The sequence below is a fragment of the Ursus maritimus genome, unplaced genomic scaffold (genome assembly GCF_017311325.1).
Source record: "Ursus maritimus isolate PB19 unplaced genomic scaffold, ASM1731132v1 scaffold_2, whole genome shotgun sequence".
NCBI classification, from domain to species: domain Eukaryota; kingdom Metazoa; phylum Chordata; class Mammalia; order Carnivora; family Ursidae; genus Ursus; species Ursus maritimus.
In genome coordinates, this window is record NW_024424452.1 from 48,406,126 (window position 1) to 48,472,998 (window position 66,873).

At 38.5% G+C, this 66,873-nt stretch overlaps 1 protein-coding gene across 1 annotated transcript; it reads right to left on the reverse strand.

Moving 5' to 3' along the window:
• Positions 1-7,946: 7,946 nt before the first annotated feature.
• On the reverse strand, positions 7,947-54,962 carry TMCO1 (transmembrane and coiled-coil domains 1). Its single transcript, XM_008685699.2, has 7 exons — positions 54,728-54,962; positions 54,323-54,400; positions 49,122-49,181; positions 37,194-37,240; positions 35,631-35,698; positions 24,494-24,638; positions 7,947-8,523 (listed from the first exon to the last, which is right to left on the reverse strand). Exons 1-7 carry the CDS (start codon positions 54,795-54,797, stop codon positions 8,425-8,427), a joined length of 567 nt encoding a protein of 188 aa, XP_008683921.1. The 5' UTR covers positions 54,798-54,962; the 3' UTR covers positions 7,947-8,424.
• Between the last annotated feature and the right edge of the window lie 11,911 nt (positions 54,963-66,873).

A 66,873-nucleotide genomic window follows, 5' to 3' on the forward strand; every position in this document is an offset into this window, starting at 1 on the left:
CCTCTATTTTCCCTTTAAATGATAATGTCCCCCAGGATTTGCTCTTCTTCCTTCACCAGCTATAGATTCTTCTCATAGATCACAGCCAAGCCCATGACTTCAACGTTCACTGGCATTTTGATGACTCCCAAATACATAACTCCACCTTTGTTTTTAAAAAAAGATTTGAGGGGGCGCCTGGGTAGCACAGTCGTTAAGCGTCTGCCTTCGGCTCAGGGCGTGATCCCGACGTTCCGGGATCAAGTCCCACATCAGGCTCCTCCGCTGGGAGCCTGCTTCTTCCTCTCCCACTCCCCTGCTGTGTTCCCTCTCACGCTGGCTCTCTGTCACATAAATAAATAAAATCTTAAAAAAAAAAGATTTGAGAGAGAGTAGCAGAGAGTGACAGAGAGTGACAGAGAGCACAGGTGGGGAGGAGAGGGAGAAGCTTGGCAGGGAGCCTGATGCGGGGATCCCAAGACCCTGAGATCATGACCTGAGCCGAAGGCAGACACCTTAACCGACTGAGCCACCCAGGCGCCCCCATAACTCCATCTTTGACTTACTTTCTGAGTGCCAGAAACATATGCCCAGAGTCCACAAGGCATTCCCACCTCGCTATACCACAAGACTCTTTCATCCGTTCTGTCTAAATGGACTTATTATTTTCCCCAAAGTGTGCTCCTCCTTCTCCCCCTCCTCTATTCCCTCCAGTGTACCCGGAAGTTCAAACTGCCTCCAGCTTTAGGCAGTTAGATCTAGGCGCTCAGATAATGTTGTCAAAGTCCGCCCCCAACACACACGCACGCGCCTGCACACACACACGCACACACACACCTCTGCTCTACTTCTTTATGTTTATTGGATTCGTTCTCTGGTTCTCTACATTCATCAGACAGAATGGTGAATGGTTCAAGCCTATGCACTTAGAGCTTGCGATCCGAAAGGATGAGAGGCCTTCTCTTTCCTTTGATCCACATATCAAATAGTAGAGTAGTTCCTGATTGGTTGTGTTTGGCCCATATGCCCAGTCTGGAGCCCAGTCACTGGGCCCAGGAGGACAGAACACTCTGGCTAGCCTTGGTTCTATGCCCGTCTTCGAGGGACAGTGTGACTGACATGACCTATCACACGGAGTAGGGGAGGTATGGTTCCCTAGAGGAAACTGTCATCAGAAGAAGGAATGCTAGGCAGTTACATACTCCCGTCACACTGTTACATTCAGTGATTCACAGGAATTACTTGTAACACCTAATTTTTGTAACTGTGGGTTTACTTGTCTGACGATTTGACATCTACACCCCTCACCATACTGGAACTCGTCAAAGTGTAACTGTATTTTTGGTGACCACAGTATCCCCTGGCACACAGAAGGTGCTTAGTAAATATCTGATGAATGGTTGGCCTCCCAACCTGTCCGAAGGCTTGCCTTTTCTAATCTATGTCCACCCTGCCACCAGAGTGATCTTAAAATGTGCATCTGATTAGGCGACCTCTCCGCTTGTACTCACTGGCTTCTTGGAGAGCTCAAACTAAATCCCTTAGCTAATAATAAGAGGCCACACGGCTTGTCAGTTCTCCATTTCTTCCTGATGATCCAGTCATCCTCAACTACCTACTGTTTCTTGCCTGCTTTTTTGTACATTTTTCTACATTATTCTTTCTGTCACCAATGCTTTTCTTCCAGCTTTTTCTCTGCCAACTCCAATAAATCCTTCAGAATTTGGCTCTGGCCACTTCTCGGAAACCATTCTTGGATCTGTTAGACATCCTCCTCTATGCTCCTAAAGCATACAGTGTTCCTCTCTACTTAGCATACTTTGCTGATTTATTCAAATGCTGCCCCATCTATGCTCCATGCTCCTTGAAGGCAAGGGTTTTTACTAATTTTTGCTGACCAGTACCCAAAATCCTCGCCAAAGAGAATCAATGGTTCCTTTCTCTCCGTGTAGCTACTTCTACTGCAATATACATCACAATCATTAATGTTGCTCATCCTTCTAGAGGATACTATGTATTATTAATCCCTGCACCCTGGCCTGGTGCTGCTGAGTTGTTCTCACCTAAAAAGTCAATTACGGAGTAGAATCACACACACAAAAATACTTTATGTACTTTAGACACTTTTAACTTACAACATACAGATGTATACCCATTCACTTTTGATGTAGGGCCAAGGCCTTTTCCTTGAGTATGCATCTATTGTTTGGAGTCCCATTGGTTTTGGTTTTTTGTGGGGTGTTCGTTTTTTCGTTGTTTTTGTTTTCGTTTCTTGGTTTTGTTTTGTTTTGATCATGCATGACTGGCTCATTTATTCCAAAGAACTATTTATCTTAATTTTGTTTTCCATGCATGCTTCCATGCAGTTAATACAAAAGAATGAAATATCTGCAACTCAAAGTTTTTAAAAATTGGAAGCATTTAAACAGAACTTGTAATGACAAAAATCCCATGTTTTATGGTGGATGCTTTCCAAAGATAAAATGTTTTAAAGCCAAAATGCATCACCTCTGACTTCCAGTTTTGCTTTCCTTAGTGTGGAATATGAATTGAGACACTTAGAAAGGATAGAAGGGCTGAATCTTTCTAAAGTGTTATTACTTTAGTCTGAAAATTTCACCCACAAATAAGTCAAATCAATTATGTTAGCAACTTGCTTTTATTGAGTCATTCCAAACCACTGTTTTCATAGATGCAATTCTTTTTGCATTCATATATATATCATTAATTCGCATATTTCATCAATTTATGTGATTAAAATTAACAAAACAAGTAACGTTCTACAGTTCACAGGTGGGAGCTGAAGGGCATAAGCATGGCTAAGAGCAGTCGATGTTCTGTGCGCATCAGTCAGCGTGCTTTGCAGAGAGAATGGAGAGGATGCAGGGGAAGACGCGGATAAGAGGGTGGATAAGGGAGCTTTGACTGGAGTATATGAACCCCATTTTCCAGATGAGGCAGTTGAGGCTCAGAAAGTTAAGTTACTTGCCCCTTTTTAGTAAGTGATTCATATATGAAAAACACAAACAGAGAAACAGAGAAGAGAAAGAACCCAGCCGTCCAAAGGTCAAAGAAAACTTAATGAGGAGATGATGTTTGAGCAAAGTCTAGAAGGGAACAGGAGGAAATCAGACAAGTAAGCGGGAGAACATTCTAGGCAGAGAAAACAAGGGTAATAAAGTCCAAAAGGACGTGAAAAATGAGGAATTCTCAAAATAAATTCTGCTTGACTGGAGCCAAGGTTTATTGGGGTGAGTGGGGCAGATCCAGACTGGGATGGTTTTCTGGGCCAAATAGTTTACTTAGAGGCTCCTGGGAGCCACTGGACCACTTTCCTTGGAGAAGCAACACAATTAGACTTACATTTTGGAAAGATGTTGCCGTGACAGGATGGAGGACAGGCCAGAGTAAGGGAGATAGCCTGGGAGGCTGCTGCAGGGGAACTCAGGGGACAGTGATGAGGACCTGAACCTGGCAACGTCCACACATGGTATTCTCTTCGCGCTGGGTCTCCTCCTTTATCCGACAAGTGCAGGCAAGAGTAAGGGAATGGTGTCCCTGCAGGTAATGTTTCTGCCATCCCCACTACTGGCTTAAAACAGTTTCTAGTAATATTCTGTACGTGCTTATCTTTCCATATATGTGGGGGCTTGTGAGTGGGGTTACACCCTTAAAGAAGTATGATAATGGGTAGTTAGGTGCCCCTCTCTATATAGGTTCAATATGCTTTTTTGGGCTAGCCTAGAAACCTAGGAAAACATCATACGTCATTTTTATAATTATAAGGCAAAATTAAAGAGCATGTCCTAAAAGTTGAAAATAAAATCAAACCAAGGAATGCAAATATATATCCAGCTGGTGGCATTAACTCAAAGAAACGATTCCAGGTAATTTGAAATCTCAGTGATTTGGCTGTGAACCCAGAGTGGGATGTATCTTAAAGAATTTCACCTTTACAAAAAAACACACATGCACACACCAAAAAACAACCCAGCAACAGAAACAAAAAACAAACAAAAACACCAAAAAAACAAAAACCAGCTTAAACTATTTCCAGTAATCATATTATTGGTAGTAATATTGATAATGACATTCTGAGACTTTGGGGTAGATATGGGATTATGCTAGTGAATTATTATGTGATATTCTATCATTTCTAGTACTGAAAGCTGGAATTCTCAGGATGCGATAAAAGAGCCACAGATTAAAGAAATTAAAAACTTTGAAGCCCTAAGTTAAGTAGGGAGTAGGGCATCAGTATAAATCCACAATGTATTTTGTCCTAAAATGACAACAACAAAAAAATATTACCTATCTTAGGCCATAAAAAAGGTCTAGAAACCTAGTAATCCAGTCTCAGTGAGCATCCTTAGTGCTCTGGTTACAATGTCCAGACACCATTTCCCAGGAGAAAGAACCAGGCCTCCTTGGAGAAAGTGTGGCTATCAAGACAGGCAGGAAATGTAAGATGGCACTGAAACATCCTGTCGTATCACTCAGCAAGGATGCTCCCAATGACCTCTAGGGTCATGCCAAACGGACCGAGGAGCCAAGTTAAAAAGCCTCTCATTGGTTAAAAATGGTACAATTTCAGCATCCACACGAAAAATAAATTCAGTGACTTGAAGTGAGTCAAGTATGTTTAAATCTACAAATTGCTAATCACACACACACACACACGGAAATTGTTCACCACAGAGGATACTAGTGAACAACTCATTATTTTGAAAACCAGACAATCAAGCTTTTATTCTGCCTTTTCTAAAATAAAAAAAAAAATTACCATTCTGTAATCAAAAGTAGATGGAGGGGAAGTTTCTACCTACAGAGGATTTTAACTAATAAAATGAAGGGATACTAGAAATCAGAATATCATTTTTCAATCTCTAATTAAAGGATCAAAAGCAGCTAACATCACAAAAAGAGATAACTAATAAACAGTGTGTAAAACAGTCGTGCAATCAGCAAAACCCAAACTGAGGGAAACTCTACACGGTAAACAGCTCAGTTTCTTCCATAAATAAATTGCAAGGGGGAAAACACAGACACAGTGGGCTCCAAACCCTACAGCATTAGTATCACCTTGCTCTTGTTGGAAGTGCAAATTCTCAAGCTCCACCCCAGACGCAGAATCAGAAGCTCTGTTTTAATAAGCCTTGCAGGGGATTCTGATGCACTCTAGTTTGAAAACCTCCACAACAGACTGGAAGAAATTTACAATGCTTAGCAGCCAACTGCAATATAGTTATCTCTTTTGGCTCTTCATTCAGAAAAGACTGCAACAGATTTTGACATCTTTAGACAATTTATGGTATCAAGGAATTATCAATTTTTTAGGTATGTAAATGATGTTAAGATTATACACACACACATATTTAAAAGCATTGAAATATTTATGCATAAAAGATGGGATGCCTAGGATTTGTACAAAATACTATAGGAGGCAGGCAGGGATAGACATGAGATTGGCTACAAGTTAGTAATTGTCGAAGTTAAATAATAGGTATCCCAGTGTTCTTTATACTTTTTAAGACTTTTATTTGTGAGATTTTTTTTCCATTCTAAAAAGTTTAAAAACTCAAAGGCAAAAGCAAAAGACTATAACTTAAGGAAAATTAATGCAAAAAAAGAAAGTATATTGAAAAAAACCCTACTACATACCAGTATGTGGCAAAATGATTTTGATTCGGATGTAAGGGAATTCTGGATACTCATCAATCCACTGATGTCATTGTAAGTCCCTGTCCCCACTGAAGAGGATGACTCACGTGGGAGAAGAGGGACCACAGTCTGCTCAAGGGCATATGAGTACCTACACCTATTTGCTTTCCAATTTCCAAACTGACTTAGATTTTGGAATGCTATCTGTTAATAAATTCAGGTTTACCCGCATTTTTTTGAAAGTTTACTGCTTTCGCACATTATGCGTGCAACCTGAGTGGGCTAACACAGGCATTAAAAATGCTTGGTTTTCTCCCTTAAACTAGAAAAGGGACAACTACACACAGGCCAAGTAGCCAAATCATACATTTTGAGAGATGTCAGAGGCTCTTCTGGCTTGAATCATCTCCGATGATTCAATGATGGTCTGGAACTAGTCATTCAGATGACTAGTCTTGAAAATTTTTCAGGGCAAGTAATTAAAAAAAACTAATTGTGAGGTTGCACAGCCCTTAATATACCCTTAGACTCACACTCTGTAATGTAATGTGGTAGCTTTAGTCTTTTGTAACACATCTACTGTGCTCTTTCAAGGTGAACAGATGTTACTCTCCTTCCGTTTTACCTTCCCTCTTATTCACCCTCTTCTATGGAAATACACTTCATGAAAACCTGGTCCATAAGAAATGCAATTAGAAAGCACTATCATCAAAACCTAAGGAGGTGGGTAGTAGGATGGACTATGTATTTTCACTTTACAAAGGCACTGGCAGAATTTTCAGTGCGGTTCCTTCTCTTTTTATGCTCTATTTTAGAGATTGCTTCATTTTTGTCATCATTGTTACCAGGATCATAATTTTTGTCACGATCATTCTTTTCACTATTATTTTGCCTGGAACAACCAATGATGTGGGGAAAAGACTGTTACAAATAATCGCCATCCATCATCAGACATCCTTTCTGATCAAAGTGACCTAGAAATAAAGATTTCTGTTCCATTTCATCTGCTTTTGTTGAGCTTTTGCCGTGTTCCCACCGATGTGACGGCTTTAAGGAAACAAGAACGACCAACTCCCCCTCCCCCCGCCCCCCTTCCAGGCTCATGTTCTGTAGCTGAAGAGATAAGAGTCTGGGGAAGAGAATGACTGCACACCTACGGGGAGGCACTGGAGAACCCAGACTATGTAACTTTAGATGGCTTTGCTCCAAATCCTGACTCTGCCATTCACTAGCTCAGGGATGGTGAGCAAGTTACTCAGCCTCTCTTGCCTCAATTTCTTTAGCTGTTAAATGAGGGTAAAAACAGTAATTACCTTATGGGGTTTTCTTATAATAATTCTTAACTAGATAATCCGAAAATAATTGATATATTTTATCAATTTCTGTGTTGACCATGTTTCTTAATCCCACACCTTTCTCCTGGTATTCTTTCCTGTTCTGGAAATACATACATATTTCTTTTTTTAATAGGAAAGCTCTATGCCCACCATGGGGCTTGAACACATGACCTCGAGATCAAAAGCTGCATGCTCTACCAACTGAGCGAGCCTGAGCAAGCCAGGTGCCCTGGAAATGTATCCTTCAATAATTCAACCATCTTGGATTTTGTAGCTATGAAAATACTGCCTCCCAGTTTTGCCCCCAATCTTATGGTTTAGCCATACGTAAAATTCTAGGCTGATAATTATTTTCCTCAGCTTTGAAGATATTATCCCACTGTCTTCTGGATTTTATGCCATTGAGAAGTTGGCTATCAGCTTAACAGTTGTTACTTTACAAATAACATGTCTTCTCTCACAGGTACTATACATGCATCTAAGGAGACTGCTGATAAATATATTTGTTACTAGAGCTATCACTCCATACGAGATTTCCCATTTCAGGGATTAGGCAGGAGAAGTTCATGGTAAAAACATCCTCTCATCCTTTACAAAGGAGCATGGCAGGAACTAAAGGCCAGTGTGACCGAAAGGAAGCTCTGCGAGCCTGCCTACCTATCACTATAATAACCTTGCCTCTAGGGGAGGACTAAGAGTGCCTTCCCAAGAATCCAGTAGGTCACACAAGCATATAAAGGGATGCTGAGAACCCTCATTCTTATACTCCCATGAGTTAGCTCTTTCCTTTCCTCTCATGCTTTCCACTTCCTATAATAGGACAACTCTATACTTTGAGCTTATAAGGCAAGTATGATAAAATAGTACATTTAAAATTTTTAGTTTAGCCCTTCCTGGCCAATGTTTATGTTCAGACTACTAAAAACATGTAACTAGGAATATGGTACAAAACAGATCTCACCCTGTAGATGAAATAGCTAAAATTTTGGCCTCTTTATTGATCTTGGGTCATATATTTGGCTTGGAAACAACGTACAACAAATAGTTCCAATTAAGATATCACAAACTAAAGTTTTCTTCCAGATCTCTAAACGCTCATGGAGAGCCAACTTTCATGGTACATGGCACACAGCACAGACTGGAGAGTCGGTCCCACAGAAAATATTCATGTAAGCCAAACACAAGAAAGATGCTATTTGCTTCTCATTACATAAACATCGCCTGAACTTATCTAACCAACAAACTTATTTTTCTAAAAATTAATCTGCGACTGAAAGTACTATCGTGTTTGCTGGGTGCCACTCTCATTCTGAATCATATCCAAAAAGTCTAGAAATAATTCAGAACTAGAAAGTGGCCCAAGTCTATGGCTCTTGCTACAAAATAGTTGCCAGTCTAATCTGAATGTTTAAAAAGAATGACAGGAATTACAGGGTTCTTCTTGATTTCAAGAGAACTTCCCAGAGGGAGGTGGAGGACCAAGAAATCCACCTGCCTGCTTGGTGGCAGCTCGTGAAGGGGCAAGACCAAGAATCTTCTGGATGTTCTGTGGAGAAAACAGAATTAAAACTGGGTTTTATTTTTTTATTTTTATTTTTAAAAGATTTTATTTATTTATTTGACAGAGGCAGACAGCCAGCGAGAGAGAACACAAGCAGGGGGAGTGGGAGAGGAAGAAGCAGGCTTCCAGTGGAGGAGCCTGATGTGGGGCTCGATCCCAGAACGCCGGGATCACGCCCTGAGCTGAAGGCAGACGCTTAACGACTGTGCCACCCAGGCGCCCCAAAACTGGGTTTTAATATGAGGTAGAGAGAAGAGTGTTTTACATAGATCCCATAAGAAGAGAAGGCATATAAATTAAAAGTACCATTATGACCTAAAATAGGACAATTACTACCACCGTGTTATGTTTTAAAAGGTCTACAACATGACGGAGATCACAGGCCAGTAAAAGCCCTCTCACCTAATGGGACCTTGGTCCACAACCAAATAAGCTGATTTTTTCAAGTGGAGAATCACAAAAGAGGTAATCTTTTATTTCGACACGAAGCATATAAAGTATATTCATTAGCTATTTCTTACAGCAAGGCCTTTTCTTTGAATATGGCTCATCAGCTGGATTTAGTCCTTACTGCATCATCTAAAGCTGCAGCTGAAATACTCAGTTTCAGTTTTTTCAAAGTGGTAAGGGAACTTAGGTTCCTGCAAAGCAATCTGAGTCCAGAACCCTCCCAGATTTCTAGCGCCTCCCCTCATCTTTTCACTTGTCTCATTATATCTAATTCAGCAGGGTTTTTTTTTTTAATTCACCTTCATTAAAGTCGTTCTCATAGAAACCACTTTTTATACTCATATTTTATTACTTACTATAACATTAAATTAAATTATATAAATATAACAAGTAAACCAGCATAAACAGTTCTGGGATAAATACAGGCTCTTACAAAGCAATGACTCACCTGGTAGGAACAGACAGGTGTGGGCGTACCAGAGAGCAAACCGTGAATGGAGAGGGTGATGCGGGGATTAAATGCTATGCCTTTGTAAAGAGGGAAGTGACAGGGTTTGTGAATGTGGAGAGCTTCAGTGCAAGGTCAGGTGTTAAGATTTTGTACAGCATTCATAAGAGGGAAAAACCTTAAAGATCGTCTACTTTCTCTTGCTCAATCCTTTCATTTTGTATTTGAGGAATTCCAATGAAAACTTGGAAAAATGTGCTGGTTTGTCCCAAATTACAAAGCTAAATGAAGAGCAGAGTTAGAATTAAAACCCATGCGTTCTGACTCATCTTACACAGTACTTCCTACGTTCAAGTTCTGGTCTTCGGAACACACTCCACCCCACTGGTAGGCAGGCGAGCGTGCGTACATTCACTCAGGAGTCACTGAGCACCCACTGTATAGAACGCACCATAACCAGACTTCTCTGAAGTGTATACAATCCCTCAATCCCTCACCACTGGGAAGGAGGATGGCTACAGATTTGAGTGTTTAGATTTCTGACACAGCACACTATCAGAATATAACAGAATATGTAAATATGAGGACGCAACTTTAAGAACTCATTCGAATCACATTTATCACAAAATACTTCATTTATCCATCTACTCACACAATCACAATCCTGCGGCTTGTGCTTTACTTTTTTTTTTTTTTTCAATTAACACATAATGTATTATTTGTTTCAGGGCTATAGGTCTGCGATTCATCAGTCTTATATAATACCCAGTGCTCATTACAACACATTCCTTCCCCAATGTCCATCACCCAGTTACCCCATCTCCCCATCCATCTTGTGCTTTACTGTAAAAAGAAATCTGGGAAGCAGCTAAGGAAAAAAAAAAAAATCAATCATTAGATCAGCCCGCTTCTCCTTGGTAAAGCTGGAGAATTTTATATAAATATAATATAATATATTTATATATATAAATATATAATATTATATTTATATATAAAAATATATATTATATTTATATATATAAATATATATTATATAATTATATTATATATAATATAATATATATAAATATAAATTTAATATAAATATAAATAAAAATTTATTATTTTTATAATAAAAATAACTCCTTCAATGACTACTTCTAAAAAAGGTGCACAAAACAATAAGACCAAATGATATAATGTCACTAACTTCCAATTTCTTTTATTTAATCAGTAAATTTTTACTAACTACAATGTATCCAGCATTAAGCAAGGCATTATGGGAAATTACCTTAAAGATAAAATTTGAAAGAATATTACAGAATTGGCTGATAAATACATCTGTCTAGTTAACAAACACAATGATACAGTCTAGACAAAATATACTAGACATCCCTGATCAGTTATTCCGTAGAGACAGGTGCCAATTAAGTGAGTCCTTAACATTTTAGAGATAAAGACTAGTATAAAACCTCTGATGCCCTTTAAATTACAGGTTTACTGTAATTTAAAGATACAACTCAAAGGAAAATAGGAAATATTTTGGGGGGTAGACTGTTGACAGTCTCGTTTATGAAACAGAAACATCTAAATGACTACTGGACACAAGTCCACTGCTCTAGATGGGGAAGAGCTCAAACAGCAACAAAAATGTTAAAATGGAGGCACTTTAGCAGCAAGGCTGAAGTTCATGGAAATCCAGGCAGCTCTATACTTTGTTCTCCTTGTGGCTCTTGTCGCAGGCTTCCTTTGGGAACACTAAGTTTATCAATGTTATATTACTCAAGTATTTGTATTTTAATATAAATGCTTTCTATTTATTGCATGCAATCTTATCCTTTAGTGAAATTTTAAACAATCTATTTAAATTTTTATAGTTTCACAAATGAACCCAGGTCTTTTGATGGCTTTTCTTAGATAAAATTTTCTCTGCTTCCCTGTCTGTGAAGTCTTTTCGGTGTAGGAGCTAACCGATGCTCTCAAGATGCAAAAAAGATGGGTAAAAGAGAAGAGGTCACCATTCTCTCCACAGTAGTAATACCAACCAACATTTCTACGCACCTTAAAGTTTACAAATAGTTCCAAGGACTAGATGCCAGTCCTCAGTTATCCTTGGAGATGAGAAAGTTGAGACAGAGAGGTTACATGTCAGGACGTGAACTGACATACAACTCAAAGTACAGTTTTCCTCTATTAAACCACTAAGAGATCGTTATCTTAGTAATAAAAAAAATCTTGAAGCAGACCTGGCCTATAAATACATTCTGTTATGAAGACTATGTATGAGCACATGAGTAAGTTATATTATTAAGTATATACACGCAGGGGGACCTGGGTGGTTCAGTCAGTTAAGCGTCTGCCTTCAGCTCAGGTCATGATCCCCGTGTCCTGAGATCGAGCCCCACATCTGGCTCCCTGCTCAGTGGAGAGCCTGTTTCTCCCTCTGCCCCCTGCTCCCTGCTCATGCTCTCTCTCTCTCTCTCAAATAATAAAATCTTTGAAAAAGTAAATAAATGCATATAATTCAAATCCACAGAATGTACAACACCAAGAGTGAACCCTATTGTATATCATAGACTTTGGGCGATAATGAAGGGCCACTGTAAGTTCACGGACTAGAACACATACAGCGCTCTGGTGCTGGGGGTGTCGTAGGGGACCCTGCACACACGTGGTGGCAGGGACTGGATGGGAAATCTCTGTACCTTCTGCTCAATTTTGCAGGGAACCTAAAACTGTTTTAAAAAATAGTCTATACAAAATGCACAAAAAAACTGTAAAGATACATGAAAAATAACAGTTTATACCCTTTTCTCATTCCTTGCCTCTAACTTTTTGAAATATTGCCAAACGGGATCCCAGGACCCTGGGATCATGACCTGAGCTGAAGGCAGATGCTTAACCAACTGACCCATCCAGGCGCCCCTAAATAGGATAATTTAAAATAAAGACAGATATTTCTAGCACTTTGAGATAGTGCTAAACATTGTTCTAAGTACTTCACAGGCATGTTCTCATTTAATCCTCACAACTCAGTGAGGCAGGCTTGTTGTCCTTACATGCAGATGAGGAAAAGAGTCAACTGTCAGACTGTGATTCAATAAATTCTTACTGAGCATGACACTGTCGCAGATACTTTTGTATATATTATCTCCCTTATGTCTTTCAACAACTTTATCTATTAAACTTGACCTGACTGCTTTCCTATAATCTCTTAATTCTCTTCCAATTTTTCAGGTCTTCTTAGTAACATTTAGCTTAGAAATACGCATTTTGCTAAAAGACAAAAGCTTTAATATATTATGAAGATGATATGGAAGAATACTTAAGATACATGCAAAATATAGTAAGATTTGGTAAGGTTATAGAAAAATATAGAACAATTATTTTGAATTTCTGTCCAGTCCTGTGTAATAGGGTAACAACTGAGGAGTGTATGTATGTCAGAAGGGAAAAACAAAGGAAAAGCATTTTCCCATAATCATGCCTTCTATTGGCAGGAAACCCAGAAAAATACCATTACAGGATTTGCGTTCCTTCCTCTTTGCAAAGGATAAGAACCGGTGATCAAGAAAAGGAAGTTGTTGGTTGCTAACTGGATATTTTGGGAAGACCCAGGTCACTAGCCATAAACACATTCTGCTAAATGTTATTCCTTAGTCATTTAGCTAAAATAACTCGGCCATGGCAATCCTTAGTTTATTCTTTGTTAGTTTCTCTGGCATCAAGCAACCAGCCTTCACTTCCACCTGATTACAATTTCTCATCAAGTTACCATAACATAATCTGTTTTAGATACAAAAAGCTGTATGGAAATCCTATCAACTCAGATGGCCCCACCCAAGAGCCCCAGGGTTTTCGCATTCTGTCTAAATTAGCTGTACTGGAGAATGATGTAGAGATGAAATATTTACTGAAAACAAAGGCAGTACACTAGGGCACCTGAAATACCACGGGGTCAGCAGTCTGAAGACTTGAGGCCTGGTTCTGGCAAACCAGGCAAAGCAGCAATAAGGCAAAGTCTTCTCATCTTACCGAATCCCAGATGCCCAACCCCATGGAAAGAAGGGGAATGACTAGATCAATCACTTTCAACCCTTTCGGCCACAGAATCCTTTCTTTAAACAAAATCTCATGAAAAAACCCACCACAGAAAATAGATAAAATACTGTTAGAGACCTGAAGCCTCCTGCTGGGTCCTTCAGGCTTCCCATCAAGCACTTTCGAGGAGCCAAAGTCCCTGTGGCTCTAGCGTTCTAGAACGTGACTATGTTGTAACAAATTATATTGCAGATTTCAACACATATCTTGCAAAGTGGAAATCAAAATTCTGAAAGGAACACGAGCACATCAAATCGCAGTAAAGTAATGCCACTTCCTTGGTAATGCAGACGGACATTTTCTGTCCTAGGTTGTCTAAAGGCCTTGCTTATGATAAAGGTGGTTTTTTTTGAGGGGGTGGGGCTATGTCAGGTGATCAAGTGTCAATCCAAATCTCTGTCTTTCTCCTAACCATCTTCCAATGAAAATTCCCTTAGATCCCATTTAGCCCTTTATCTGAGGATCAGTCAAGGAGAATATTCTGAATTTTAGTTTAGTGCAGGAAGACAAGATGTATGTTTGTATGTTATATATGTACGTATGTACGTATGCATGTATTTTTAATCCTATAATGAATGGTAGGATGTGACTGGTAAGGAGTGGGGTATCTAAAACTCAGAATGAAACTTAAGCCTTACTGGTTTGAAAAACCAAAAGACAGGGATTAGGGTGACCCCAGCAGCTTAAAACTGAGTGAGAAAACCCTGGAAAATAGTCACAGAGGAGAAATTCAAAACTACATTTAAACTCTGCCCAAATCTCTTCAACTATGCCAAGTGTGAGACAGCCTTCAAGCAGCCCAGCTGAGACTAAAATAACTGAGATTTCAGGTACTGCCTACCACAAAGGAGACAGAGTATAGAGTTTGAGTGCCAAGTTAACTGCCTGCTTAACTAAAAAAACTGAACACTCTTCCAAAGAATAACAGAATCCAGAGTACTTACCACCTATCATAACAATGTCCAAGACACAATCCAAAATAATTAGATATGCCAACAAACAAGAAACCTGATCCATACTTAAGAAAGTAGGCAACAGAACCCAAGCTTCAGATCATCCAAATGTTGGAATCAGTAGATAAGGACTGTATTTTAAAGCAGCTAAATAGGGGCACCTGGGTGGCTCAGTCGGGTAAGTGTCCGACTCTTAGTTTCGCTCAGGTCATGATCTCAGGGTCATGTGATCAAGCCCCACATCAGGCTACCTGCTCACAGCAGAGTCTGCTTGAGATTCTCTCTCTCTCTCTCCCTATCCCTCTGCGACCCCACCCCTGTTCTTGAGTGCTGTCTCTCTCTCAAATAAATAAATAAATAAATAAAATCTTCAAAAAAAAAAAAAAAAGCAGCTAAATAACTCTGCCTAAGGGCATAAAGTATGTTCAAAATAAATTAAGAAATAGGAAATCTCAGCAAGGAGAAGGATAGCAAAAAAAAAAAAAAAAACTGAACAGAAATTCTGGAACTAAAAAGTATTATATCAAAATTTAAAAATCATTGTGTGCACTTAAGGTTAACTCAGATAGGGATGTCAGAGGAGTCAGTAAACTAAACACAGATTAACAGAAATTATCCTCTCTAACGAACAGAGAGGAAAAGATTTTAAAAAACTGAACAGAGCTTCAGGGTCCTCTTAGACAATACTGAAAAGACAAACATGTAAGAAACTGGCATCAGAAAAGAAGACAGAAGGAATGGGCAGGAAAAAAATTCCAGCAGCATTAAAAAGGAAAAAAAAAAAAAGTAATACCCTAGGCATATCCAGCCAAACCGCTGAAAACCAGACTTAAAGAAAAAAATCCAAAAGCAACTGGAGAAAAGGGACACATTATCTACAGGGATATAAAGATGTGAAGGACTTCTCATCAGAAACAACGGAGGCCAGAAGATAGTGGAAATGCATTTAAAATGCTGAGAGGATTAAAACAAACAAATAAGAAAAACCCAGTCAACCCAAAATTCCATCTCCAGTGAAAATATCCTTTAAGAATATAAAGATAAAATAAAAATATTTTCAGATAAATGAAGATCAAGAGTATCTGTCACCAGCAGACTTACAGTATAAGCAACACGGAGAGAGAGAGACAAAGGAATCACTTGGCTGCTGCACTGTGAGGCACTGGCAGAAGCAGCCGCACACTTCAGCTCCTGTTACATCCCACCAACAACTCTGCACTGAGGAGTCTTCTATTCACTCCCTGCTCTCAAGCCTCTGTGCTTTTACTTACACTACTTCGGATGCCAAGAATGCTCTGATAAGGGACGCCTGGGTGGCTCAGTCGGTGAAGCGTCTGCATTCGGCTCAGGTCATGATCCCAGGGTCCTGGGATCGAGCCCCACACTGGGCTCTCTGCTCTCCCTCTGCCTGCCCCTCTGTCTGCCACCCTGCCTACTTGTGCTCTCTATCAAATAAATAAAGTCTTAAAAATAAACAACAAAAAAAAAGAATGCTCTGATAAGATTGGAAAAGCCCTACTCATCCTTCAAGATACAACTAAAATGGCCCCTTTGTATAAAATCTTAGTTTCATCCCTAAGCCACTTTGCTTCCATAGACTGTGTTTTTCCTCTGATACCATTTTGTACATGCACACACATACCGAGGGCATCAAGCATACTCTACTGTTACTTATGGGTCTGTCTTTCCACACAGATTATGAGTTTCACAGAGGTACAAACTATTGCTTTTTACCCTGTATTCTCAGCATCAAAGAAGAATTCCTGGCGTTGTATAAAGACTTGAATCACTCTTCAGTAATGACAGGCAATATTCTAAATAAAACCTTGAACTCATGCACTGAAACAATTCACAAAGAGATCAGATTAAGGTAATGCCAAATAATCTGTTCTTCTCACTTCCTAGTTAAGCTATCATTTTCTGAACCACCTGCATTCTCTAACTGATTTGAAGTTAAGTACTAAAAATGAAAACACTCTGCTTGTAGATGAGCTATACCGACATTAATAATGAACTAAGCTCTAAGTCTTAAATAAAGTGACATATGTTAATGATGAGGAGCAGGAGATGGCAGGCATTTGGTATTCTCATTTTGATGGCTTTAAGATATACTGACGCGGCATAATTAGAACCTGCTTTTATACATACACGCGGCATATCAAAATTTTTTGCCCTAAGAAACACAAGAGTGAAAAAAAATAAAATTTACTTATTTTTATCACTCTCCTGAGCACATATACGTGTTGAACGAGACAATGACAAATTCTCACTGATACTTTTTCAGATCTAGTCATAGATACAGAAAGTTGTATGTTAAGATATGGGTGACAAAAGAGAAAAAAAAACACAACTCTTTCCTCCATTATTCCTCAGAACCACTAATCCTTTTTGCTTTCAAAGAAAGAGAATTCCATTCACAGGTTTTACAGTTGTATAAATTCGTAAGAATAGGCCAGTTTCCCCTTAGCTGTTTACCAGGTAAGTTTGCTTGGGTTTTTACTGCGATTTAGAGCACTTTTTATAGAGGAGATCACCATTTACATAATCTATTACTGACTCATAAGAAGAAGAAAATAAAAAAAGCAAGTACTTTAATTTTGGGAATTAAGGAAATTTCCTTCTATTCTTGAATTCCGTCACTACCCCCGGACTAACTTAACACCCCTGCTGGAAGCTGGCAGACCTACCATTTCCGCTGCTGCAAATTCACACAAAAGAAATAGCTGCGGTGTGAAGGTCAAGGCCACTAATCATTTAATCACTACGCATTAAAGAATTTTAAGAAAGAAGAAAGATAAAATGAGAAAAGGTATTTAATTTATTTTCAGTTAGTGACATATCACCCTGTTTCAATCTATAAAAAGCAACTTTATCCTATCTTGGGCTGGGGAATAAATATTAATTTTAAAAATAGCCCAAAGGAGGGGGCACTAATTGATCTTTTAAAAAAGCGTGACCCTAAGAACTGCTAACATTCTGTATCATTGTCTTCTGATAATCATAAAACGGTGAGGTTGTCCACCAACCCTCTTTCACCTTTGTGAAGACTGAGACTCAGAGAGACTCCAAGAGGTTGACATTCCCAAGGACACTCGGCCAATAAAGGGGCAACGAGATTCAAACACTGGTATTTTACCTCCAAACACTGTATCTCCTCAGCCTTCCAAAGCATTCCTGCTCTCTCACCATCACTTTAAAGTTTCTGAAGTAGTAATGGGTCTTAAAATCTATTATATGATCAGTTATCGCATTACTTTTTCTTTCTCTTGAAACCTCTTAAGGCAATAGTGAATCATTTAATTAACTAATAACATCCTAGCATGGGAAAAGATACGTACTAGATGAAAACCAGATTCACAAATACTTACATGAACTAGTAATACATCATAAAATTGTGTTAGTTTAGGTGCAAAGTTCAATCTTTGTTTCATCTGCTTTACTCTGAATGACTAATATAATAGAAATAATTTTAAATGTATTTCTATATCCTCATATTTGATAATGTTTTTTAAAGTGAAGTTACAGGTAGAAAAATTAACCTTCTAATTTAAAAAGAAACAAAAGTTCCATGAGAGCAAGGACCATAATTATGTGTCAGTTTTGTTTACAACTGTATACTAAGCATCCAGCATGGAGCCTGATACATATCTGTGCTCGACTTTGTTGAGTGAATAAATGAAAAAACAATCTATCCAGGGGTTATTACTAATGTGATAGTGATATCTTAAGGATTGGGGGAAGATGACTGAAGCATAGACATGTCCTTAATTCAACTTAATATTATACCCCCGTCATATTAAGGGGAGCATTATTGTCACGAAGGCAATAGAGCAAGTTGGTTTAACTGCACCATCACTCACATTTAGTGAAAGAAGTGGATTCCGGTTAGCACTGTAGAGCTCTTATTAGCTGACATATGTAAGTATAGTCATAATCTTTCACAAATAAAAGACTTTAAAAACATAAATTCAGGAAAGCCAGTGGTAAATGTATCTAATCACTTCAGCAATTAAACTGTTGACACTTTCAAGGCACTAATAACAGAAATGTTTCTCACTCTCCTAGATGCTATACTCTAATTTACTACCATAAGAAGACTTCCCTGTTAAAACAAGCAAGGCTACCCCCAATGCTGGAGGTACCTTGCATAAAATATACATGGTTTTTCCATGTTTAGCATAAAAATTAACCCTGAGCAAATGAAATTATGGTTTTACTCACTGAAACATAAACATGAAAAATTACCCTATAATAAATGGTCTCAGGTTGGTGGCGAATTGAAGCCTTAAGATGAACAGTCCTGGGTAAAATGATGCAGTAGCTGTGAACACCAGCTGGAGAATCCTCAAAAAATTAAACATAAAATTGCGGCATGACCCAGCAATTCTATTCCTGGGTATATACCCAAAAGAAGTAAAAGCAGGAACTCAAACAGACATTGATACACCATGTTCATAGCAGCATTACTCACAACGGGCAAAAAGTGGAAGCAACCCAGTGTCCACGGACAGATGACCAGACACACAAATTGGGGTATATACACACAATGAGATATTATTTGGCCTTGGAAAAGGAAGGAAATGCTGACACATGCCACAACGTGGATGAACGCTGAAAACAAGCTAGTCACAAAAGGACAAATATTATATGATTCTACTTACATGAAATCAAATCCACAAATATGAGTGGTCAAATTTGCAGAGACAGAAAGTAGAATGGTGGTTGCCAGGAATTGAGGGGTATGGGTAATGGAGTCGGTGTAGGATTTTCAGTGCAGGAAGATGAAAACGTTTTAAGGTGGACAGTGGTGATGGTTGTCAAACAATGTAAATCTACTAAATGTCACAGAACTGTCCAGTTGAAAATGGTTATATAGTAAATTTTATGTGTATTTTAACACAATAAACGAGAAAGATTAACAGCACTGGAATTACTGAATATAGGAAACCAGAAAGTACCGTCTGGACATAGAGGATTAGCTGGAGAATTCTGCAGGAATACGGCTACCACAGGTAGTCACACTGATAAGTTTAACCCCCTGAGACTTTCCAGGCATGACATTTATACATTTGGCCTACTCCTCCACATTCTTTTACTCTAAGGGTTCAGACTGACACTGCCTAGCCCACCCTAGGACACTAGCACATTTCAAAAGACCTCTTATCTAAACAAGGTGTCAAGAAAGGAGGAGAGCTTCCACTCAAACACTTGTCACCAGGACTGAACAGACCTTCACATTTCAAAGGTGAATTTAGCTCGGCACTCCAGAGAAAATACTACTAGGCTGTTGGTAGGCATTTGTCCTATTCACATGCATAACAGATTCAAGACCAAACATTCATGTCACTGCATTCTTTTGACCCATCGGGCTTCTTAGTCTTTGAAAAAAAGAATTAGGCAAACTGTGATCTCAAATGATTCCATGTTTTTATGTTTTCCTTCCTAAAAATCACATAATAGTTGGCAAAGCAGAAGAGAGCAAAGAAAGAATAAGGTACACCAGTATGAACTCCAAATGGATCGGCTCATCATTTAATGCAAAGAATGAAACCAAAAAAGTACTGATAGGAAACAAAGATGAATTTCCTTTTAACTTTGGAGTGCAGAAGAACTTTCTAGCCATAATTCAAAATTCAAAAGCCATAAATGACAAATTTGATCGAAAAAGAAAAAAAAATCCAGCAAACAAATAAAATTTTACATTGCAAAAATCATTGTAAGTAAAACGAAACACAAATGACAAGCTGGAAAAATTATGTGCGACTTACAGCACCCAGAGAGCTAACCTCCTACATTAAGAGCTAAAAATTCAGAAAAAGACCAACAACCCAATAGAGAAATAGGCAAAAGGCATACACAGTCTCTTGCCACCAAAGAAAGAAAAGAGTCTATGAACAGCTCTTAGACAAACGGGGATGCTCAAGCCAAAATGCAAATTAAAACTACAATGAGGTAGCAACTCTTATCTCTCAGATGGGTAAAAACTCAAAAGCGATTTCTGTGGGTGAGGCTGGCAGAAACATGCCTTTTCATACCTGGCTCTTGGGAATAAAAAATGGTAAAACCCCAGTTTGCCAAGTTCATAAATTCACACTTTGGTGTAGCCCCTACTATTTGTTTAACATACACTTTTCAGGTGCATACTAGGTACTATATATAGCTACACAGGTACTTTAAGGGATATATAGACAATTAAGAAATCACTACCTTGAAAGAGCTGGAGAGGAAAGGAGAAAATATAGATAAAAATAACAAGCAAAGACAGATAAACAAAAACTCCTTTAATAATATGATGAAGAATATGACCAATCATTATGGAAACTTGAATCATTCTATATTAGTTTCCCCATCACTCGCTTCACTTTATATCCCCAACAAAGCAAACAAAAAACCCCAATTCATTATGTTCTTTTAAAACTACTTTATGCCACAGTGTATATCTGAAACCAAGTGGCCTACTTCTTTGCCTAAGAATGGCCTCACTGGGGAAATCACAGTAAGTCTATAATTTGAATTTCTGAAAGCCTCCTATTTTATGGCTGCTCATTTCACAGGCATCTTCACAATTACCATGTAACCTAAGATCCTAAAATGCAAATAAAACAACAAAACAGAAAACGGAAATAGCGAGCTAACAAGCATTTTAATTCAAAGAGAGAAGCATACTTTTCATAGTAACACTTCAAATGCAAAGGTATGTCAGACTGGACAGAAGTTCACAATCCTCCAGTACATATGCTAACAATTACTGAGGAACAGGTACAGAAACCATATGTAGCTAGTAAAATAAAAAATTATGAAAGTAGGTCACTTCGGTGATTTTTCTAAAATTTTTAATATATTAGAATACCTTGTTTAAAACTGGGGTAATAAAATTAACCGCCCAAGACGAGCACCACTCAGGATGTGGCAACAAGTCAGAACTCACCATTGATCTTGGGGAGGAGAACCATATACCAAAAGAAAGAAATCTTTCAAATACAACACTGTTATATTAGCTATGCAAGCTATAGCTCTTCTACACTTCTCTTATTAATATTAGTGCATGCAATGGGACAAGTAGAAATAAAAATGAGTACGCATCCTTCCTGGCTCAAAATACATTGACTGTATGTGTGTGTGTGTTGGGGGGGGGGTTGCTGCCCCTTTCTTCCCTTTCTCTACACTCAATAAGCAATTATTTTATTAAGCTGTGCCAGTGTAGGATCTACTGTTCCTATTTTAACTTTATAGCACGTATTGTACACTGTGGTTCTCAGGGGTTAAGAGTATCATGCTGGTACACTGCGTGTTTTTATAAATAAAGGTTTATTGGAACACAGCCATCCTCATTTACACATTGTCTACGGCTGCTTTCATACTATAATGGCAGAGCTGAGGAGCTACAACAGTCTCTGCCTGAACCTTCAGGGATTAGCAGACTATGGCTGGCCCCTTGCCCGGTTTTGTAAATAAAGTTTTGCTGGAACACAGCCACACTCATTCATTTACATACCGTCTAGGACTGTTTTCATACTATAATGGTAGAGTTGAGTAGTTACAACAGAGTATATGGTCTAAAAAGTAAATACAAAAATATTTACTATCCAGACCTTAACACAAAATTTGCTGACCACCACAGTAAATGAGCATTGCATTCCTGATAAAATTAACTGCTAAACAAATACCTCACCAGACTGTCTGAAATGACAGAACGGAGTTTAAAGACCAGCTTGACCTGAACTTCCTCAATGATCATTCTTAACATTTATTTCACTTTAAAAACTCTACAGTTTTGATAGTGATTTCTAGGTAGCAATGTCCAGGTAGCAGCACAAATGGTGCATCTAAAATGAGTACTGTGAGCCGTCACACATGAAGTATTAATATCTGAATGTAATTTTTTTTAATTAATGATTTTTTATTATATTATGTTAGTCACCATACAGTATACCCCCGGTTTCCGATGTAAAGCTCGATGATTCATTAGTTGCGTATAACACCCAGTGCACCATGAATGTAATTTAAAGTAGAATTGCTCTTAGTTGCTGAAAGTGGAATGTATACATCATTGTGCTTTATTAATATTTGGACATAAGCTGCAATTAAAAGTTTCAGATTTAAATAATTAAATTTAAGAGCAATATTCTGGACATCAACGGACCTCTGCTAAACTAACAAGAGAGATCTATGTTGTCATTGTCTAGGTTTCCACGTTTAGTTAGACTAAATGCTTCACTACAGAGACATTTTTGAAAGTGTAGTACACACCTCGGCTACACAAGAATACAGCTTCTGGTGGACATACCCACTTAGCTGCTCCATAAACCTCTCCAACAGCTCATCTTCTAACCAACCTACGCTTCGTTCCTCCATTCCCCCGCTCTTAGTGAGATTAGTCTCCATTTGGTCACCAAACCCACACCTGGGACTCTCGTTAGTTTCTTCTTTCTCCCTAAGTTCTGCTGCTTCACCTCCATGTATGTCTCAACTTTGCCCCCTCTCTTTCACCCCTCTCATCACTGCAACAGTTCAGAACATAATGATTTTTTGCTAGACAATTCAGATAGTCTTCTGGTATTTCTCCACCTTGTCAGGCTCCTCTCACTCTATCCTTCAGAAAGCAGTTAAGTGTCAGAAAATGATGCCAGAAAGTCCTGAGACCTGGCTGCATTTAATCTACAAAAGGAGGAAGTGGGAGGCAGCCAGACAGAAGGAAGAGCATTCACAAACAGTTGATCTGGATGTGTGGGACATGGAAACTGCCAGGCAAGTCAGAATGGCTGGAGTGCTGAATGAGAGATGAAGTGGGGAAAACATTAAGCAGTAAGATCATGAAGATCTTTACAAGTTTCAAACTATAATTCCATTTCCTACTTATTTTCACACGCCAGGCCAACCAAAAAAATCTGCTGCTATTGACAGTATTCAGAAGAAGAAGAAATACAAGTCTCATGTGCCAACTTCCCCATGGCGATGCTTGCTGAATGGCAGTGTGTTCAAAAACTGAAATATAAAAAGTTCTTAAGCCAGAGACTTTAATTAACCCCTCTCACTTTTTAAAGTCCTACTTCAAAAACTACTTCATTATCTAAACTTTCTGCCTGAATCTTCCCCACTAATCAAATGCTAGGTTTCTCTCTGCGCTCTCCCAACCATCTATACTTCTCTCATGGCTCTGTTTTTTATTATGAATGTCTGATAATCATGGTGGCCAAATGTAAATTCTATAACACAGACTTGAGTATCTCAACTGTGAATAACCTAAAATCATCAAATTATTACATTTATTTGTGCTCCTGAAGTGCCAAAAGGCACTGGTGTATAATAGAGAAAAAATGATACCGGGGCGCCTGAGTGGCTCAGTTAGTTAAGCGTCTGCCTTTGGCTCAGGTCATGATCCCAGGGTCCTGGGACTGAGCCTCACATCGGGCTCTCGGCTCAGCGGAGAGTCTGCTTCTCCCTCTAACTCTCCTTCTGTGCTCTCCCACCCACCCAAGTAAATAAAATCTTAGAAAAAAGGAAAAAGAAAAAGAAAAAAAGAAATGATACTGAGAAGACCAAACCCGCTCTTCACTTTTGTATCTTTAGATGGTTGTAATGAAGAAGGAACCTAAGAGTTCTAAAAATGGGATATGGAAACATGTTTGGTTTTATGGCTACTGCCCATCCCAAACAATCAGTAATCTAGACCTATACAAATTTAAAAGAGCTTTAGAGGGGCACCTGGGTGGCTCAGTTGGTTAAGCCTCTGCCTTCGGCTTGGGTTGTGATCCCAGGGTCCTGGGACTGGCCCCGCATAGGGCTCTCAGCTCAGTGGGGAGTGTGTTTCTCCCTCTCCCTCTGCCTGCTCCTCTGCCTACCTGTGCTCTGTCAAATAAATAAATATATTCTTCAAAATAAATAAAGAAGTAAATAAAATAAAACAGCTTTAGAGGATCCACTGGGATTCTAAAACATTTCTAATATTAAAGAAGTAAAGGCTAAATTCAGGTGTGAGAGCAAGGAAGAATATATGTATTTAATACTGGATATGGTCACTCACCTGTCGAATTGACATGGTACAGAGAATATACAGAAAGATGAAGGAGCAGTCTGTGGTGTCATCCCCCAGCAGGTTTCGATGAGACAGTCCTTGGATATAGGAAAGGGGGGTGAAAGGGAGCTTTGCCACCACCCTGCCATCAAATCTAAAAAGGAAAAAACAAAGAATTGTTATTTTTGGAAGACTGACAAGCTTCTTAGTTCCAGGGAAGAATCTAAGACAGAAATAGAACTCTAAGTCCCTTGATCTCTAAAAAACAAAGAATGATATTCTAAAAAGAGACCTAAAGAACAAGGATGTAAGGAAGGGCCTAGATTTTTCCATCAATCTTTTTCTAAACTAGTGATTCTTAATTTTTTCAGTATCAGAAGCCCTGAACACTCTGAAAAATTGATATCCCTACATTGTTTAAAGGTTACAGCTATCACTATTTACTGCTTTATAAATTAAAACTGAGGAATGCTAAAAAATATTTACTGAATCATTTAAAAGGTAGCACTAATTCATTTTATGTTAACACAAATATTTTTATGAAAAATAACTATCTTTTCCAAAACAAAGTGAAAAGAAAGGCTTTTTTTTTTTTTCTTTTGGCAAAGGCTTTAATGTTTTGCTTAACAGAATACTGCTGGGTTCTCATAGTTGCTTCAGTATTCAGGCTGTTGCAATAATATACATAATGAAGCCCTGACGCCTCTGGAAAATTCCACCGTACACTAAAAAGAGAATAAGAATAAAAAAGGAAAATAACATCTTAGAATTACTCTGGCAGTAATGTTCATCTCAAGGACTTCCCAAGAGTCTCAAAGAGCTCTAGGAATCCCCAGACCATACTTTGAGAATCACTGTTCTGAACCATGGCACCAATAAGATTTTAAGAACACTCTTTTCTAAGACTCAGAGATTCCCAATACACACCCTAAACAGGCTAAACATTTCTGAATAGAAATTCATGGATATAGAAATTCATAGCGGTGAATGAAAAAAGTAGATTTTTAAAATGCATACACAGTAATCTGCGATAACTTTTAACATACTATTAGCGTTGGAAAGTATTCTTTTTACTTTTTCTAAAATAGAAATGTTTCTAAAAGAAAAAAGCTTAGAAGAAAGCTATAAGAAAATGCATATCAGTATTTATATTGAGGTGCTGGGGGTATTAGCTTCTTTTATACTTTTCTACGAATAAGTAGTATACTCAATGAAAATTATGAAAATTAATGTGATTAAGGATAGTGATACTTCATAATATTAGAGAAATGTATGACTGCATCAGCTAAATTATCCAAATAAAGTCTTTAATTCCAGTTAAAACAGCTAGAAAATTCCCTCTTAGAAAAATACTTGGGCACCTGGCTGGCTCAGTCAGTGGAGCGTGCGACTTGACCTAAGGGTCGTGAGTTTGAGCCCCACCTTGGGTATGGAGCCTACTTAAATAAAAATTTAAATATATTTTAAAAAGAGAGAAAAAAAAGCCACTTGGTATTTAGAATGTTTCTACAGAGGGAGAGGGAAAAGAGAAGTAGCAATACCATCATTGTCTTTGGGGAAAAAAAATCCCTAAATATCCAGATCAACTACTGTGGTTTTAAAGAGCTTCTTAGATAACTGTGCTGCAAAGAATATAGAAGAGAGTGAATCTTCTCTTGACATCTTCTATATGTATGCCTGTTCACTTACTACTCCCAACTGCCTTCCTAGTATATATTTACACAGGGAAAAAGGCTCAATCATGAAGTGACTTTACTTACATATGACAAAAGTTTTTTAATATCTGCTTGAAGTAATCACTGTCATTCTTTTCTACTAACTTCACGAAAACAATCAAAAGTACTCATTTTTTCAGGAGAAGATATTCCCACTCTCTAACAAGAAGTGTTAAGTGCAGTTGCCCCAGTACTTTCTGGTTGTATGCTATATACAATAAGCTGCTCGGGGCACACCACTCTGACTATCGTACTGTGCAGTTAGACTGTGAGAAGGGATGGAACAGATGTAAGCTATCCTCTCTTATTGCTAACATACAAACCCAATATATTCATCTTATATAATCATTTTACTCTGTTATTTTCAACCTGAAATTGTAACCAAAAAGCTAAACAAAAAACCAAAAACTGGACCAATAAACAAATTCAGTAAAGTTTCAGGACACAAAATCAACATACAAAAATCATTCTATGCATTTCTATACACTAACAATGAGCTATCTGAAAAAGAAATAAAGAAAATGATCCCATTTACAATAGCATCAAAAACAATAAAATACTCAGGAATAAATTTAACCAAGGACGAGAAAGATCTGTACAATAAAAACTCTAAGACAAAGAGGAAAGAAGTTGAAAAAGACACATATAAATGGAAAGATATCTGTGTTCATAAATTCAAAAGAGTTAATATTGTTAAAATGTCTATTTTACCCAAAACCATTTATAGATTTAATACAATCTCTATCAAAATTCCAATGGCAATTTTCACAGAAATAGAAAATACAATCCTCAAATTCTTATGGAATCACAAAAGACCCTGAGTAGATAGAACAATCTTGAGAAAGAACAAAGCTGGAGGTATCACTTCCTGATTTCAAACTATATTACAAAGCTATAATAATCGAAACAGTATGATACTGGCATAAAAACAGATGCACAGACCAATGGAACAGAAGTGAGAGCCCAGAAATCAGCCCACTCATATATCAACTAATATTCGACAAGGGAGCCAAGAATACAGAAAGGATTGTCTTTTCAGTAAATGGTGCGGGGAAAACTAGACAGCCACATGCAAAAGAATGATATTGGATCTCTATCTTACAACACTCACAAAAATTAACTCAAAACGAATTAAGGACTTAAACGTAAGATCTGAAACTGGAAAATTCATAGAAGAGAATATAAAAAAAAAAACTCCTTGACGTTAGCTATGATTTTTTGGATGTAACACCAAAAGCACAAGCAACAAAAATCAACTACATTAAATGAAAAACCTTCTGTAGAGCAAAAGAAACAAGCAACAAAATGAAAAGGCAACCTATGGAATGGGAGAAAAAATATGCAAACCACATATCTGATTAAGGAGTTAATATCCAAAATATAAGGAACTCAAGGCTCAAAAGTAAAAAAAAATAAATAAAAAAATTAAAAAAATCTGATTTTCAAAAGGGCAGAGGATCTCCAAAGACATTTTCCAAAATAAGACATACAAATGGGCAAGTACATGAAAAGTTACTTAATGTCACTCATCATCAGGGAAATAGAAATCAAAATCACAATGAGATATCAATTCACTTCTGTAAGAATAGCTATCATCGAAAAGACAAGAGATAACAAATGCTGGCAAGGATGTAGAGAAAAGGAAACCCATGTACACTGTTGGCAGGAATGTAAACTGGCGTGGCCACTAATGGAAAACAGAATGGAGGTTCTTCAAAAAATTAAAAACATAACTACCATATGATCCAGCAATCCCACTTCTGGGTACAAATCCAAAAGAAATGAAATAAATTCCTATCTCAAAAAGACATCTGTAGTTCATGTTCATTGCAGCATTATTCACAATAGTCAAGACAAGAAAACAACCTAAGTGTCCACTGGCAAATGAATGGGTAAAGCAAATGTGAGATAGCTATATACACACAGACCCAGTGGAATGTTATTTAGCCATAAAAAGGAAGGAAATCCTGCCATTTGCAACAACAGGAATGAACCTTGAGAGCATTATGCTAAGTGAAACAAGTCAGACAGACAGAGACCAATACTGTATGATACCACTGATACGCAGAATCTAAAAAAACTGAACTCATGGAAACCGAGTTAGATTCGTGGTTAGCAGGGGTTGGGGGATGGGAGAAACAGGAAGATGTTGGTCAAAGGATACAAACCTCTAGTTACAAGATGAGTAAGTTCTGGGCATCTAATGTAAAGCCTGGTGATTATAGTCAACAATACTGTATTATATACTTAAAGTTGCTAAGATAGTAAGTCTTAAGTGTTTTCACCACTACACCACAAAATGATAACTATGTGAGGTGAAGGATGTGTTAATTAACCCTATTGTAGTAATCATTTCACAATACATATGTGTATTAAATCATTACATGTATATCATGTAACATATACAATATTATAGGTTATATGTCAATTATATCTCAATGAAGCTGGGAAAAAAAAGATTTAGGGAAAAAAAAGAAAAACCATTGATGTCCTGTAAGTTATTCATTCATGTGAAAGTATCTACTATGCATGAGACCTTAAGCTAGCCATAGATATGAGAGGAAAAAAAAAAAAACTTCCAAGAACTCTTACTTTTAATGAATTAATTTTTCCAGGAGACTTGAAGCTTGTCATAGTAATAGCTAAGTGAAGTAGTGTCTAGCCTAATAAAGAAGAGTTGGGGAATGAAGGAAAAAGGTGCAAAAAGAGATATAGCTTATAGATATTATCATACCTAGGTAGATTATTTCTTTCAGCACACTTACTCTCTGGTTCCAGAGGGCAAGACCACTTGCTCATGAGTAGAAGCACAGGAAGGCATATTTTGGTCCAGTAAAAGGAATTACTTTCAAACCCTAAAAACTGCTCAATAAAAGTATATTATCTTAGAAATCCTCAGGCTCCTCACTGGAAATTATTAAACAGGATGGAAAATTATTTGCTAGAGGTATTATTGAAGGGATTAAATGACTTTTCAGATCTCTTCTAATTCTAAGATGGTAATGTTTCAGCTTTACGGAAATGATCCAGGATGAAAAGCCAAAAAGAAATAAATAGCTAAAAGCAGTACCTCCTATTACTTCTTTGGAAATCTGGAAATTCAAGTCCTTCCCATCTAACCTTAGGCTTTTTTCATAAAATATGCCAGCTGTCAACAAATTTTAAGATTAAAAGGTATATTAGAAATAGTGTATTCCGGGACGCCTGGGTAGCGCAGTTGTTGGGCGTCTGCCTTCGGCTCAGGGCGTGATCCCGGCGTTCCGGGATCGAGTCCCGCATCGGGCCAGAGCCTCTGCTGGGAGCCTGCCTCTTCCTCTCCCACTCCCCCTGCTTGTGTTCCCTCTCTCGTTGGCTATCTCTGTCAAATAAGTAAATAAAAAATCTTTAAAAAAAAAAAAAAAGAAAAAAGAAATAGTGTATTCCATTCTACAGTAAACAGATGATGGTCAAGGTGAAACTCTGAGAAATTACATTAAAATTGAATAATATAATCAAAATATGTATTAGACCCTTCATTTCATATGCCAGCTTATAAAAAACAGAGATATAGTGCTCACAGTCTTAGACATAATAATAATATATATTTTTAAATGCACGGGGCACAAAGACCAGAACAAAAACATGAATTATAGCCTAGCAGCTGTGCTCCTTGGTGTCTATCCAAAGGAGCTGAAAACTTATGTGCACACCAAAACCTGCACACAGGTGTTTACAGCAGCTTTATTCATAATTGCCAAAACTTGGAAGTAAGCCAGATGTAAATGGATAAACTGGTACAACCAGACAATGAAATATTATTCGGTGCTAAAAAGAAATGGGCTATTGGCCATGAAGACATGGAGGAACTTTAAATGGATATCACTAAGTGAAAGAAACCAATATGAAAAGGCGATATGCTGTATGAATCAAACTATATGACCTTCTGAAAAAGGCAAAACTATGGAGACAGTAAAAAAGATCAGTGCTTGCCAGGAGCTCGGGTGGTGGGAGAGAAAGGGATAAACAGGCGGAGTGGAGGATTTTTAAGGCAGCTGACGTACTCTGTAATGGTGGATACATGCCATTATACATTTGTCCAAACTTACTGAATGTACACCAAGAGTGACTCCTACTGTAAGCTGGGTGATTATGATGGGTCAGTGCAGGCTCACCAATTGTAACAAATGCACTCTCCTCTCAGTTTTTCTGTAAACCTAGAACTGCTCTAAAAAAATAAAGTCTTATAAAAAAATCAATACAGCGCTTGAATAAATAGTAAAACACTTATATTACATGAACCTCCACACTAGTATTATAAAACAAAACAAGCAAATTAAAAAGCTCCTGCTGCCAATGTTCTGAATAAGAAAGTTGACAAAAAGAAAATAGTATACTGAAGAACAAAGAACAGTCTTCGTTCTTGCCAATCGGAGACTTCTATAAGAAGCTTGAACATAATGAAGCTTTTCGTAACATTTTCTTCCCGAAGATGCTGTATTTGATTTCTTTGACCTCTATGGCTTAAAGAAAAGGAGTCTAATATTTTATCTTGTACTGATGAACTGCATAAATAGTTAGGCACTTCAATACCAGTCTAAGGCCTAAAAACATAATCAACAAATAGCTGCTGAGTAATTATTATACAGTATATGCTTTTCAGATATGGCCCTTGACCCAAGAGCTTTAAGAGTGGAAAAATAAAATGGAAATACATAAGACATTGTGGAGCACATGAGACTGCTGTTCAGTGCTAAACGGTTCACGAGAGTGACAATACTATGAAAATTCTGCAAAGAAAACCCATGGGGCCTCTGCTGACGAGGGAAGTGCTTCGTCCCCCACATGTTCTCGTACATAGCTTTGAAAACTGCAGTCCTCTAGAAATTTCATAATTATCAAAGCAGCAATACAACTATTAAATTCATTTGGTTCCCATCTTTATTGATTTATCTTTATTATTTTGTTATTAAGTATTTTAACCCTCTTCTGGTTGTTCTCATTCAATTCAGCTTAGAACTAGAGAGGAGAAGGAGAAGGTGGCAGAGAAGAAAGGAGGGAGGGGAAAATTTGGAAAGAATAAGACCAAGTTATTTGTCTGATCATACGATTATCTATCTAAAAAATCAGAGAACCAAATTAAAACCTACTAGAACCTATCGGAATTCAGCAAGATGGTCAGTTACAGAATAAAATAACAAAAACTGATAACCTACTTTTATACCAGTAGTAATGAGCTAGAAGATAGAAAATACATGCAAGACTTATTTGGGACGAAACTACAAAAGCACATAAAACAGACTTAGCAGAAACACCATGCTTCTAGGTGGGAATATTAAAAATTATAAAGGTGTCTAGCACTTCAAAACTAGTATATAAATTGAATAAAATCTGAGTCAAAACTCAAATGGGATTACGTTAGGGGAAGTTGGTACATGAGTGATTCTAAAATTCATGTGAAAGAATATGTGTCTCAGGAACAGAGAACAGTGCAGTTAGAACACAATGGTTTGTAGACAGTAAAAAGAAAAAGTTTGAAAAAAAGGTGGGGCCAAAGCATGGAATGGCATGAAAGCCAGATTAAAGAGTTTGGACTTAAGTCAGTAGTCTGAGTGGCACGATGCTACCTAAGGACTTTAGTCAGAGACACATGAGTTACATCCCAGCTCAACATTAACTAGCTTTGATACCTTGAGCAAGTTAAATAACTTGGAGTCTCATATTCTCATCAGTAAAATAAAGACTATAATCCTCATCTCGGAAGGCTGTTAAGATTACAAGGGCAACATATATAAAGACCAACAGTGGACAACACACAGTTACTATTCCATCAGTAGCAGAAAAAAGGCAAATGAAAATGATTATTGACTCAAAAGAGAAAGGAACATGAGAAATACGTTATAATACTTTGTAGTTATGTGATTCTATGATTATAACCAAATATATTAGCTTCATTTAGTAACTAAACCAACCGTAGATTCAAATCAAAACTGTATGCCAAGCTCTAGTTTTAACTACAGAAAAGAATGAAAGAACTGGCAAATTCTTCTAAAAAGGTAATTTAACATTACCTCCTACAGTAAATACTGAACATAAGCCAAAATGATTCATTTCCACGTTTCACAACTTAGTTTACAAGTCAAGACTTCACCCTACTTAAGCCTAATGTTAACACTCTCGTCATTAAAGAGATACAGTCTTTGAAAATTAGATTTACATTACTAACCTGTTTTCCATTCTTTTTTCCAAACACTGCTGACAGGTTAATACTGAAATAAACACTCTCAATATTTATTGCTAATATTAGCCTGTCTTATTACAAGACTCTGAGCTATCCCAGGCTAAAATAAACGATGACCTTAGGGTCAGTAGAACACATTTTCATCTGGGCTGAAGCCTTTATTTGTTGGTGCAAGACTTTAGTGCTCTTCCTGTCTCAGTCATGGAAGCCCATATAGAAACGGGCAGAAACTCACAGTAGTTTGGAATGTTGAGCCCCCCACATGGACAGCAGCTGTTCTGGAGAGTTCCCCAGTCCCCTGACGGACTTTGTGGGAATGAGAAATAAACTTCTGTTAAACCACACACACACACACACACACACACACACACACACACACACACACACAGACATTTTCATCAACTACATTCAGACTCTCATGGTTTTGAGAATTTGGTTCCACTGTAATTGATTCACTAACTAGTATTTTCCTACATGAACCACTGACATCTTGGAAATCAGTAATTATAATTTTAAAAATTTTGATTCACAGGGTGCCTGGGGGGCTCAGTTGGTTAAGCATTCAACTCTTGGGACTTGATTTCAGCTCAGGTTGTGATCTCAGGGTCCTGGGATTGAGCCCCGTGTCAGCTCCATGCTCAGCGGGAAGTCTGCTGGAGATTCTCCTTTTCCCTTTGCCCCTCCCCCTACTCATGCATGCCTTCTCTCTCAAATAAATAAATAAACAAATCTTTAAAAAAAATTTTTAAAAGATGTTATTTATTTATTTGACAGAGATAGAGACAGCCAGCGAGAGAGGTAACACAAGCAGGGGGAGTGGGAGAGGAAGAAGCAGGCTCATAGCAGAGGAGCCTGATGTGGGGCTCGATCCCATAACGCCGGGATCACACCCTGAGCCGAAGGCAGACGCTTAACCGCTGTGCCACCCAGGTGCCCCTAAAAATTTTTTTTGGTTCACATTACAAATGGCATCAAATCCTTACCTCAGAATAGTACAGAAACCATGACGGAAGAAACTGGGCTGTGTATTTACAAATATCTTTAAATTTATTCAGTAAACATCTATATAAGCCCTAAAACCCTAAGGATATAAAAACTGTTACATGGGAAGACTATAAGGAACTTACAGTCTAGTAGAAGGGGACATAAATACAAGTTTAGTAAAGGAACATCAGATTAAGGAATAAAATAAAATGCTGAATCTCTAGCAAAGCAGGACTCAAATCTGTCACAAAAATCACACAATCAAGCTGAGGCTAATCAGAACAGACACACAGACATAACACTAACCTTAAAAATATTATTTTAAAAAAATTTAAAAAATATTATTTAAAACATCAGAAGTATGAGAAAAGTAAACAGAAGTTAAGCATCAAATTTAAAAAGTACAGATGAGTAGTTAGCCGGCTCTATACTGTCCAGAAGGCAACACTTTAGGAAGAATATTTGAGTATTTGAGTTGTACCATGGACACTCAGTAGTTAACTATAAAACCTTTCAGTGTTTGCTTTGCCTGGTAGCTCATGAGGATATGTACCCAAGATATGAGAGAAAGTACGGCAGGATGGAAAGAGTATTGAGTTTAGAATTACAAGCCAGAAATCAGGAGACTTCTAGATACCTTAGGCAAGTTATTTCACCTTCCAAAGGTCCCCTTCAGCTCTAAGGGTCTATAACTTTAGTAATCATTAGTTAAAAGGAAATTTTACATTAAAACCATCTAGATACTGCATCTAGTCCCTCACCTAAGTAAAAATTGCCACTCACTTCTTTTCCCCAAACTGCACTTCACACAGATTTCTATTATAGCATCCATCAATGTATTTGCTCATCTATCCTTTCTTCCAATAAAATTGATTATTACTGAGGGCAGGGGCCACACCTTATTTGTTATATGCTGATACTAGCACAATGCCTGGCACAACATAGGCACTGAACTGGTGGGGAGGGAAGAATGGACTGGAGGAAGGGGGGAGGTGCAGGGAGAGGGAGAGACAGACAGAAATGAAGTGGGGGAGGAAGAATAGGAAGACAGGAAGGAAAAGAGGAAGTGAGGGAAATTCTCATTCCTGTGGGATGATTCAGGTGGGCCTTGAAATGTAATTAAGGACTTCTTGTCATCTTTGGATAATTTCCCAGTTTCTGTCAAAAGCAGTTCCACAATTACTCAGATCTGCTATCTGCCAATTTAGACAACAGTAACTTACTTTATCGTTATGTTAAGCCTCTATTTTAAGAGTCAAACTTCACTCTATGACTACCTTCATTTTGAACCAGTATGCTGGTAAGTAACTTAAAAACACAGAAGACATATTAAATTCTTTTTAGAGGCTCTATAATACCTGGGTCTTTAACTTATACATTAAAGATCCTTGATATTAAAGAGGGTGAGAAAGTTGTAATTGCATTCTCTCAAAATTGAATTTCCTTGATTTTGGTAATTGAAGTTATATAAGAGAATGTCCATGTTCTTAGAAAATATACACTTTAGTAGTTATGGGGGGCCTGAATGGCTCAATCAGTTAAGAATCTGCCTTCAGTTCAAGTCATGATCCCAGGGTCCTAGGATCGAGCCCCACATTGGGCTCCCTGCTCAGTGCAGAGTCTGCTTCCCCTCTCCCTCTGGTGCTCTCCCTCACCCTCTGTGGATCCCTCTGCTTGTGGTCTCTCTCTGCCAAGTTAATAAATAAAATCTTAAAAAAAAAAAAAAATCCCACACATTTTAGTAGCTACGGATAAAGGGGCATGAACTCCATAACATACTCTTGAATAATTAAGAAAAATACATAATGTATGTATGAATGAGTACAAAGATGATATGGAGAGGCAGAAAGAGAAAGAAAACAGAGCAAAATATTAACAACTGTGAATCTGGATAATGGATATATTATTCTTGCAACCTTTCTGTAAATTTGAAGTATCAAAATAAAATATTACCAAAAGAGTAATTGCTGGGGGCGCCTGGTTGGCTCAGTCAGTTAAGCATCTGCCTTCGACTCAGGTCATGATCTGAGGGTCCTGGGATCGAGTCCCACATCAGACTCCCTGCTCAGCAGGGAGCCTGTTTCGCCCTCTCCCTCTGCCCTCCGCACGTGCTTGCTCTCTCTCTCTCAAATAAATAAATAAAATCTTAAAAAAAAAAAAAAGTTAATTGCTCACAAATACACTTATAGGACAACAGTTAGGTAAAACCATATTATTAAAGGATACTCACATGGAATTGAACATTCCCATTAGGGCAGTAAAACAAAAGCCAATTGCAAACATGGATTTCATTCGGACCTGTAAAGAGACCAACAAATTGTCATTTCACACTGAAGAAAACCACTACTAAGGCACACCCAAAAATTTCGGTTTCATGTCATGTTTAAAAGGCACTCCATGGCAAAAAGTTGTTTATTGGCTAACCCACCCTCCACCTCCAAGCCCTTCTCCTTGCCCCCTTCTGATGAATAGTATTGGGGTGGCCATGTGACCCAGTTCTGGCCAGTGAGTTACAAGTACAAGTACTGAATGCCACTTTTAAAAGGGACAAACTTGGCCAGTATCCCTTTAGGTCTTTGCCCATTCTTCTTGCCTGGAATGAAGAACATAATGCCTGAAGACAAAGGATAAAGTGCCATCAAATAACCAAACCACCACAATCTAAGAATGGCTAACCTAAATCCTTAATAACAATACTGAACTGCTACCCCAGCCCAGGACTACCAACCTCTGGACTTCTTGAACAAGTAAAAAAAATCTTTATCTGTTTAAGTCATTGTTAGCTAGGTATTCTGTTACTTGCAGCTAACTTCTTAATTACATATGTGGTAAAAGTATAAATAAACAAAAGATCATAAAGATGTAAGATTAACAGTTGTTATCTCCGGATGACAGTTCTTTTTTTTTTTTTTTTAAGATTTTATTTTTAAGTAATTTCTACACCCAAAGTGGGGCTCGAACTCATGACCCTGAGATCAAGAGTCGCATGGTCTTCTGACTGAGCTAACCTGGGCCCCTGGATGACAGGTTTATCAGCAATTTTTCTCTCTTCTTTCTGTAGTTTCCAAATTTGGTCTTATAAACACTTAACAACTATGTCAACAGAAAAGCTTTTTTCAAAAAGATGCACTGCTAAATTACAGCCTTACTCAATAAGAACTGCAAGAAACACAATACAGCAAAGGTCTCAGAAAACAAAGACAACTGTTACACCATTCAGATGTCCTGTGTTAAACACACAGAAATTAAACAGAAAAATTGGTCAAGCCATATAATTAGCCTACCTATGCCTTAGAAAAACTCTTGAATAAACTCTACTCTTTATAAATGATGAGTCGATGGGTAATAAAATCATTTTCCTTTACACTTTATAGTATGCCTGACACACAGAACAAAAGGCTTCTTAAAGAACAAAGGCAACAATAAAGGCCATCTATAATGCTCCAACTCAGATACTGGCGTGACACAGGTCACCAGAAAACCAAAGATTCAGCAATGACATGAGAAAAAAAGAAAACAGACTACTTCATTTGAAACAGAAGGGCAAAGCTAATCAAGAACTGTGAGAAAGGGACAAACTATGACCCCCGAGACAGCCTGAGAGAGCTTCTCTTATTACTGAAATGAAGTTTAAGCCCAAGAGCATATTTTCACTTCCATCTGGTCCAGGAACACCCATGACATTATCAGGTGAATTTCTGAAAAGGTAAGGACAATGTATTTAACGCAAATCGGAGTCTTTTGCTATAGAACATTTTGTGGTTTACCACACTATTAATCTTCAGACTCTTACCATGGATAGGTCTCTGTTGTTATTTTTCAGTTTCTCTTCTTGCCTTTCTGAAAAGAATGAACAAACTGGTTAATATACACAATACTGAGAACAAAGCAGATGTTAAACTGTCACTGACTGGTGACTATAAAAGCACTTCTGTCTCAGTACCACTTAATAACAAGATGAGCTGAATACCTGTGATACTGTATACTTTATATTAGCAGAAAATTCAAATGCAGCAGAGCACCAAAATATTTATTTATTTATTTGTTTATTTATTTATTTAAAAAAAAAAGATTTTACTTATCCATTTGTCAGACAGAGAGAGAGAGAGCATGTATAAGGAGGGGGAGCAGCAGGCTGAGGGAGAAGCAGACTCCCCACTGAGCAGTGAGCCTGACGCAGGACTCAATCCCAGGATCCCAGGATCATGACCTGAGCCGAAGGCAGCCACTTAACCAACTGAGTCACCCAGATGTCCCAAATATTTCAATTTAAATAAAAATCTTTAAAGATTAATTAAAAATTACCTCTGGTATTAAGTGTCTTAACTGTGTACATTAAGATATACTTTTATACTACACTGATGGAAAGTGTAAACATAATGATTGTACTTAGGTTTCAAATATGAACCACTCATCTCTTACGTTTTTTCCCCTTTCAGTTTCTTCAAGAGAGCAGAGTCTAAAAGTAAAAGCCAATCAAGACAAATTTAAAATTCAGGTTCTTTCATATTACAGACTAATTACTCTAAAAACAAGCATAGTTTTCTAGGTAAGTCACTTAGAAAGCTAGAAAATTTCACATATATTTTAAGAAAAGTTGTTATATACACACAACCCAAACTGCTTAAAGAAGTCTCAACTGTACATTAATGCCCTTATTTGCTGTATTCCATCAGCGTAAGGGATTTCATTGTTTCCAGGAAGAAACTGAGGTCCTGCTTAGGGGAAGTGACTTGGTAGAGACCCCGTGAGCTTTCTATGGCAAAGCCAGCACTAGAATCCAAGTTTCCCAACTCCCAAGCCAATAATCTCTATGTACACTATGCTACTGCTCTCTTTGATCATGTATTATTATCACCAGGATTAATTTATTCAACAAATACTTACTGATTATCTACTACATAGAGGGGGAAAGGGAAGGGAATCTCAAGCCAACTCCCCACTGAGCAGGGAGCCTGATGCAGGGCTGGATCCTAGGACTCAGAGATCATGACCAGAGCCAAAACCAAGAGTCGAACGCTTAACTGACTGAGCCCCCCAGGAGCCCCACATAACTCATAAATATTTATGAAACTCTCTACCTCACCACCATGTCCTTAGGATTTCTAATTTATTTACCTATATTACTTCAAGTCTCCTAGCATCTCACTGCCACCAAACTTGCTCCCTCGAATTCATCTTCCACATAGCTGCCCATCAGATCTACCTAAAATGTAAAACTGACCAGAATTATGATACCCCCCCAGCTTAAAATTCTGGCATGGCCTTTCATCCCTTACAAGGTCATGTTCCAGTCACTTGCAAGTCTGATGTCTGTCCTTGCAGCCTCATTTCCAATCCCTCACATGAACTGTTATGTTCCTACAACACCAAAGAAATGTAAGCTGCTATGTGAAGCTTTTCTCTAGATCCAGCGTCTTTGTTCATGAAGTCCTTTCTACTTGGGTGACCAACTGTTCCAGTTTTCCCAGGACTGTTCCAGTTTTAGCTCTAAAACCCACACATCCCAAAAAACTCCTCAGTCTCAACCAACTGGCATCTACCTAGAACGTTTTATTCTGTCCCTATCCAACCTCTTCCCGGCTACCTAGTACCCAACTTTTAAGCCTCAGCTCTCTGTCAACTCCTTTTTAAAATCCTGACTCCTTAGTCAATAATATTCTATAGAGCTTTCTATAATACGAAGGTATTCTGTATCTGTCCTGTCAATACAGTAGTCATTAATTACATGTGGCTCCTGAGCAAATAAAATGTGGCTAGTGTGATTGAGGAACTAAAATTTTAACTTCATTGAACTTAAATTAATTTAAAAAGCCAAATGTAGCTAATGGCTGCTATATTAGACACTGGATTAAAAGTCCTTTCTTTATGCTTCCAGAATATTCCATGCACATCTTTATCATTATACTAAATTTGTACATTCTCTTATAATGATCTATTTATATACCCAACAAACCAACTAGATGGCAGGTTCCTGGAGACCAAGGAATCTCTATGCCTTCTTCATCTCTGTATCCTCAGTAACTGGCATGTAGTTAGTTGCTAATATTGTAGTATGTGCTCAATATTGTTTCATGAGTGATTTAACAGTATAATAAAACCTGATCTAAAGATACAGCATACCAAAAATCCTTTTCTAGGGAAAGTAGTCCCTTTTTTGGGGGTGGGGGGTAGTCCTTTACGATGAAGCTGATAGCCTGAATAGACAGAAAAAGCACAAAGAGACTAAAAGTTGAGAGCAAACTGAGGTGACATAGTTTTTTTGAAGCTAAGTCCACACAGAAACAATAACCGTAATTATTACCAAGGTAGACAGTGTCTACACGGCTTAATAAGACTACAGCAGCACAGGATTATGCTATACACCAACACTACTATGGTTCCTGACGATTCTTCAATTCAGATTGTTATAAAGTACTACCACCACACACAAAGTAGTTTTAGTTGGTGTCAAATAATTAAAAAATAAATTAATATTCACTTGGTTTTGGAGGAGGTGAAAGATATAAATATTCACCTCCGACCTATCTCTAATAAATCCGTGGCACAGCACTGTCAGCTGCACAAGATTTAGTCAGATGAGAGAGCAGAGGAAGCTAAGACTAACTCTTAGCACAGGGATTTTACTCATGGACAGTAACAGCTGATTACGTCTAAAGCTACCTGAAAGGTGTGTGTTATATACGCTAGTGATTTCACTTTTCACTAGGGACCATTCCCAACAGAAGAGAACAAAAAAGATAGTATATAGGGGCGCCTGGGTAGTGCAGTTGTTAAGCGTCTGCCTTCGGCTCAGGGCGTGATCCCGGCGTTCCGGGATCGAGTCCCACATCGGGCTCCTCCACTGGGAGCCTGCTTCTTCCTTTCCCACTCCCCTGCTGTGTTCCCTCTCTCGCTGGCTGTCTCTCTATCACATAAATAAATAAAATCTTTAAAAAAAAAAAAAAGATAGTATATAAAAAGGTTAAGTTGATTTTTTTAAAAGATGCCTCTGTAGAGAAAAGGGACAAAAAGGAGAAACAGAATAAAGAAACAACAAACTAAACAAATATATTTAACAGGGAAACATTACATTATACATGCAAAATTTCATCTGAAATGAACCTGATCTGTTTGTGGGTAGGAAATGCTAAGATGCCTCAAGAAGCATAAACATTACAAAAACAAAGAAGTTAATATTCAAATGTCCTAGACAATATCACCGTCCTCAGAAATCCAAAAATGCGCATTTGGGACAGAGCAAATCTGATCTAATGGAAATGTTATCAGTAGGGAAACAATTTCAGCCACTCCCCAAGTTATAAACAATAAACTTCTAAATATCCCCATAAAGCCACATTTAGCTTTATATACCTTCCCTTCTTCCCACTAAACCCCCAAAACTGATGATACCTTGAAATGGCTGCTGGGGAAATGCCTGATCCAAAGTCTTTCCATTTTCATTTTTCTCCACTCCCAACTCTGTTCATCGCATCTCAGATGTTCATATTCATATTCTCTCTCTCACCACACATGTTCTTTTAACGCATCTTTTTCTTTCAACTCTTAGAAAATCATTGAACTCCTCTCTCTCTCTTCTATTATGACTACCAAACCTTGACTCTAATAACTGCTGGGCAAAGATTTGTTTCAGTTATTCATTCTCATTATTTTAAAATACATTATTCAGGTTTTGCAAGGATATTCTATTAGACACAATGAGAAGTGGAAAGTTTAAGTCTTTAAAAGTCCTTAAAACACCCTTTTAAAGTTTCTACCTTTTACTTCATGATTAAATCTACTTTCCTGGGGCGCCTGGGTGGCTCAGTTAAGGGTCTGCCTTTGGCTCAGGTCATGATCCCAGGGTCCTGGGATCGAGCCCCACATCGGCGCCTGCTTCTCCTTCTCCCTCTCCGCCTGCCACTTTACCTGCTTGTACTCTCTCTCTGTAGAATGAATAAATAAATTTTTTAAAAAATCTGTTTTTTAAAAAAAGATTTATTTATTTACTTGACAGAGAGAGAGACAGCCAGCGAGAGAGGGAACACAAGCAGAAGGAGTGGGAGAGGAAGAAGCAGGCTCCCAGCAGAGGAGCCTGATGTGGGGCTCAATCCCAGAACGCTGGGATCACACCCTGAGCCGAAGGCAGATGCTTAACGACTGAGCCACCCAGGCGCCCCCAAAAATCTACTTTTCTTTAAGCCTCCATGGTTTAAATGAATTTTAAAATGTTATTTCACATTCAATTTTGCTTTTAGTTACCAATATTACCAAAAAAAAAAAAAAAAAAACACACCCCAAAACGAAAACAATTATTCCTAAGAATTAAGCTTTTATGTTCCATTCTGGGTTAGATAAGTTTATGGAGACTAGCCTGTCAATACAACCACATAATACGTGGTTTATATGAGAATAACCCAAGTTCTAATAAACCATATTGAAAACAGTACCTTTTTTCTTTTTTTTAAGAGGTATTCAAATAAGTCTCAATTTTAATAAGATCCTCTACAAAAACATTTGCTACTGAAAACTGAAACAGCACATCAAAAAAATTTTATTACAATTCAATTGTTGGAAACCAGAAAATCTAGCGTACACACCCTGCCTAATTACGCTCTAACCAAACCAGCCAATGATTGCTGTGTATTCCTTCTGCACAAGTTAACGGGCTTCCGATTTTTGATCTTAGGTTTTATCTTAATGACTTCAGGCCTCTCAAACACACAGGCGCCACTCAAAACCTATTAGTGCTTCCTTAGGTCAAATCAAAAAGTGGAACTACACTGAAGTCATTTAAATGCAAACTACAGTATTCCACAAAATTACTGGTATCAAGACAGAAAAGATACAAAAAAGACAGACCATATATCATAGATTATCAAAATATTATACAGTTTGCCCTAACATAAAACAGCTTTCCCAAGCTGCTGCAAAACGATCCTAAAATTACTAGCAAGAAGAAACAGTACAAGAATAAAGTTAATGTTTACATTGGCTCCATGTCATAGTTATTCTCCATGCTGCTATCCTCAGAAAGATCTTTATGATACAGGCAATAATGACAGCTACATCTAAATCTTTCCACTCTTGATTCACCCTCAATTTCCTTCTGCTGTCGATCTTTTTGAAGCTTGGACAGCTGGTTGAGGTAGCGCTGGTACTGAATCAATCGTATCATGCTTTCCATCCTTTCTCTCCAAGCAGTTAACAAACTCCTTACTCCACCCCTCCTGCTGCTGCTGAGGATGCGGTCAACAAGCCCCTGTGGTTTCTTCTCTCTATCCTGCTGTTGGGATGGATATTCGGGTAGAGGGGAAGGGAGTTTGATACTAGGGTTGAGAGTCAATTTACCAAGGTTCTTTATTAATACTTCACAGATAGTCTGAGAGGCAGCTGAGCCTTCCTGGGAATTCTCTTCACTGGGTATCTGAGATGATCTCGGGGCCCAGACTGGGTAGAGCTGCTTTGGCAAATCCATTGAAAGCCTAGTCACAGGACCAAAGCTCCTCCTAGATCTTCGGGTTCCAGTGGGAGGTGATGCTCCAGACCCAATTTGCTATGAAGTAGTCTGGAAAGAACCTCATAGCCCAGAAAGAGTGAGAAAAACCCAATCTCCAACAAAACATGGTGTGGCAAAAGAAAGAACAAAACAGAAAAAAATACCTTTTTTAAAAAGAAGCTGCTTTCCCCTTAAAAAGAAATTGTGTTTCCCCAGAGGAATAATTCCTAAAAGTATCATATAAGCAGGTAAAATAAATGCAAGCAATTTATTCTGAAAAGATAATGTAAATTGTTTATTAGCAGGAATCTTCAGAATTAATACAGGGGAAAATCATGCCTTAATCCCTCCATTTGGTAAGAATTCTATACATCCTCTTACTACTGAATTTTGGGAATACAACCTCTAAGAAAGCCGAGGAAACTTCATGGAGAGAAGAACTAGAAATATGAAGAAGATGCATTTATGTTTTAGAATGACTTATTATTCCAGATGTCAGGCAAAGGGAAAAATTTAAATTCTAAAAGGGAATACTCAATTAAAAGGAGGCTATATTTCTTGTAGCTGTGGGAATCAGCTAGGAGCAGTGATGACATCTATTCTGACCACACAATGAACAGACTTTTAAGCCAATCTATTACACACTTTTGACAGCATTAGGCTGTGTACTATAAGATAACATAATTTATTTAAGAAAGGAACACTTCATCATTTACCTTAGTCAATAACCAGTGTCTTTTCTGTCAAAGAACGGAAATCAACACTGGAGGCAACTGGGTGGTCAGATCCAACCAGCAGTTTGGGAGATGGAGAATATTTGCAAATAAGGAAGAGATGATCAAAATAGCAGGTACGGGTCTATAGATTAAAAGAATTAGGTATCCCATAGCAGTTCGACATTCTGAGTTGTCTTGAATGGAAAACCAATTAATATACCCTTGAAATTTCATGTAGATTTGTTCATGGAGAGGAAGCAGAATTTAAACAAAATGCCTGAGGCAGTCTTCTTTTATAGAAAATCCAAATAGTATAGATAAAGGCCTAGAATGAATATATAAATTCAGGGCCCAAAATAAATTAAATTTCAAAAATTTCCTCCCACATCTCTAAGTTACTAAGAAAAGAGATACCCAGCCTGTACTCAGTCAAGCTCTGGAATGCCTGCCCTCCCCTCCCCAGACATCTTCTGGGGATATCTGCCTCTTACCATAGTCTTTGTTGAGGGTCAGCCTTTCAAAGATTCCTATCACCCCTGCCCTGCCACTACTGACCTAAAAGGCAGCCAATCCATGCGCTTTCTCATGACCTATGGTGCACAGAGATGAGCCAAGCCAACCAGATTCCTTCTCTCAGAAATTTAAACCAGAAAATCTTGGAATAGTAAATCAACTAATTGTGGGAGCAGAAACAGAAAAATTATCATATAGCACTGGCTCTCAAACTTGAGTTTGTCTAAGAATATCTGAGAAGCTTGTTAAAACAGCAGATTCCTGGGTCCCACATCCAGAGATTCTGATTAGTAGTCTGGGAGGAAGACTCAGAACCCTTCAATCTTAACGAATATCTCAAGCAATACTGATGTAGGGGGTCTACAGAGCACCTTACGGGTAATACTGACATAGGAAGAACCCTAGGACACAAGCCAAAGTTATGTGTAGGCAAAACCTAAATGCTAGAAAAACACTATAGAGAAAGTGGGGGAAGTTGAACAACAAAAAGAGAAGTATACATTAATAGTGCAGCCTCAGGGGTGCCTGGGTGGCTGAGTGGGTTAAGTGTCTGTCTCTCGATTTCAGCTCAGGTCATGATCTCAGGGTTGTGAGACTGAGCTCCAAATCACAGCGTGGAGCCTGCTTAAGATTCTCTTTCCCTCTCCCTCTGCCCCTCCCCTACCACTCCCCCTCTCTAAAAAATAATTAATTAATAGCGCAGCCTTAAAGATATTGGAATCCACTGTCTGACTTCATTTCAGGCCTTGTTCTGCCTACCAGACTTGCTTTAACAGTTCCTGCCTTCCTGGAACCAGTTACTTCACTGTTTCCTGAGTTTTGGATCCCATATATTCTGAAAATAAATCCCTCATTACTTGAGGTAACTTGTATGTAGCCAAAAGACCTAAATAAAATTCATTATCAAAAGTAAAATTGTTCCTCTTCTGTGAGAGGGAAATGTAAAACAGCCAAAACATCTGCACCTGAAATTAAGAATGGGAAACCCAGGGGTGCCTGGGTAGCTCAGTCAGTTAAGTGCCCCACCAGGCTCCCTGCTCAGTGGGGAACCTGCTTCTCCCTCTCCCTCTGCCCATCCCCCCAAGCTCACTCTCTCACTCTTTCAGATAAAAATAGATAAAATCTTTAAAAAAAAAAAAGGGGGGGGAACCTAAGGGGTGCCTGGGTCGCTCAGTTAAGCATCTGACTCAATTTCAGCTCAGGTCATGATCTCAGGGTCCTGCGATCGAGTCCCACGATGACAGGTTCTGTGCTCAGTGGGGAGTCTGCTTGAGATTCTCTCTCTCCCTCTCCCTCTGCCCCTCCCCCATGCGTGCATGTGCTCTCTTTCTCAAATAATAAATAAATCTTAAAAAAAAAAATGGAGAACCTAAAATCTTCAGTTCAAATATAAGACATTTCAGCTTCGAATGAATGGTTCTACTCAAGACCATTATCAAAAAGCTTCACCTAGTAAAATCAGTGGCATTTTGCTTCTTTGAAACCCTATCGCTACGCTGTGCACTCCCCTCCTACTGAAAACTTCCTTTCTTCAGTGCAGCGGAGTCACCTTCCCCCCAACTACTGTCTATATTCTTGTAAAGAAGCTCAAGCGGGGACCTGAGGAAAGGGAAAGTAAGAGTTGCATAAAAACAAACCTGTAGATAGAGTCAATTCACAGAAATACTTTGAATTGGTTGGGTAAAGTTGTTGGAGATGAACAGCAAATCTGACTCTACGCTTATCAGCAACTAGCTCAAAGGGGGAAAAACCCATCAGTTCAGGCAAAGCCCATAAAATAAAAGTAAATCAATTATTTATGAGAATCACTGCTTTCCTCCCTTCCTTCCTTTTTTACTATTTTAAGTAATCTCTATACCCAATGTGGGGCTCAAACTTAACCCAGACATGAAAGGGTTGCACACTCTACCAACTGAGCCAGCAGGCGCCCCTAACGCTGCTTTTCTTGACACTGAAAATGAATAGAAAGTTTCCATAATTGTTCATCAAGAGAGCATTGTGATGTTGTAAAATATCCCCAAAAGTATTCCACAGTAGCAGTACAAAAAATTGTATCTGGCTGGGTTTTTCACAACATGCCTAATAGTACATATGTCAAGGTGAAATAGAGCAGAAGCAATTTTAGGGAGTCCAGAATAATGCAGTTTAGCTTTACAGATTCCCAATAGTCTGGCTTAATCTCAGAGTAAAATTTACAAATCTAGAGCATGGATAAATCGTCTTTTAAACTTCTCATAAACATTACATCTTGTAACTCCTGATAAGATGTTGATAACCAACACTTCACAGGCATTATTTCTCTTAACTTCTGATATTTTTTGGTGAGCAAAATATTCCAAGGTTGCATTCCATGTTAAGGTAATTTACATTTTAGATGATTTGTGTTGCCAATTTAAGGGCAGAGAGTAATCTGCCTTCCGTTTTTATACCTTTCCTATCCTTTATAGCAAAGCTACTTGAAAGAATGATCCGTGTTCAATGTCTTCACTTCCTCACCATGCAGTACCTCCTCATCTAGACAATCTGGCTTCTGTCCCCCATCACGCCACTGAAATCATTCTTGCTACATCACTAACAATACCATTTTGCCTTAGACATTTAACACCTTGGACCCTCTCTGTCCCCCGAAACTCTCCCCTCAGCTACAACGACAAACCCTGTCTGACTTCTCTGGCAATACTTTTGCAGAGCTCCACTTCTGCTCCCTCTGTTTCCTTAAGACTCTCTCCATCCTCAGCCCTTCCCTTTTCTTACTTTATACAGTCTCCCTGTATATGAACTCCCCGTGTGTGAACTCAATTACTACTTAAAATTATATGATTCTAAAATCTGTTTATAACCTTTATCCCTCTGCTAGCTCCTAAACCATATATCCAACTGTGTCCCAAACAGTTCCACAAGCATTTCAAATCCAACATGTTCAAACCTGAAATCATCCTCTTTTTATTACCCATCCCAATTTGCTACTCCTCCAATATTTCCTCTCCAAATCAGAAATCTTGGGGCGCCTGGGTGGCTCAGTCGTTAAGCGTCTGCCTTCGGCTCAGGGCGTGATCCCGGTGTTCTTGGATCGAGCCTCGCATCAGGCTCCTCCGCTGGGAGCCTGCTTCTTCCTCTCCCACTCCCCCTGCTCTTGTTCCCTCTTTCACTGGCTGTCTCTTTCTAAAATAAATGAATAAAATCTTAAAAAAAAAAAAAAAAAAAGAAATCTGAACTTCTTTGTAGACTCATCCCTCTCTCCACAGGCTACATCTAAACAGTCATCAAGTCCTGTTACTCCTACTTCTCTAGATCAGTTGAATCTATGCCTTCTATTCCATTACTACTGCCTCTACCTAAGTTCAGGTCCTTGCTATTTTTTGCACTTGAGATACTTAAAAAGCCTCATGACTTCCTGTCTCCAGAATGATCCCCTCTCCCGTTTATCTCCAAACTACTGCCACAGTTCTCTTCCTTAAAATCTGATGTCAATCCTCTGCTTAAATCCTTTAATGGTTATGGAAAGATGGAAAGCCTTCTGGATACGAGTTAAACTCATTACCTTAGTTTAATTTATAAAGATCTTTATGAACAGGCTCTACTTATTTCTCTAGCCTCATCTGTCTATACTTTATACATACCTTCTTCTGTTTGTTATATTACACTATTTATAGTTCCAGGTATACACCTTCCTGTTTGATCCCTCTATAGTTTTGTATATGCCTAGAAAGTACAAGGCTTAAAACTGGATGCTAAAGTTACAAATGACCAGGACCAAACCCCTTTTCTACCACTAACTTAATCCCATCTACCACTGACTGACTGACCAAGGGCAAATAACTTAATTCAAGCTTCATTTTTCCTCATCTATAAAAATGAAGTAACATTCTTCACTACTACATTCAATTAATTGTTAAGAGAATTTTAAAACATGCAAAGTGTTTACCTCAGTGTGTTGCATATGGTAATTGCTCAAGAAATTTTGACCACTATTTTATTTATTTATATTTTTATTTAAGTAATTCACACTAAAGCTTCAAGATTCAATTAAAACATTATCTCTTCAAGAAAACCTAATCCCCTAGTTTGGTTTAGATACTCTTTCTCTTTACTTTTTTAATTATCTCTACAAACACACTTACCATACTGCACTGGTCTGTTTTCTGTCTCTAGACAGACTCCTAATAGCATTTTTTCTACTTTGTTTCTCTACGACCCACCAGAGCAACTGACACAGAGCAGACATACAGTAGCATTCTGACACAGAACCAAATGAGTAGGCCATTTAGAAAACACCAGAAACACTAAATTCAAAAGCTTTAATCGGAACAGGACAGTACCATAGCCCAGCCTGGTAGAATTCTCTCCTAGGATATAATGGCGGTGACCTAGGTAGAGACATAGTTTCTGAACAAAACACAGTTTCACAGTTTTTTCCTAATTTCAGAGTCAGGAAGCATCATAAAGTATAAATCATATCTAATCATTTGTAAATTGTCTTTTTGGAACAGAATTACATTCTATAATTAAGTTCTAAATTACACTGAAAAACCAAAAACATGTCATTACTTTTCAGACCAGATAAAAATTACTCAGCAGTAAATTTCCTACCCCCTGGTGGATTTTCATCACCAGTCAATTCTCAGTAAGGAAGTCATGGCAACAATACAAGTAACTCAGACTTGGAAATAATCATCTCATATGAAAAAAATACTTTACAAATATGCCAAGAACCCTCAGCCAAGTTCAAAAGCCACAACTGTCAGCATTATTTTACTAAAAGTAAAATTTCAAAAGCTAAGAGCAAACAGTAGCAACTGCTTGAATTTACCCTACAAAATGGACGAGAGAATCAAGTAAGATAATGTATGCAAGTGCTCTGTAAACCACAAAATTATACAAACATGAGTTACCACTGTTAACAACTTTATTATATTTTCATCACCTAAGAATTTATTTTTTTCCAATTTTAAATTTTCCAAATTTCCAAAATTTATTTTTTCTAAATTTGGTGTATATCAGTAATTCATCTTACCTATTTTCTTTTTTTGTTGTCGACCAGCTGACTCTGTTATTGTTTCCTTCTTTTTTTCCACTGTAAACAACACAATAACACAGTAAAAATTAATTATGCATTATACTAAAGAAATGAAGGATACTTTATAACAGCTGAACCAATGAAAGAAGCTCATGAGAAAGTTACACACTGCCTTCGATTATGGTCATGAGTAAGTCAACCAATCTGCTCTCACACCTGCTGACAGAAGGCAGAAACAGCAATCTAAGACTAAGACAACAATACTGGAAGCATCATCAATCAAACACCCTTGCATAAAGCCACAATAATAATATTTAATGAAACACAATAAAAACTAAGATGGCTTTCAGACCACCAGCTGAGGGTGATTGCTGTAGGTTGACTCTAAGAACAGTTTTCAGGGGGCCTGGGTGGCGCCGTCGTTAAGCATCTGCCTTCAGCTCAGGGCGTGATCCTGGGGTTCTGGGATCGAGCCCCATGTCAGGCTCCTTTGCTAGGAGCCTGCTTCTTCCTCTCCCACTCCCCCTGCTTGTGTTCCCTCTCTCGCTGGCTGTCTCTCTCTGTCAAATAAATAAATAAAATCTTAAAAAAAAAAAATAACAGTTTTCAAGTTCTGCTCTCTCAGATAACTATGGTTAATTATAGTTCCCTTCTCATACTCACTATAGAAGGTAGGAATTCATTCATTCAATTATTGGTGCCTAAGTAATTAGCATTGTTCTAGGTAGATAAAAAGATAAATATGATCCTTGCGCTCTAAAGAGTAATCTAGTGAGGGCAGATAACCTAATAACAATTATAATACAAAAAACTGGCAAGACAGACATATGCATAGGGTAGGGAGATTAAGAGAGTCAAAAAAGCTAAAACCAGGGCATGTGACTCTTGATCTCAGGGTTGTGAGTTTGAGCCCCACATTGTGCACAAAGATTACTTAAAAACAGACAGAAGAAGCTAAGACCAACTTCTTTGTATGCATTTCAATTAACATGATGATAGAGTAAAAATAACCTTTTAAAGAGGAATAATGTAATTTATTTAAATTTTACATTTACCATCTTTGATCTATATACCCATCATAGTCCATCTATGAATGGACTAAGAATAGGTATGTCAAAAATTACCTTTACTTAGTTTATTTACATTCTTTGTTCTGTATAATATCTTAGCATACTTCCTCTACTAGCAGACATGTACATGTACACGTATTATTTCTAAAAGTTGCATTAAAGAGAATTGGCAGGTAAGACTCTTTCCCTTAGTACATTAATTATGCTACCTGAATTCTAAAATTGGTATTACTACCTTACCAAAGAGATGTAAAATTCAATTTGACTCCAATATTGCAAGTGAAACAGTAAAGTGCTGACTAAAAACGTGTATATGTGTGTGTGTGTGTGTGTGCGTGTGTGTGTGTGTGATTTCAATATATGCACTGGTGTCTAAGTACAGGTACTCTTTTATGTAAATAAAAGATAAAACATGACATATACCAATGGGGGAGAAAGAGATTTAGAGTGAACCTACTAGTATGAGATCATAAAAGGAAATTAAGTCAAATTCTACAAGATGTTACCGAAATAACATTTTAAAAGACAAAACAGACAGAAGACATTGAATGTTCTACTCTTTATCATTACTATTAACCAAGGAAACAAAAAATATTTCTTTCCCTCCCCAGAAGGACCATAACATAACTACTTAGCACTTAACCATAACTGCATAAAAAACAAGAAGGCTAGAGAACAGAAACATAAGATGGTACTGTGAACATTAACCTAGTCTTCTAGCAGACTGGACTGAGGCTAGATAAATCTGTTGTAAGGAGATGTCTATGGATAAAGTAGAGCCCATAAAAGGAAGATCTGACCCTTCTGAAAGACTAAATAAGGTTCTGAGAGATAAAGAATGAGTGGGAATTTACTAGACAAACTTACTAGGAAAGTTATTTCAGTTAGAGGGAAGAGCAGATAAGGCCTGGACCCACAGTAGGAAAAAGCAAGACCAGTCCAGAGGATGGAAGGCCTGAGTGGCTAGAGAACTGAGAGCAAGGAATAATGTGATACAGGATGTAGTTGGAGGGGAAGGCAAGAGGCACCAGACTATGCACAGGCCTTGCAAGCCCCACCTTTGTCCTAAAAGCAATGGGGAGAAACAGAATATTTTGAGAAGGGCAAGTAACATAAGATTTGTGTCTTGAAAAATGACTTTGGATGTCCTGTGAGAGTAAGTCTGAGTGGCCGCCGAAGACCAATGAGAAGGCTACTGCAGTAGATCACGTGAAACATGACAGATGTCTGACGACGTGGTGGCGGCAGAACTGGAGGGATGTGGAGAGATTGCAAACTTTCCTGGAGGAGAACAGTTAACAGGGCTTGATGGTGGACTGCACATACAGGGTAAGAGAAGAAAGTATTCAAATCAGCAAATATTTATTAAATTTTTACTATGTGCCAGTCACTGTTCTAGGTGCACAGGATACATCAGAACAACAAAAACACTCTCCTAGTGAAGCTTTCATGTTAGCAGGTGGAGATAAACAATAAACAGTAACACAATGCAGTAACAGATCATACGATATATTAGGAAGTGACACAAGCCATGGGGGGGAAAACAGAGCAGGGTATGGGAAAGGAAGAGCAGCCGCAGTAGAGAAGAGGGGCAGGCTGCAGTTTTAAAGTGGGTGGTCAAGTTAAGACTCACAGAAGTAAGTTTTGAACAAAGATTTTAAAAAGATATGAGGGTAACTAAGCAGATTTCATAGAGAAGAACATTCTAGGCAGAGGGAACAGCCAGTAGAAAGCTCTCGGCACAGAAGTGTGGCTGATGTACAGTGAGGAACAGGAAGTAGGTCAGTGTGGTTGAAGCAGACTGTGTGAAAGAGGAAGAATATCAGGGCAGTAACAGGGGACGCTCCACAGGCCACAGAGGACTTTGGCTGTTCTCCAGTGAAAATGGGACACCATCAAAGGGTTATGAGCAGGGATGGGGCATGATCTAATAAGCTTTAAAAAGAATTATTCTGGGGGTACCTGGGTGGCTCAGTCAGTTGAGCATCCGAATCTGGATCTCAGATCAGGTCTTGATCTCAGAGTCCTGAGTTCAAGCCCTGCTTTGGGCTCCACACTGGATGTGGAGGCTACTTTAAAAAAAAAAAAAGGATTATTCTGGCTGTTTTCTTGGGAGCAGACTGTAGGGAAACAGTAACACTTGCTGGAGGCTGCTGCAGTAATTCATGCAAAGGATGAAGGTAGTTATCAATGGAGGTGATGGAAAGTGGTCAGACTCTAGATATGTCTGAAGGCAGCCAAAAGTATTAGATGTGGGGTGTGTGAGAAGAATTAAAGATAACTACACAAGGATTATGGCCTGAGCAAGTAGAGGGATAGACCTGCCACTGGCCAAATGAAAGCTACAAATGAAGCAGACTTAAGCAAGGAAAAAGTATTCAATTTGGACATGTTGGGTTTGAAATGTATATTCAACATTACAGTATAACCGACAAATTAATACATGAATCTTTACTTGAGCACAGTTGACACACAATGTTAATTTCAGTGTTAATTTTAATGTACAACATAGTGATTCAACTTCTCTACACGTTATGCTATGCTCCCCACAAGTGTAGCCACCACTGCTCGCCATACAATGTTATTACAAGGATATATGGATCTTGCATCAAGGAGAGAGGGCTAGGGATATAAATTTGGGAGCCACCGCCAAATAGAGCACATGACTAAATTCACCAAGGGAGTGAGTATAAGGGGATAAAAACAAATTTGAGGTGCCCAACAAGAGGCTGAAAAGAGGAACCACAAGGAAACTGCAAAAGAATGACTGGCAAGGGGCATCTGGGTGGCTCAGTCAGTTATGAGTCCAACTCTTAATTTCGGCTTAGGTCAAAGTTGTGGGATCAAGCCCCACTTCAAGTCCTGTGCTGGGCATGGAGCCTGTTTAAGATTGTCTCCCATGCTCCCTCTGCCTTTCCCCAACACCCCCCCCCCCGCCCGGTTAAAAACAAAAAAACAAAAAACAACTTGCAAGATAAGAGCAAAAGCAAGAGAGTGCAGTGTTCTGAATGCCAAATGAAGAAAGTGTATCAAGGTTTCTGGCTTGCACTATCAGAAGCATGAAGGTACCATTCGTCAGTAGAGAAATACTGGAAGAGGATCACGTTTATGAAGGTAAAGATAATGAGCCTGGTTTTTAATATGTTGAGGTACATTATCCACACTGAATAAGTCAAGGACCAGTAAACTATAATTTCAAAAGCCTGAGTTTGATTTCTAATTATTTGTTTGCTCTGTGACATTAGTATGTCATTTAACCTCTCTGAACCTCCATTTCCTTTTCTATAAAGACAGAATAATATTTATACAACTAATCACCAACGGTTGCTACGTGGGTCAAGTGAGATACTGCAAGGATGAGAACTTTAAACCCTTATGAAGACATAAACATGTCACAGAATACAGAAAGTCAGAGGAATTTTAAGATACAAAAGTTATATTTAATCTTTGTAAGGCAGAAAAGAACACTGAAAGCCACATCAAGCCTATAAAGAACCATTCACATTATACCTCTAACAGCCCCCCCAGCTGTGCCCTGTGGAGTCCTGTGTCCTGCTTTATTCAAAGACAACAAACCGTACTTGTTCTTAACCTTTTACTCCAACTCTCCTTCAACCACCTCACACAACTGAAACTTGCCTTATCCCTGAAGACACTGCTCACCTTGATACTAATCATAATGACCTGTTGCTCTCCAAACACATCTTCTCACTACAATTTCCACATTTTTGTACATATCCTATTTTCTTCGCCTGGAATTCCCACCTCCAGCTCATTCTCTATCCAATTCTAACTATCCAAGAAGGACTACCAGGCCATCTGCACCACAAAGGCTTCCATGGCCCCTCACAACTGAAAATTGTTGTGGGACCTCTTTTTTAGAACCACCACAGCACATAACTAGTACGTCTCCTGTCCCTTGCTACGTCGCCATTTGTATTATACATTTTGCATAAAAATATCCAATACTGCATATAACTCTACATAGCCTTCAATTCAAATCAAATTCATCTTTGTATTCCTATAAAGTTTTTGTATCAGTTGGTGCTCCTAAAACATTTACTGTGAACATTCATTCAATGAACTTGACGTGTTGAAACTGTATCTAAAGCATGTTGCCATACTCACGTTTTTTACTCTGTTTTTCTACCTCCGCTTTCAGTCGCTTGTACTTGTCTGTCCTGTAAACCAGGACCCAGGTTATACCTGAAACATTAAAAGCAACATGCTAATAGAAAAATGTTTGTGATGGTCACAGTAAACTGTTACTGGTGGTAACTGTTGGGTAAGGAGGAATTTCAACTTTTTGCTTTATATTTACCAGCATCGACCCTAAACAGGATTCCACGCTACCCCTCCCGCTCCTGTTCCCGAGTGGCTCCGATTCCCTGGAACAGATGAGCGCCGCCCCCCCCCCATCCCAACCCCAAGCAAGCAAGGCTCGCGACCACTCCCTGGGTGGCGCGAGAGTCCCCAGGCCTAGGATCATTCCCGTGGGGGCTGATCAAACGTCAGAGAAGCAGCCGCTCTCACCCTCGGCGAGAAGAGCCGTGCACACGGAGATAAAAACGATGAGCAGTGTGTCCGCGAACATGGTGCTCATCTCGCACTTTCCTCTCTGCACTCCCACCCGCCACGGGGGAAGCGCTTGAGAGCCCGCAAAAATTAAACGACAACGACTTCACTGGATTTCTGGACCACCGAGTTAAGACTCTCTGACAGACTAGAGGCACACTTCCGCTTCCGGGGCACAGTGCCGGAAGGGCTACTTCCGGAGAGTCGCGTGGCCGCGCGAATCTAGCGGGAAACTCGCCGGCTCGGGGGCTGGCGCTCCGGCCGAATATCGCGAGAGCTGGGACTTGGGCTTCCGCGGCGCAACTGCCGCGGCGGGACTTCTCCTGGTGGCTTCTGCTTGCAGGGGTCTGTCGCACCCTCCTATCGGCCGGAATACTCCTGGGTGCACTGGGCTGCGCGTCTGCCTCAGCCACACCTCTAGGACCGTTTGGGTAGTTTACTGAACGCCTGTGTTAGATGCAAGGTCCCTGATTGGGAACTGGGAACGCGACAATCAGTTTGTCGCGGCTGCTGGCTTCAAGGAACTTCCGTCCTAGCGAAGGAGAGAAACTTGCACATACGATGTGATTAGGGTTTTAATAGAGGTATGGCCAGAGTGCTGCGGTGACCCAGTTGAGGGGATGATCAGAGAAAGCTGTGAAAGGAATCGAAGTAGTGCTTAAAGAAGTTAGGAGTGCTTTGCGGGGGGCCTTTGTAGTCGAAGACGCGGGTGCAGGAGAATACGTTGTGTGTGGGAGCAGTGAGTGATGTGTCTGGAGAAGGGGTCATAAACCCGAATGTGTCCCGTGGTTGCATATAAATGATCTTATGCAAGCTGGCCATAAAGAGACGATTGGAGGTACTAGCATGAATAAGGGAGCGATAATTTTATACGAAAGGAGCAGTTGGTACTCACGTCCAGGCAGTTTCCCTGGGAGAAGGAGCACCCAGTTTTCGTTATCTTCCCATTTTCCAGGAAAATCCAGAAACCCTGATTTTACGTGAAAGTTCAATTTATAAATGCTGGTAACTCAAGTTTTTTTTTTTTTTTAAGATTTTATTTATTTATTTGACAGAGATAGAGACAGCCAGCGAGAGAGGGAACACAAGCAGGGGAAGTGGGAGAGGAAGAAGCAGGCTCATAGCGGAGGAGCCTGATGTGGGGCTCGATCCTGTAACACCCTGTAACACCGGGATCACGCCCTGAGCCGAAGGCAGATGCTTAACCGCTGTGCCACCCAGGCGCCCCGGTAACTCGTTTTTAAATGCTGTGTAGATTAACGAAAATGTCTTAGAAGCTTGGTTTCAGCCTGCATAGAGGTTTTCAGTTTTTTTCAGGCTGATTCTGTTTGTATGAGTGTATTTGTGTTTATGAAAATCCAGAAGCTGGCAGAACTGTTTCCCCTTGACTTGTACTTTTATTATTGGTTCTTTTCTCTTAAACTCCACTGTACTTTACTTAGAGTTCCCCTATAACGCTACTTTTGGTCTTTTTAAAAGTTTTCTGTGCATTTCTTGTCTCTAAGACTTAGCAGCAGAGAGCCTGTCTCCTTTTAACAATGAATTTCTATGTGTCGGCAACAGTGATAGGCAGGACTGTAGGGTCAGAGAGGTGACTAAAATATTACTTCTGACTTCCAAGGTTCTCTTTGGATGTTATACATTATTGTGTATAATCAAGGTATTCGTAAAATGTGATGGGAGCATAGATGAGGGCAAGATTGTTTCTTCTTGGAGGAGTTGGGAAGGTTTCACATTTGAGCTAGATCATAATATGACTAAAAGGATAGGGTTAGGTTTTTATTCAACTCTGTATCACTCATGGTAAATATTGAAGCACAAAAAGAGCATGACTTTTTTAATTGAAATACAGTTGACAACATAATGTTACATTAGTTTCAGGTGCACAAGGTAGTGATTCCACAATACTCATAACAAATGTAGGTACCGTCTGTCAAGAAGAGCTTGACCTTTGAAATGAGACCTGGTTTTCAATTCTAGGTTTGCCACTTAATTGACACCTGTCCTTAAGCATCTTGTTTAGTCCCTGAGCCTGAGTTTCCTTATTTGCAAAATGGTAATAATAACACAGCTGCGTAAAACTTATGAAGATTAAATGAAAAAGAGTATATTATACAGTATCTAAAGCTGTGCCTGACACAGTTGATCAAATCCAACATGCTATTGATTGTAAGATGAAGCATTATTTTATATACTACTAAGAAAGAAAATAAACAACTTGTTAAACCATGACACACCATTGATTGTAAGGTGCATCCCATTCAGAAGTGTTAAAATGTGGGGGGAAAAGTCTCACAATCAACAAAATATAGTAATAAGAGGAATTTCAATTATTCCTATGTAAAAGTTGACTACAGAACTGTGGGCTTCTAGGATAACATTTCCTTCTCTCAGGCAACAGTATTTTGTCCCCATTCCCCTCATTGAAGAATAGTGCTAGAGGCAGGTTAAAATAACATATTCTACATTCTACCATATTCCTTTATCATTTCCAAGTTTTCTAAGCTTTCAGTTGTATTAATTTTTAGATTTCAGAAGTTCTCCCCATGAGGACCCCCATTTCAGACTTTACCATCCTGCTCCAATCTCTATGCCTATTACAAGACTTTTGTCCTGGGACTTCCTTCTACTGTTCTTTGGGGTAGGATTCACTATTTCATGTACCCACATCTGCCCCGCCCTGCCTTAGTTTATACTTTATGTTGCGGTACACCCTCAAGTAACTTGTGGAAGGTAAATGGGAGCTAACCCTTCAGTGTGCTTGTTAGAAGTATTAGTAACAATACTGTTTGTAAACAAATATTTAGTACTAGGCTAGGCATCATAAAGGATGATGAGAGAAATTAAATCCTTGCTTCTAACTGAGAAATGAATGGGTATGGGCAACTTCTTTGAGCCTCACTCTAAATTCGTAGAGATAAAAGTGCCTGCCTTCCAGAACTGCTCTGAGGTTTATATAGGATGAGAGCAAAGTTCTGAAGTCAGACTACCTATCTTCAAATCTTGGCTTCATCACTCCACTAGTTGTGTAATTTAAGCAAATCCTTTCTCTGCACTGTGCCTTGGTTTCCTTGAATATACAGTGGCATAATAATAATAGTGCCTAAGTCCAAAGGGTTTTATTTTTTTTTAATTTTATTTATTTTAGAGAGTGCGAATGGGAGGAGGGGCAGAGGGAGAGGAGAGAGAGAATCCCAAGCAGCCTCCACACTGAACATAGGGCTGGATGTGGGGCTTGATCCCACGACCCCTAGATCACAACCTGAGCTGAAATCATGAGTGGGACACCCAACCTAGTGAGCCACCCAGGCACCCCCAAAGGGTTTTATTTTTTTAAAGATTGTATGAGTAAAGTGTTTAGAACAGTAGCAGGCTCTTAGGGAGGGCACATTAAGTATTAACTGTTTTAATTATTGGTTCTATTAGACCAGCTAGCACATACTCCTTGAACTACTTTTTTCATTCTATCCATTTTCCTTGGATTCTTGTTCTCTTCAAAAACTTCATTACCATCTATCTACTGATGATCTGTAAAATAGTAACTGTAGCCTAAGTTTCTTCCCTGATTTTCAGACCTGCTACCTAACTGCCAAGTGGGCATTTACATTTGGAGATGCCAAATTGAACTTACACATTTCTTTCACCCAAACCCCAATCTTCCCTTCTTCTGCTAATGAGTAGTACCATCATGTACCTAGTCTTTCAACCCAGAAAATAGGAACTATCCTCATTAACTCCCTCTTCTTTATCCTACACATCTAATCACCAAATGTGATAAATTCTCCCTGCTTCATTTTTCCTTTTTTTCCACATCTTTCAACTCCTGCTACACTTTAGCTCAGGTTACTATTGTCTTCCTTTGCATTACAGCCTTCTAACTGGTTGGTCTCCAGTTACACACCCAACTGTCCCCTCCAAACCATTTTTTTAATGTACTCAATAGTGATCTTTCTCAAATACAAAGATTTTTTTCCCCCAGTAGGCTGGCAGGACTAAAGACCTTCAGAAACTAGCACTGTAAAGATTATGAGGACTCTAACCAAAATATACTTTAAAATCAAACAAATGCTAAAGTGAAATGTGAGTTTATTATCTTTTAGAATATTTTATTTTTTCAGATAATTTTCACTCCATGAGTGTGTGTCCCAAGTATGTGTTTAATATGCCTTTTGGGTAATCCAGCACTGTGTTTGAGGACAGAGACTGGGTCTTGTTTATTTCTGCATCCCCAGCTTTTGGAAGATGGCCTGGCACAGAGAAGCTCCCCAATATATAATGAGTGAATGATACTGTTGGGAGAGAGGACAATAAGTTGGACAAATATCTTGGAAGAATGGGGAATTTTAGCTGGACCTTGAGGAAAAAGTAAAATTAGGATGTGGAGAAGCAGTGATCAAAAGCATTGAATTGGGAATGCGAAAGAGGGAGGACATCATAGCTCGTGTGTAGTTGAAACAACCAGTATTTGTGTAGAGGCCATATATTTAGTAGAAATAGAATTGACTAGGTAAAGTGCCTGGATTATATTTGTAAGAGGTACATGGTTGAACTTAAGGAGATCCATAAATCAGAAACTGTAGACAGAACTTTGTATGTGCATTTTTTTCCTGAATCAAATATTGATAATTTTTATCAAATTCTCAAAGGAGTTTATAAACCAATAAATGTTAAGATTTATGTTGTATATTTGAGAGACTGATAAGGAGTCTTAAGCTTGATGCTGTAACCAGTTAGTATTCAAAAATTTTTTGCTACAGGACTCTTTTAAGAGCAGAAGGGAGGGAATGAGAGCCTAAGATCTGGAGATAGAGCCTGAAGATTGGGACTCTTAACAGTATATGTGAATTTTGCATTAAAGGACTAGTATTAGAGTTTCTAATGACCAGGGAACTCTTAATTCAGGACACTCCTTTCACTTGGCAAAAAGTTGGACCATCAGATTGGAAAGGAAAAATTAAAATTATTCTTTGTTTGCAGATGACATGATCTTATATGTAGAAAACCCTAAAGATTCCACATAAAAAAACAACTGTTAGAACTAGTAAACAGGGGCGCCTGCATGGCTCAGTTGGTTGAGCATTCGACTCTTGGTTTAGGCTCAGGTCATGATCTCAGGGTCATAAGATCAAGGCCTGCATTGGGCTCTGTACTGAGTGCAGAGTCTACTTGGGATTCTCTCCCCCTCAGCCCCTCCCCCTGCTTGTGCACACGTTCTCTCTCTAAAATAAATCTTAAAAAAACAAAAACAAAAAAACTAGTAAACATATTGAGCAGAGTGGCAGAATACAAAAGCCACACACAAAAATCAGTTGTGTTTCTGTAACAGTGAACAATCCAAAAAGGAAATTAAAACAATTCCATTTGCAATAGCATCAAAAGCAAAATACCTATAAATAAATTTAACCAAGGAGGCAAAAGATCTGTACACTGAAAATTATAAAATACTGATGAAAGAAATTAGAGAAGACACAAATAAATGAAAGATATTTTGTGTTCATGGATTGAAACACTGTATTGTTGGGGCACCTGGGTGGCACAGCGGTTAAGCATCTGCCTTTGGCTCAGGGCGTGATCCTGGCATTATGGGATCGAGTCCCACATCAGGCTCCTCTGCTGTGAGCCTGCTGCTTCCTCTCCCACTCCCCCTGCTTGTGTTCCCTCTCTCGCTGGCTGTCTCTATCTCTGTCGAATAAGTAAATAAATAAAATCTTTAAAAAAAAAAAAAAAAAGAAACACTGTATTGTTAAGATGGCAATACTACCCTAAGCAGTCTACATATTCAATGCAATCCCTGTAAAAATTTCAGCATTTTTTTGCAGAAATAGAAAAATCAATCCTAAAATTCCTATGGAACCTCCAAGGAGCCTGAGTAGCCAAAGCAGTCTTGACAAGGAAGGATAAAGTTGGAAGTCTCTTACTTCCTCATTTCAAAACTCAGTTATCAAAAAAGTGTGGTACTGGTATAAAGACAGACATATAAACCAGAGAAATAGAGAACCCCCCAAATAAACTCTTGCTTATATGGTCAAATGTTTTTCAACAAGGGTGCCAAGACCATTCAATGGCTAAAGGACAGTTTTTTCAATAAATGGTGTTCAGAAAACTGGATATCCACATGCAAAAGCATGAAGTTAGACCCTTATACCATACACAAAAATTAACTCAAAATGGATCAGAAACTTAAACATAAGAGATAAAACTCAGAAGAAATCACAGGGGAAAAAATGACATTGGATTTGGCAATGATTTATTGGCTGTGACACCAAAAGCATGGGCAACAGCAAAAAATAATAAACTGGACTTTATCAAAATCTAAAACTTGTGCACGAAAGGATACAATGAACCATGAAAAGGCAATTTATGAGATTGGAGAAAATGTTCACAAATCATATACTGATAAGAGATTGAAATCCAGGCTATATGAAAAACTACAAGTCAACAACAGCAAAACAACTCAAAAATGGGCAAAGGACTTAAATAGACATTTCTTTTTTTTTTTTAAAGATTTTATTTATTTATTCGACAGAGATAGAGACAGCCAGCGAGAGAGGGAACACAAGCAGGGGGAGTGGGAGAGGAAGAAGCAGGCTCATAGCGGAGGAGCCTGATGTGGGGCTTGATCCCATAACGCCGGGATCACGCCCTGAGCCGAAGGCAGACGCTTAACCGCTGTGCCACCCAGGCGCCCCTAAATAGACATTTCTTCAAGGAAGATCTACAAATGGCCAATAAGCACATGAAGGGATGCTCAACATCACTAATCATTAGGGAAATTCAAATCAAAACTACGAGATACCACATGACACCCTCTAGAAAGGCAGTTGTTCAAAACAAAAAAAAAAATGTGTTGGCAAAGATGTGGAGAAATTGCAACACTTCCGCATTCCTGAGGGGAATATAAAATGGTGCAACCACTGTGTGAAAAATTACGGTGTTTACTCAAAGTATTAAACATAGAATTACCAAATGATAGAAGCACCTGGATGGGTCGGTTGAGTGTCTGACTCTTGGTTTTGGCTAAGGTTATGATCTCATGGCTCATGGAGCTAGGGACTGACAAGAAGGAAGAATGGAGAGTTATTGTTTAATAGGTACAGAGTTTCAGTTTGGAAAGATGAAAAAGTTCTGGAGATGGATGGAGGAAGTTGACTGTTACACAAGAATGTGAACGTACTTAATACCGCTGAACTGCACCTGCAGACCTGGTTAAAATGGTGAAGTTGATGTTATATGTATGTTACCATAATTTTATTTTATTTTTTAAGAGATTTATTTTATTTTAGAGAGTATGGAGGGGAGGGGCAGAGGGAGAGAGATCCCAAGCAGACTCCGTGCTGAGCCTGGAGCCCAGCGTGGGGCTTGATCTCACCACCCTGGGATCATGACCTGAACTGAAACCAAGAATCTGCCACTTAGCCAGCTATGCCACCCAGGCACCCCATATGAGCACTCGCTTTAATATCAAGATCTGAAAACAACTCAAATGCCAACCTATATGTAGAGGAATAGATTATATAATAAATAAATTAGGAATAAATACATTAGAGTGTATTTAAACAGCTCTACAAATGAATGTATTACAGTTAAATGCCGCAATGTGGATTAATCCTAGCAATATAATATTGAGTGGAAGGAGTAAGTCCTTAAGAATTCTAGCATGTGGTAGACTTTTTATAAGGGTCATAATAATAAGTGATGCAATGGAGGATCGAAGAGGTGGATGTAAATTCATGTCTTGGTTTTCAAGTTGGTGATTTCATAGACATTTGTTATTTTAAGTGAAAGACTGAATGAGTACTTGAGGGCCTTGAACATGCCAATGATGAGAATGTGTCATGAACCAAGAATAATGATGAATCTAATTCACTGCATCTGAGCTTAAAAAAAATTTCTTTTTGTGTTCAACTCTGTATCTGTTTGTTACAAGTAAGAAGAAGATAGTAGGGAAGGTGGGGAGTAATCTTTTAAATTACTTACCATGCGGGGCACCTGAGTGGCCCAGTCGCTTAAGCATCCACCTCTTGATTTTGGCTCAGGTCGTGATTTTCAGGGTCAAAAGATTGAGCCCCCACCTTGGGGCTTAAGATTCTTTCTCTCCCTCACTCTCTGCCCCTCCCCCCCATTCTCTCTCTCTCTCTCAAAAATTTTTTTTAATAAATAAATAATTTACCATCAAGTGAAAATGATACTCTAGGAAAGTATGTCACATTTCTTTTGCAGCCTCAAGTACCTCTGATTGATTGCCACTTTCGCCTGGGCATTTAAGCATCTCAATTTTAGAAGATCAGTGACAGTGGAAAGTCACCCAAATATCTTGAGCTTGGATGGGAATTTTGCAAAATAAGCAGTGTTTCTGTGAAAAAAAAAAAAAAAGTCTGGCAGCTTTACATAGGATAGATACATTTTTGAGAGAGATTGCAGTCAGAGAAACCAACTGTCAGGCCATTGTCATCATGCAGTTTTCAAGTAAAGGGAGACTTGAACTAAATAAGTAGTATCAGCAGAAACTGGGAAGGAGCTAAACCAAGGACTTTTTGTAGGATGAAATGGTAATTCTTAGAATTCAGTAAGATGAAGTAGGGGTGCTTGGGTGGCTCAGTTGGTTAAGCGTCTGCTTTCTGCTCAGGTCATGGTCTCAGGGTCCTGGGATTGAGCCCCATGTCGGGCTCTCTGCTTAGCAGGGAGTCAGCTTCTCCCTCACTCTCTCCCTCTGTGCGTGCTCGCTCTCTCTCAAATATATAAAATCTCAAAAAAAAAAAAAAAAGATGAAGTAATAAGAATACTTCAATAATTCTAAGGGTTCTATCAGAAGTGTTTCTAAATTTTATGTGACCCAAAGCGTATACAATTCTAGGGACTCCCTTTAAGATGAACAATATGGCAAAATCAAAATAGGATCAAATTAGATACAAAAGTGAATACTTAGTTGAAAGGGGCTAGTGCAAGTAGGATCCCAGAAACTTAATTTCATTAACTTCTTGGCAAATCTGTCTCTGGATTTTAACCTGTATGGGGACAAACCTGACACAGAGTGGCTTGAAGGTCAGCCTTTTAAGAGAGGAAAATATAAAAACTTCAGTCTTGGCAATAAACTTCTATAATATTAGTTAGAAGGGACTTTGAAAAAAAGACCAAAACAGATCCACATTCCTTTTCCCATGTGCAAGTCTGGCCCATCTTAATAGAAGGCTAAAATCTGAGGTGACTTTCCCCATTACAAATACACACTGTCATGCTTACTTAGTAGTCCTCTATAATTGGCCAATAAGTCACTTTTACTCACTTTTACTCACTATTTAGAGTAAGCTTAAATGCTTACTCTTCACCTTAGTGGTTCACTTTGCTGCCAAAAAGATGTTGATTTCATTCACAGAGTAACACAAATAGCATAAGCAATACTGTGGACTGCCCATAGCTTTATTTCCCCGACTTCAGTCCTTTTTAGGAGATCAGTCTCCAATTGACTTATATATCTGGCACAGGGCCTGTTTAGTGGATACTTTTTTTTTTTTTTTTTTTTTAGGAATGTATTTATTTGTCAGAGGGAGAGAGAGAGCTTGCACAAGCAGCGGGAGCAGCAAGCAGAGGGAGAAGCAGGCTCCCTGCTGAGCAAGGAGCTCGATGTGGGGACTTGATCTCAGGATCCTGGGGTCATGACCTGAGCCGAAGACAGATGCTTAACCGACTGAGCCACCCAGGCGTCCCCTATTTAGTGGATATTTAAAAATATTTGTGAAAAGGGTGAAATACATGTCCTACCATACAAAAGCACAGGGGATTTTTAACTTTTCCATTCACGTGGTACAGATCACTTATCCTTTTCCAGGCAGAGTGAAATTGCAGAACAAGTTTGATTTCATTCAAGTCCATATGATCCCCCACTCACTTTTCTGTGGTCTGTTCTTAGTGTTCTCTCTTGAACGCCATGCAAATAATTAATTCCATGGTTCTGAACAGGGAGAGAGCCTAGCTGGCTATTTCAGGTAAAACCCTCAAGTGACTAGACCACAGTAATTTACCTCTATTAAAGGTCTGATCTTAAACTCTGAAGGTTCAGAAACTTGATTATATGGATTTATATGAGGGTAATCAGATCTCCATGAAATTAGATTCAAAGAGAGTGACTTTATCCCTGGCATTTAGACTAATGCCACATAGTAGGTGTGCATTAAGTATTTGTTAATAAGTTAATGACTAAGAGGCAATAAAATAAGTTAGTTGGAGATAACGGATAATTTAGCATAGATGTAAGTCTTTTTATTTTTTTTTTAAAGATTTTATTTATTTATTCAACAGAGAGACAGCCAGCGAGAGAGGGAACACAAGCAGGGGAAGTGGGAGAGGAAGAAGCAGGCTGCCAGTGGAGGAGCCTGATGCGGGGCTCAATCCTAGAACGCTGGGATCACGCCCTGAACCGAAGAATGACGCTTAACAACTGAGCCACCCAGGCGTCCCAGATGTAAGTCTTTTTAAAAGCTGGAAAAATGGGTAGGGCTTTAATTACAGATGAAACACAGTCCAAGTACCATTTTCATGGTATTGGCCTTATATAGTCAGACTGCCATTTCTTCCCATTCAGAAACTGCTAAACATTTTTTTTTTCTCAAGGGTTTCTTACATAATTATGTTAAGTTCTGGAACCTATTGACATCCTTTTTGCTACTATGGCATCTTTACAGTTGGGTTGAAGGAGGATGCCTTCAGCCCAAGTTTGCAGTCTTGTCACCAAAGGGCCATTTTTGGAAGATGTTTTACTTTTTTTTTTTAATTTCGGCTTTATTGATGTATAATTGACAAATGAAATTGTAAGATATTTAAAATGTACATCATGGTTATTTGATATACATATACATTATGAATGATAACCCCCATCTAGATAATTAACACATCCATCGCCCCATATATTGTGTGTGTGTGTGTGTGTGTGTGTGTGTAGTGAGAATATTTAAGTTCCACTTTCTTAGCAAATTTCAATTATACATTACAACCTTATCAACTATAGTCACCATGTTTTACATTAGATCCTCAGATCTTACTCATCTTATAGCTGAAAGTTTGTATCTTTTACTAACCTCTCATTTTTCCCACCCCTGGCCGCTGGCAACAACTTTTCTACGCTCTATTCCTATGAGTTTGCCTTTTAAATTCTACATATAAGTAATACCATGCAGTATATATCTTTCTCTGTTTGGTTTATTTCACTTAGCAAAATGCCCTCAAGGTCCATCCATGTTGTCACAAATGGCAGGAATTCCTTCTTTCTCATGGCTGAATAATATTCCATTTTATAAATATGTATATAAACTAACAGCTTCTGCACAGCAAAGGAAACCATGCATATATATGGTTATATATATATATATATATATATATATATATGGTTATATATATATATATGGTTATATATATATAAAATATAAATGTAATATATAAACAATATATTAATAATATGTATTACATCTTTTTATCCATTTATCTATTCATGTACACTTAGGTTGTTTCTATGTCTTGGATATTATAATTAATGCTGCAGTGACATGAGAGTGCAAGTATCTCTTTGATAACCTATTTTCATTTCCTTTGGATTTATACCCAGAAGTGAAATTTCTGGATCATATGGTAGTTCTAGTCTTAATTTTTTTTTAAAGATTTTATTTGAGAAGGATTGGTTTTATTTTTTAAATATTTGGTAGAATTCACCAGTGAAGTCATCTCATCCTGGATTTGTGTTTATTGGGAGGTTTTTGATTATTGGTTAAACCTCCTTACTAGTAATTGGTTTGTTTAGATTTTCTATTTCATCTAGATTCATTATTGGTAGGTTGTATGTTTCTAGGAATTTATCCATTTCTTCTGGGTTGTCCAATTTGTTGGTTATGTATAATTGCTTATACTGTCTCTTATGATCCTTTGTATGGTATCAGTTGTAATGTCTCCTCTCTCATTTCTTTTTTTTTAAGATTTTATTTATTTATTCGACAGAGATAGAGACAGCCAGCGAGAGAGGGAACACAAGCAGGGGGAGTGGGAGAGGAAAAGCAGGCTCATAGCGGAAGAGCCTGATGTGGGGCTCGATCCCATAACGCCAGGATCACGCCCTGAGC

Excerpts from the sequence above, each read along its gene's own strand:
- TMCO1 (XM_008685699.2), bottom strand. The coding sequence starts at position 54,797 with ATGAGCACCATGTTCGCGGACACACTGCTCATCGTTTTTATCTCCGTG. Across the intron at positions 35,699-37,193 it reads ACAACAGAGACCTATCCATG|GTCCGAATGAAATCCATGTT; the intron begins GTAAGAGTCTGA and ends GTCTCTTTACAG. Across the intron at positions 24,639-35,630 it reads ATGGGAATGTTCAATTCCAT|ATTTGATGGCAGGGTGGTGG; the intron begins GTGAGTATCCTT and ends TTTCCTTTTTAG.